The sequence below is a fragment of the Pseudophryne corroboree genome, chromosome 3 (assembly GCF_028390025.1).
Source record: "Pseudophryne corroboree isolate aPseCor3 chromosome 3, aPseCor3.hap2, whole genome shotgun sequence".
In the NCBI taxonomy this organism is placed as follows: domain Eukaryota; kingdom Metazoa; phylum Chordata; class Amphibia; order Anura; family Myobatrachidae; genus Pseudophryne; species Pseudophryne corroboree.
In genome coordinates, this window is record NC_086446.1 from 150612375 (window position 1) to 150684463 (window position 72089).

Below are 72089 nucleotides of genomic sequence, written 5' to 3' on the forward strand. Positions count from 1 at the left end.
AAAAAAACTGTTTGTGTTTATGACTGCTGCCTCTCCCCCTAGCCCAAAACTCAGTAGCGTGTGCTGCGCTGGGGGAGAGAGGCCAGGGTCGGACTGGGGCATGAAGAGCCCACCGCGGTGGCAAACGCAGGATTTTGAAAGGGGGGTTTCCAAATAATTGGGTATAGACCAATGAAAAAAGTCTAACCAGATTAAGCCTGCAACATATACTTTATTGCGTACTTCAACGACCCCCCCTCCTCCCCCACATAGACTGATGCACCACGACCATCCCCTACCTCCCCCACGTAGACTGATGCACCACAACCCCCCCCCTTGCCCCCCACATAGACTGATGCGCCACAACCACGCCCCCTTCCCCACATAGACTGATTTACCATGACCCCCCCCACATAGACTGATGCACCATGACCCCCCATCCCCCATGTAGACTGATGCACCATGACCCTACCACATAGACTGATGCACCATGACCCCCCTCCCCCACGTAGACTGATGCATCACAACCCCCCCCACATAGACTGATGTGCCACGACCACCCCCGCTCCCCTACATAGACTGATTTACCATGACCCCCCCATCCCCCATGTAGACTGATTTACCATGACCCCCCCTCCCCCACGTAGACTGATGTACCACAAACACCCTCTCACACAATATATATCAGCATGCAGGCACCTTGATCATTCCACCCCCTCTCCCCCGTATAGACTGGCAGCGTAGGCTCCATGACCATCCTTTCCTACCCTACACACGTAGTTAGACATGCAACACATACAGGAATCATGATCATTCCCCCTCCCCCATAGACAGACAGCACCATCCCTCACATGTATCAAAGCATAATTTATTATGAAATCTGGCGCCTGACCCTCCCCTCCCGGTTCCCGCACTCATGCTGGCCAGTGACCACATATTTTATTATTAAGCACTGGCGCCCGCAACGCCCCTTCCCCTCCCTTCCCGCTTCCCGCACTCATGCTGGCCGATCATGTCACAATCAGCATAATGTATTATTAAATACCTGCGGCGCCGGCCCCGGGATATTCATACACATTACAGACCTGGACCTGGTTCTTGCTGTGTTGGAGTCCACACTGAGTTAGTCCCATGGGCTGGCCGCTGGCGGGATGTGAATACACACTATGCGCCTATCCCCTCTCAGCCTTAGAAGAACTGCAGCTCCCCCTACATGCAGTCGCCAGCCTCTCAGTGTGCAGCCGCGTAGTGAGAGACACTGTGAGGCTCAAGCTGCAGTCAGAACGCTGCGGTGTATTAAAAAAAAAAAAAAACGTCAAACTGCTATGCAATAGATCAGCGGCTTGGGAGGGTTCTAGGCACTCGGAACCCCACCTACATGCGCGTGTGCACCGTGGGGATGCTGTTGTAGGGGCCCATGCTTAAGGGTGTGGCTAAACTCCACTGGGACGTGGCCAGCCACCACAGACGTTACCCTAACCATTACAGAGTACATGTTCTGTTCCCCTTGGTAAATATATAATAAACCATATTCTTGTGAAGTATAATGTAACATAAGTATTATGCATAATTCAAGTGCACTAGGAAAGAAACCTGATCACTAGAGGAGGAGGGGGGCCCACAGGCAGTGGGGCCCACTGCTGGTTTCCCCTGGTCCCCTGTGGGCCAGGCCGACCCTGAGAGAGGCTGCTGAAGCAGTCAGCCTCTCCCTGTCAGCCCGCTGTCTGCAGCGGGGAAGAGAGGAGCAGCGAGACACCGCTCTTTGTGCCACTGGGTATCGGGATCCTGCACATTGGTATTCTAAGAAAGACAGGACTGCTGCGCCTCTGAGAGCTGTGGTGGGGAAATCTACAGGACGTCACTCAACAATCATAACATAATGAACAAAAAAGTATAGATATCCCTTCTGCGCTCATCAAATCTATGGAAATATAACAAATGGGTGTGGAGTGAAAAAAAATCTGTGGGGAGCAAGAGTCTGAACATATACATCCACATCAGCGATACATACATACTACACTATTGGTCGTCCTCCTGTCCCCCCCCCCCCCCCCCCCCCACACACACACACTTCGGTTTCCATTTCTGAGGAGAAGAGTCAACTATCTTTTGTCTGAAGAAGGAAAGTTAGACCGTCGATCAAGGACTACAGCAATTAAAGATACCTTTACATGAGGGTAACATCACGTTGTCACATGAGTACAGTACACACTCTATCACCTTTCATCATGGTACAATAAGAAAACCACTTGAGAAAAGTAGTGAACATATCGGATCTGTTTCAAAGATTTTGGACAAATAGACTTTTCATGTTGTACACAGATTTTTTTCACTCCACACCCATTCGTTATATTTCCATAGATTTGATGAGTGCAAAAGGTATATCTATACTTTTTTGCACATAGATATTCTAACCACTGGCATCCTAACCCCCGTATGACAGAGATCCTTCCAGGTCAATGGTCCCAACCCCTGTATGACAGAGATATTTCCAGGTCAATGGAGACAACACACTGGAGACAAGACCTTCTAAGCCTTGATAGCTGTGATGTCTGATGGCATGCATTACCTCCTCTAGCTTATTCCCTTAAGGCTTAAATGATTTCCCCAGGTTCCCATCACCAGAAGCCTCCTAATCCCTAATACATAAGGAACTAAGCATACAGCAAACCAAGAACACATATTTCTTCGGCAGGGTCCACAGGTTATCCACAGGATTACAATGGGATATGATGTAGCGACAGCGGATTGGCACCAAATGATCACAAGCTTTCAGTCCTTCCAGGATGCATCCATATATCCCCGCCCACTGCCTCAGGCAAATCAGTTTTTTGTTTGGTGCGGCAGGAGTCGGACCATGGTCACAGGGCTGCTGTTGTTTTGCAGCCCTAAGCTTTGTTCATTTATTTTTATAGTCTTACTATGTTTTCTGAGTGATCTTTCCTAACAGCGTCTTACACGCATATTGGAAAGAGTCGCTCCAACAACTCACCGCCGGATCGCAACAATGCTTACCCACGGTACAAGTGCTGTCTCGATGGGCGTCTGTGTTGGATAAACTAGCAGGTCTAGCAGACATTACCAGGCTGTCGCTGGAGTACTGGGAGAAGGTAAGGCATCGGTTCCACTTAGAAGAGGAGTAACAGACACAGCCGAACTGTATTGGGAGGAGACTACCAAACAGCTGGCATGCCGCCACCACGGGTGCTCCAGCGCTAGGCCTTAGGGATCATAAGGCACCAGGAATAACATGAGGCTGCGATCCCTAGGGTTGATGTCAGCGGTGGGGAGACAGACGCTCTCCTGGTTGCCCCTCCCCCCAGTTCATGACCAGTTTCCGTCGGTCTCCCGCCATGAACTGATTGCCTCACTTCCGTCTCAGACGCTTCCACGAGGGGTCTCGGTCGCAGCTGATAATGTCAAATATTACCTTAAAACATAAAGCTATACAGCTAGACTCGCTATTACCGTGGAGCCGCTATGGGCGCTAGACTTATTACACACACTACGGACTAAGTACGCTATTTGCGTACTGAGTACCATATGGATACGCACTTAGCGTAACAGACGCTGTGCCGTGAGCGCAACGCACGAGCGGCACGTATGCATACGGATTCACGCTTCGTACTAAGCACGCTCTTAGCGCACTGAGTACCGTATCGATACGCTATTAGCGTAACAGACGCTGTGCCGTGGGCGCGACGCACGAGCGGCACGTATGCACGCAGAGTGATATACAGTAAACCTTTAAGTAATGAAACAGTGTAAGGATGTGCTTATACTTTAAACCTTAGCAGCCTAGTACTGCAACAATGTAATACCTTAAAACTTTAACAATGCTTATACACCTTATAGCAATTGAGACGCTAAGAAAGCCCTTTGCAGGAAAGTGAAAACACAACACCGGTTTGTGTAAACCACTGGGCTCTAACACCGCAGTGGATTATTCAGAGAAAAGGCTAAACAGGTACAAGTTATACACTACAGGCTAACAAGGAAATCTAACAGAATAACAGAGAATAATGGCTACAGAGAATATACATACATGGGGAATCGTTCGCAAGCGCGTCCTGGATTAGTCCTCAGCTATCAGGGAGAAAGCCTTCAGAGTCTTGAGTCCGGCCAGGCAACAGTGGTCTTTTTATACACAGCATACATTCACAATAAAATGGTCCCTGTAATCTCATTGTTCATTGGACACAGGGATGTGTCCCTACATTACAGCAAAGGTCATAGGTGGATTTGAATAGGTAGGCGATGTCCTTCCCCAACTGCTCTGGTGGGAGGTATCCTCTGGATTCCCGCCGCATGTGTAATTTACAGCAAACACAGTTAATGTTCATATTCTACTGTTGTACATAACTATACGCAGGAGCAAGCGATCTTTTCCTAACTGACACCGGAATGTTACTCTTAAAATGCCCTACAGCTGGGTACTAGACATCACCTACCAACGTTTATCTGACCCTTCCTATCATGCAAAGATGAATCTCTCTGTCCAGGAACGGTTTAAACTAACATTACTCGCTAACATGGTCTAGGGGAACTATATCTACAAAATGCACTATTTGGGTTAAATATGCTATGTTCGAGTCGCACGCTACACGCTCACAAACTCCACCGTAAATACACATATCATGCGCACAAGTCGCTGGAGCGTCTCTTACGCAACTTGCGGATATGTGTACGCACGGGGGACCAGGTGCACGAGCAGCGTGCATGTGCATGAGGGGTTAGAACAAAGGATATGTATAACAATATTTTTCGACTTTGACAGTCGACCCTTTGGCAGTAAACAATAACTGCCACTATCTAAACAATTTAGCAGAAAAATATACAATACATATGAAATACCTATAAATGATTGGGTGGAGGGAGGAGAGGGGTAGGCGGGAAATGTATGGCCTAGTGGGATAGTAAAAGCATGTATGTATGAACTTCATATCTGGGGGGCATGTATCATCGTGCCGTACATGTTCTAGATAAGCTTCGAGGTATTGCGAAGTATACATTAAATCCTTCTTATCCCGTATTAAGGGTCTGTAATTGGGCCAACAAACACTACCGAGCTCTTTTCGGCTTCTTGTTCCAACAAATGGGGTGCACATTTTAGTTGATGATACATGGAAGGGGAGAAACATGTGAATGCTAATATATGTATCTGTATCACCTGTCGACTATGTGTGTCACTAGCTGAAGGTTGTAGAGATGAAGATAAGAAACGTATCACTAATACATTCGTATGATAATGTGTGCAATTGTCCTTGGGTGTCTGTTGAAGTCTTGTCCGGATAGGTGTATCCTTGCTGTGGGTGATAATCAAAGTCTTTCAAGTGTACATAAAAAGTCTTTTAAAGTCTCTAAAGTATCTCTCAAAGTCTGGCGAAATGTCCATCAAAGGTCTGTAGTCTTCTCCATCAAAGTCTGTAGTCTTCTTCTGAATGGATGTCTTTTTACCTTGGAGAAAAACAAAGGAGAAACGGGTGAAAGAAACGGACCGTGGAATCACGTCTTATCACAACATTGTCTCAATTGATGGGTCATAAATTAAACCAGTTGTTGTAACAATGCCCTCGCTCCTCAAACTCATCACTCTGGTACTGCGCTTGCGCCGTGTTAAAAATCGAACACATCGGGGCGTGGTCTGGATGGTGAGGAGTGCAGACGTGCTTCTGCCTGGCTCCTCTACCCACCTTTATTAAAGTTATCTTTTCAGGGTCAACACCCTCAGTGGACACCCTCTGGGGGCTCCCCTTCCCCCCCTGTAACATACCTGTGCCCAGCAGAGTTCGCTGCGGAGCCGGGGAGCAGTTTGCTCTGTTCATGCAGGTTGCGGCCTACACACCTCCAGAAGCCGGGGCCTCGCGTACATTCTACACCCGCGTTTGGAGCTCCATAGCGGGGTCGCAGCGCCGGGAAGCGGCGCGGACCCTTTCCGGGGCGCAGACACCAACGGCAGGCTTCCCCAGTCCCCCAGAGAGGTCACCCACCCTGTACAGCAGGCAGAGGAGGCATCTGGCAGTGGGGGACAGCAGGGAGACAGGCACCCAGGAGACGCGGCGGCCATCTTGGATTCTCTGGAGGAACAGGATCATCAGAGGTAGTGTGCCTGTGTGCTGTGGGGGACTCTGACCTGGGGCTGCATTGAGTCTGGTGGCCCTCTGGCACAATCTTGACTATGTTCCCACTCTGGGGCCTCTGTGGAGAGATCTGGGCAATACCCTTTCCTGTGGTGCTTTAGAATTTATCTCAGCAATGTCTTCTTCTACTACAACTGCCCTATCTTGTGGCCACTGGGTGTAACTACATGCACTTCTCCCACAGTGTACTCGATACATAATACATATTATTCTACAGTCTTCATAGGAACGCAGCTATCCCAGCACCGGCCGTGACTATTGGATGCGATGTCCCCTTGGTGGATTGACCACGCTATTATGATGTGACTGCTCTGAGACAATTCTGCCTCCACCCGACTACTTCTTTGACATGACAACTCAACCTTCATGTGGATCCTTCTCTGATTGATATCACTAACGTCTCCTATCTTCAGTCCCGTTATTTGTGTCGGTCAGCTTTATGATGCCTCCCAAGAAATATAAGGCCGCTAAATCTGTTTCCCAAGTGGCGTTCTTTAAACCTTCTCCTCAAACCGCTTAATCAAAAGATGTACGGAGTGGCTCCTCTAAGTCTGTTGTACCTGTGTCCTCGCCGCTTCGAGATGCGTCTGCCCCTATCACTGTTACCACACACACCAGCTCTATCGAGGACAGTGACTCACTTACGGTGGGCACTATGAAGCGTCTCCTAACGCAATTTAAGGATGAAGTTGCGGCTGAATTCAGAGCAACTATGAAGGAATGCCAGAGATCTATTGATGAGATTGGTGGCCGCACCGATCACCTAGAAACAAAAATGGGTGAAATAGTGTTGTCGCATAATGACCTGATCTCCTTCCATGAACTGCTTCAAACCGAGGTAACGGCACTCAAGGACAAGCTTTCTGAACTAGAGGACAGATCGAGACGAAACAATATAAAGCTGCGAGGTGTCAAAGTCAGAAAAATATCACGCTACACACTGCCATATATGCACCTCATGCGAGTGCCTGCTGCGTGTGCATGAGCCCTCCCGTGCGTGTGCATACTCTCAGTTGCGTGCACCCGCAGGCGCGCGGTATGCGCATTTACGGTAGAGTTTATGTTCATCTAGCGGGTGACTCAATCGTAACATATTTTAACCATATAATGTATTTTGTAGATCATGGTCCCTTTGATAGAATCTGAAAGTTTAGTTAATGTAGCATGTTCATAGACAAAGAGATCCCTCTTTGTTTGATACGAAGGGTCAGACAGGGGTTATACAGTGGTGTTTAGTATCCATCGGAAGAGTATTTAATTAGCAATATTCCGGTGTTGGTTTGAAGCGGATTAATCGCTCGTGCGAATAGTTATGGACATAAGAAGTTTATGAACATTTACTGTATTTGCACTTTATTACCCATGCGGCGGGAAACCTAGTTTCCCACCCACCTGAGCAGTTAGGAATAGTCACAGCCCACCTGTATGAATCAACCTATGACCTTTTGTTATAATGCGAAGACGAATTCCTGTGTCCAATGAACAATAAGAATATAGGGACCATTGTACTGTATTGTGTGTAGTGTATAAAAGGACAAGCCGATCTGGGCCAGCTCGCTATTCTCTTCAACGGTTCTCATCACTGATAATCGGGAGCTGGATATCCAGAAGGCGCATGCGATTGTTTCCCTTTGTGCGTAAGTTTCTCTGCAATCATATTGTCTTTATTGTTATAAGCCATTCTCTCTCGTTCTCTCTCACTTTCTCTCTCTCTCTCTCTCTCCTTCCCCCTTTAAAAGTAATTGTATCTTTATTGTATTTTATGTGTAGTTACTTGGTTAGATATTCTATGTTATTTTGGTAGTGTATAACTTGTACTGTATTATTCTTTTGCGATTGAACGTTCATTCATTTCCTTAAAAGGCGTTAGACCCTTAGACCGGTATTTGAGTGTTTATTATATTGCTAAGGGGTTCTCTGAGCGTCACATACGCTCCTACAGCTTTTAAACTAATAAGGTTACACTGTGTTGCATTTACACCTTATCACTGCACAAGGGTTTACAGTATAAGAATATCCTTTCTGTGTGTTACAAAGGAGGTCTACTGATTGTTATCTTATGAGCGTCTGCGCCGCTCGGGATCTCCTCGTGGTCTCGAGCGTCCGCTACGCTGATAGCGTAGCATTACGGTAGTCGCTCACCTATAGTGAGCCCGATACCAACAGCGTATTCTCGCGAGCGTTTGTGTCGCTCGAGCGGCTCGCTCCCGATACAGCGTCCGCTACGCTAAGGGCGTACCCTTACGGTACCTCGTACGCCAATTGCGTACTGTGTCTCTTAACCTCTTTATAGTGTGTTATATAGGATAAATATTAGGCTTTGTCAGAGGTGTTCCGGAGGCTGTCGCCAATAGCGCTTTAAACGATTTTGCAGTTGACCTCTTCAGCAAACTCCTTCCCTCATACCGCTCGTCGGACTTTCTGATTGATCGCATCCATAGGCTCCCTAAAGCCAGGAACGCTCCTGATGGGGTCCCCTGAGACGTTCTTATGAGGGTACATTATTTCCACGTGAAGGAGGCAATTTTGAAAGCTGCTAGACCCTCGGATACTGCTTCGGAGGCTTTGGGCTCACTTCAGATATTCGGAGACCTGTCCCCTGCTACTCTAGAGAAAATGCGCTCTCTTTACCCCATCACGTCAGTGCTACGCAGAGAGAACATTCTATACAGATGGGGATTTCCTACAAAGTTGCTTATTTCTCGAGAAGGTTCTACTGTCGTTATAACAAATGTCGAGGAGGGGAAAGAGGTCCTCGCGTCATGGAACTCTGCAAGCTCATCTACACACACCTCTCCCGAACGGGGCCTTCAGCGGGACTGGGCCTTGTTGGCTGCTGAGCTCTGAGTATCGTTTGTTCCACTACACTTGCATTGTTTTTGTATCTTTCTAATCGTTTTGTTATGTCATGTTTCATATTTTACACCAGTTCCTTGGCAGTTTCTTATTACGGGTGTCTATGTAAGGCCGATTTGAATGCTGTTAGACTGTTCTTCAGGTGATGCCTCGACACCGCTGGTTTACTGTTTGTTGTCTGCCTCTGTTGCTCCATCTACCGCCCACGTCTCTTTGGTAGCTGGGTATTTTACCCTAGAAAACTTATTTTCTTTTTTTTTAGTCCCAGAGGCTGGCGGTGTGGGGGACCAGAGATAGAGGTCCGAGGAACTGCATCTTGTTGAATTTTAGTCCGGGTGTGGGCAAATTAACCACTACCCCCCACAGACTAATTCTGAGTCGCCATGGTTAGGCGTCCAACCATGCCCCCAAGAGGGGTTAATGTTATGTTTCCTTTAACTGTTATTCTCCTTTTTCTTATCCTTTCTTTCCCTTTTCCTCTCCTTCTGTCCGGAAATTGTTGCTCATACTTTCTACATGCCAGCTGGTTGATGGTAAGTATGCAATCTTCGTTTCCTGTGCAGTATGGTTAACATTGTTTCTATAAATGCAAAGGGTCTTAACTCCCCACACAAGAGGAAGTTAGCATTAAATTATTTTCATAAAATTAAAGCTCAAATCATAGCCGTCCAAGAGACACATTTTATTAAATCAGCCCCTCCACGGTTTACTAATGTGAGATTTCCCCATTGCTATTTGGCCAATGGACCAGCGAAGAAAGCGGGGCTGGCAATCTTAATGTCTCAACATTGCGCTTTTTCCCTCACGTCACAATACTGCGACCCGGAGGGGAGAATTCTGATTTTAGTGGGTGCTCTTGAAAATAAAGAGGTGACGATAGTTTCCTGCTATGCCCCGAACACCAAGCAACTAGCATTTTGTAAGAAACTCTGTGCTAAGGTACAACAATTGGCCAAGGGCGCTTTACTTCTCATTGGGGACTTTAATTTGACCCTTGACCCTTTGGTTGAAAACTCTGGCAAGCGGACCTCACTCTCCAGTCAGCTCCATAGGAATGCGAAGGGCTTCCGCCAGTTATTGGCGGAAAATGATCTTTTAGACCTATGGCGCGTTAAACACCCAATGGACAGGGACTACACATTTTATTCTCCAGTACATGCCTCTTATTCCAGAATAGACCTTGCTTTAGCAGATAAATGGACTCTACAGTCCATCCGTAAAATTTCCATTCTCCCCATGTCCTGGTCGGATCACTCCCCACTATTCATCGAATGGGATATTGGTAATAGAAAGACTACCCTGGCCCCCTGGCGCTTAGGTAAACAAAGTCTCCTTCAGCCGGAGACTAAGCAGGCTATCCAAACCACTATGGATTATTACCTCTCTGAGAACTCTCCTCGGGAGACATCCATCTTTACATTCTGGTGTGCCCTCAAAGCAGTAACACGAGGGACAGCGATTCAAACAGCGGCTAAACTTAAAAGGGAATATCGTAAAAAATGTGAACAAGCTGAGCTTGCAGTCGCTTCCCTGGAGAGGGCTCACAAGACACAACCACATGATAAAACCCTCCTTAGATCATTGCAAGAAGCCAGAGAGGCAGTAAACGTTTTCTATTTAGCGGAAGTCCAACGCAACCTACATAGACTGAACCAAAAATTCTATGTTTATGGTAATTGGGCTGGTAGACTGCTGGCAAGGAAGCTGAGAGGCAGGAAAGCTAAAGAAAAAATTCACATTATCCACTCGGATAGGGGTAAAAGAGTCTATGATCCTGACGAAATTGTAAAAGATTTTGCATCTTACTACGCCAAACTATATAACTTGAAGGAGGATTCCTCCACTTTTCAACCTACAGGCACAGATGTTCAGAATTTTCTGGGCAAATTTTCTCTCCCTTCGCTGTCACCGGAGTCTTGTAGCTCTCTTAGTGTGCCTTGGACTCTAGCAGAAGTCAAAAAAGCTATTGACTATCTCCCAGCAGAAAAGGCCCTGGGACCCGATGGTTATCCTTCTGGTTTCTATAAATCCTTTAAGGAGAGTTTGGCTCCGGTGCTTCTATCGGTGTTTAATGAAGCCTCAGAAGTTGGGCGCTTCCCCAAAGAAATGCTGGAAGCTCAGATCATCACCATACCCAAACCGGGGAAAACTCCCACCTCAGTCCAAAATTTTAGACCAATTGCTCTATTAAATACGGATTTAAAACTCTATGCCAAATTAATTGCCAACCGTCTCAGTCCCCTCCTCCCCTCTCTGATCAACCCTGATCAAGTGGGCTTCGTCTTAAACAGACAGGCCCCAGATAATACGCGAAGGGTGATTAATGTCATTGAACATTCTGCCTGTAGAAAAGAACCCCTCCTAGTTTTGTCTCTGGATGCCGAAAAGGCGTTCGATAGGTTGAACTGGGACTTTATGAGATTGACTCTGGCCAAATTTGGCTTCTCTGGTAGGATCTTAGACTCTATCCTGGCTCTCTATTCCACGCCCTGTGCGAGGGTCTTTGTTAATGGATACCTCTCTTCATCCTTTAATATCTCTAATGGCACTCGTCAGGGCTGCCCGTTATCTCCTATTATTTTTGCGTTGGCGATAGAACCCCTGGCTGCTTGCATTAGATCCTGGGACTCGATTAGTGGCCCTGTTATAGGGGGTATTTCCCACAAAATCAGCTTATTTGCGGATGATATTTTGTTATGTCTTTCTGATCCTGAGACTTCCTTGCCAGTTCTACATGCCGTTCTTCAAGACTATTCGGATGTTTCCTATTACAAATTAAATACTAATAAAACTGAGGCCCTCCCACTCAATATATCTCCGACTGTGGTCTCTCGGTTGAAGGAATCGTACAAATATGCCTGGAAATCCTGCTCCTTGAGATATCTGGGGATTAATTTGTCCAGTGAAGATAATTTAATTGAATGTAATTATGCCCCGTTATTAAAAGCCTTTACGGAGCTGACTGGGGAGTGGATGCTGCAGGAGGTGTCTTGGCTTGGTAGGATTGCTGCTGCCAAGATGGTCTTATTGCCGAAATTAATGTATCTGTTTCGTGCCATACCAAGACCCCTTCCCAAACTCTTCTATAATAAATTTAACCAGGTCCTGATTAGATACGCGTGGGGAGGCTCTTGTTAGGCGCCGGGGTCCGCTCGTCGGTGCGGCGCGGCGCCTAGCAACCAGGGACGCCGTGCGCGTACAGCCGCCGGCTCCCTGGCAACGCTAGACGCCGGGCGCACGGAGCCGCACGGACCCTAGCAACGGGGACGCCACTGGCGGACCGCGTTCCCCGTTGCTGGGTCCATTTAAATTAATAAGGGCACCTGTTTCCTGGCCGTGCAGCAAGGCAGCTGCACGGCATTTAGTCCAATCAGCCTCTAAACAGCTGATTGGAGGACTCCCTGTTAAGTACACTCCCAGGGCTTCTCACAGACGCCGGTAATAGCTTCCTGCATGCTGTATCTGTTTGCTGAGAGTGTTTCCAGTCCTGCTGTACCCGGTCGTTCCTGTCCTCAGTTGTCCTGTACTCGGAAGTTGTCATCTGTTCCTGGAGTCCTGACTGAGCACCTTTAACATCCAGTGGTGTTCGTGAGTCACGGCGTAGCCGTGTGTTGCGGCTTGGCCGCTTTATTACAGAGTTTCGCCGTTGGTCGAACGACTGTGGCTGGAATGACCCAGCCCTACGCAGTCAGTTTCGCCTCGGCTTATCAGAGTCTATAAAAGACAGTCTCCTTCAGTATCCCGCTCCTGAGACTCTCGATAAACTCATGGAGCTTTCTATTAAGATTGATCGTCGTCTCAGAGAGCGGAGGGCTGAAAAAGGAGCACCTGTCAGGTCTACTCCATGTGTATTTTCCATTCCTGAGGACGTAGAGGAGCCCATGCAGATGGGTCTCTCCCGGCTGTCTCCAGAAGATAGAGCCAGAAGGCAAAACTCTGGTCTTTGTTTGTACTGTGGGGGTAAGGGACATTTTGCCCGTAATTGTCCGAACAAGTCGGGAAAACGCCTCGACCAAGTGAATTGTGAGAGGGTTCACTTTGGTCTGCAGCTTATCTCCTCGAATAACTCCCTTTTAGTCCCAGCTAAAGTTTCCTTTGGCAGCCTCAGTTCTTCGGTGTCGGCTTTTGTTGACAGTGGAGCTGCAGGGAACTTTATGGACTTAACGTGGGCCAAGGCCTTAGGTATTCCTCAGTTAGCCTTGGGTAGGTGTATCACCATGCATGGTTTAGATGGGAGTCCCTTGTCCAATGGGGTTATTTCCCTCTGTACACCCCCTGTACTACTTACGGTAGGAGCTCTTCATTCCGAAAAGATCGAGTTTTTCCTTACCCATTGCCCAGCAGTTCCAGTGGTTCTGGGTCACCCTTGGCTGGCCTTTCATAATCCCATAATTGATTGGCAGTCGGGGGAGATTTCACAATGGGGTACCATCTGTAATAAGGAATGTATTACGTTTCCCGTCAGAATAGCTGCTGCCATTCCCGAACTCATTCCCGTGGAATACCAGGACTTTGTTGATGTGTTTTCCAAGGGCAATGCGGACATTCTGCCTCCCCATCGGCCTTATGATTGTGCTATTGAGCTAATTCCTGGTGCCACATTGCCAAAGGGAAGGTTATATGCATTATCCGGGCCAGAAACTGCGGCCATGAATGAGTATGTTAAGGAGAGCCTAGGGAAAGGATTTATCAGGCCATCTAAATCCCCTTTAAGTGCAGGCTTCTTCTTTGTGGAGAAAAAAGATGGATCACTCAGACCTTGCATTGACTTTAGAGCCCTGAATAAGATCTCAGTTAAAAATACTTACCCTTTGCCGCTGATTTCTGTCCTCTTTGATCAGCTGCGTTCGGCTGTGATTTTTTCTAAAATTGACCTGAGGGGAGCGTATAACCTCATTCGAATCAAGTCGGGAGATGAGTGGAAGACGGCTTTCAGTACTCAGTCGGGTCACTACGAGTATCTGGTGATGCCGTTCGGCTTATCTAACGCTCCGGCAGTTTTCCAGGATCTCATTAACGATGTGCTCCGTGATTTTCTAGGAAGATTCGTGGTCGTTTACTTAGACGACATCCTGATCTATTCTGATTCAATTGAACAACATGTTACCCAGGTGCGTCAGGTTCTTCAAAAATTACGTGAAAATCATCTATATGCCAAGCTGGAGAAGTGTGAGTTTCATGTCACGGAGGTATCCTTTTTAGGGTACATTATTTCCCCTCGGGGATTCTGTATGGAACCTAAGAAGCTCCAAGCCATCCTTAGTTGGGCGCAACCCACCAACTTAAAAGCAATTCAGCGCTTTTTAGGGTTTGCGAATTATTATAGAAGATTTATTCATTCTTTTTCCGACCTGGTTGCTCCCATTGTGGCACTGACTAAGAAGGGAGCGGATCCTACCAACTGGTCACGTGAAGCTGAGTTATCCTTTCAGGCCTTGAAACAAGCTTTTGTCTCAGCTCCAGTCCTCAGACATCCCAACCCAGAATTGCCCTTCATTGTTGAGGTTGATGCCTCGGAGGTTGAAGTGGGGGCTATCCTATCTCAGAAGGATCCGGACTCTCTGGAACTACATCCTTGTGCCTTTATGTCCAGGAAATTCTCATCCGCTGAATCCAACTACGATGTTGGTAACCGGGAGTTACTGGCTATTAAATGGGCTTTCGAGGAGTGGAGGCATTGGCTTGAGGGAGCAACACATACCATTTCAGTATTGACTGACCACAAAAATCTTCAGTACATCGAATCAGCTAAGCGGCTGAATGCCCGGCAGGCTCGTTGGGCTTTATTTTTTACTCGTTTCAAGTTTATTATCACTTTTAGGCCAGGTTCCAAGAATACCAAGGCGGATGCCCTGTCACGCAGTTTTCTTCCAGTTCATAATAACAGTCCTGTTACTCCCATACTTCCGTCTTCAGTCATTTGGGCAGGCCTCACACAAGATTTATTTACCCAGTTAAAGCAGCTTCAACATCAAGCTCCTGGAAATACTCCTGCTGGTCGTCTTTACGTCCCTGAGTTTTTGAGAGCTACTGTTTTGACTGAGTTTCATGATAGCAAAGTTGCCGGGCATCCGGGGATCTCTAAGACTTTGGAATTAGTCTCCCGCTCAGTATGGTGGCCTGGTCTTTCTAAAGACATTAAGGAGTTTGTTTTTTCTTGTCAGGTCTGTGCACAGCATAAGGTTCCCCGTTCCTTGCCTATCGGGCAAATTATGCCCTTAAATGTTCCTCTCAGGCCATGGTCTCATATTTCCATGGATTTTGTGGTAGACCTCCCTCTGTCAGCCGGATTCCGAGTCATATGGGTGGTAGTGGACCGTTTTAGCAAGATGGCCCATTTCATTGCTCTTCCCCGACTGCCATCTGCCCAGGGATTGGTTGTTTTGTTTCTCCGCCATGTTTTCAGACTTCATGGGTTGCCCACTGATATTGTTTCTGATCGGGGTCCACAATTCATTGCACAATTCTGGAAGTCTTTTTGTGCCTCATTAAAGATGAAATTGTCTTTAACATCCGGCTACCATCCCCAATCCAACGGGCAGACCGAGCGAGTTAATCAATCATTAAAACAGTATTTGCGTTTGTACTCAGCCAAACTCCAGAATGATTGGTCCGAGTTTCTTCCTTTGGCGGAGTTTGCTTACAACAATTCTTGTCATTCCTCCACTAATGTGTCTCCATTCTTTTCAGTTTTTGGTTTTCACCCCAGAGCTAATTCTTTTTTTCAACATTCTTCTGTTTCCTCGCTAACCTTAACCTCTCATCTCAGAGTCATTTGGAAAAAAGTGCACCTTGCTCTCAGAAGAGCGGCATTTCGAGAGAAAAAATTTTCTGACAGGCTCCGGCGTCCTTGCACTTTCAAGGTGGGAGACAGGGTATGGTTGTCGACTCGTAACATTAGACTTCGACAAACCTCAGCTAGATTGGGCCCCAAATTTATTGGACCATTTCATATTATTAAAAAAATCAATCCAGTTGCTTTCCGGTTACGTTTACCAAGAGCTCTCCGGATCGGAAATACGTTCCATTGCTCCCTGTTGAAACCATACGTTTCTTCCAGTAGATTTCCTCGGAAGATCTCTCAGGGGAAATCACCAGTAGATGTACAGGGACATCAGGAGTTCTTGGTTGAAAAGGTTCTCGATTCCAAATTGTCCCGGGGTCGGCTTTATTTTCTGGTGCACTGGAGAGGCTATGGTCCAGAGGAAAGGTCTTGGGTCCTGGATAAGGATCTCCATGCCCCGAGGCTCAAGAGGGCATTTTTTCGGGAATTTCCTCGGAAACCTGGCTTTAGGGGTTCCTTGACCCCTCCTCAAGGGGGGGGTACTGTTAGGCGCCGGGGTCCGCTCGTCGGTGCGGCCCGGCGCCTAGCAACCAGGGACGCCGTGCGCGTACAGCCGCCGGCTCCCTGGCAACGCTAGACGCCGGGCGCACGGAGCCGCACGGACCCTAGCAACGGGGACGCCACTGGCGGACCGCGTTCCCCGTTGCTGGGTCCATTTAAATTAATAAGGGCACCTGTTTCCTGGCCGTGCAGCAAGGCAGCTGCACGGCATTTAGTCCAATCAGCCTCTAAACAGCTGATTGGAGGACTCCCTGTTAAGTACACTCCCAGGGCTTCTCACAGACGCCGGTAATAGCTTCCTGCATGCTGTATCTGTTTGCTGAGAGTGTTTCCAGTCCTGCTGTACCCGGTCGTTCCTGTCCTCAGTTGTCCTGTACTCGGAAGTTGTCATCTGTTCCTGGAGTCCTGACTGAGCACCTTTAACATCCAGTGGTGTTCGTGAGTCACGGCGTAGCCGTGTGTTGCGGCTTGGCCGCTTTATTACTTATTATTTATTATTTATGTTTCGGAGCTTTTGCGGAGGATTCCGCTCCCACAGATCCACTCTGGTATCCAGCGGTGCTGGGTAGGAGTAACGGACTAGTGGATTTTGGTTGTCCTTTTATCTGGCGGTTTTTCCGCGCATACTTCTGGTTTGGTTAGTTAGCTTGTTGCCCCTGGCCTGTTGTCAGTCAGAGGTCCTCTTGTCATCATCCTGCCTCGGATTTCCCTTTGTCTCTCACTAAGACCGGGGGGCACCGGAGTTGGGCAGACATAATCCGCCTTTCAAACGTGGCTGCCAGGGGCTCAAGAAACCATAGTCTCGCAAGGGATTTCCGATAGCACGGGTGAGACAATAGAGTTAGGGCGCCAGGGGCAACTAGTCTTTCCAGCTCCCGTAACCAGCATTCCCTTCCAGTACTCTGGCCATTGCCATGAGGTCTCCTCCGGTCAGGAGTACTGGAATCATAACAGCTCTAGGCCGAAAATTGCTAAAAAGATTCTTATTCTGCCCAAACAATCCGGTGGGTTAGCTTTCCCGGACATAGAAAAGTACCATGCTGCTTGTCTGTTAAGTCAGACCAGGGACTGGTTTGACACCTCGAGCATGAAACCGTGGGTTACTCTGGATGCTTTTTATTTGAATACTGCTACTCTTTCTGATTTGTTTTGGTTGCCACCCTCTGCTGCCCAAAGTAGGTCCGGATCGTGCAAGTCTATTAAAACGACCCTAGATTCATGGCATAAACTAGTGTCCTCTTCGGAAGAGATTAAATTGCTGTCTCCCTGTCTGTCGATATCTGCTCTTATGTCCTTGATTCCTAATATTACCCTGGAAGAATGGATTTGGAGGGGCCTCTCCACGGTAGGCGATTTTTTTTTTTATAGGTGACGTCTTGACGTTTCTCAAATACAAGAGAGATTTGGGATTCGGACTCAAGACTTTTTCAAATATTTGCAGGTGAGAAGCTGGTTACCCTCACAGGCTTTACATCTTCACAAACCTTCATTTCCGACTTACATTAAAAGCCGACTGGCGACATCCTCACATAAAGGTGGGATTACGTGGTGGTATCATTTTCAATTGACTAACAGCACACAATCTAAATTCAAAGCTCAGATTTTATGGGAAAGAGATTTAAATAGATCCTTTACTGATGCAGACTGGGACAGTATATTTAGGTCTTGTTTGTATTAACCACTCTGAAATGTTCTTCAAGCTTATACAGAGGGCCTACTTCACCCCTGAAAGACAAAATAGGATCTGGCCTTCACAATCTAAATTATGTTGGCGGAAATGTGGCTCAACGGGGGATATCTTTCATATTTTCTGGGCGTGCCCACTTATACAACCACTCTGGAGAGAAGTTTTCAATATGATTAGCATGATTTTAGGATTCACTATCCCCCTGGACCCAGCTTTAGCATTATTTAATTTGTTCGTAGACCACCTTTCTACAGGCGATCGCTATGTCTTGGGGCATATTTTGATAGCTACTAAAGCTGCTATAGCCCAATTGTGGAAATCTGAGAATCTTCCCTCTTTAGCGTTTATTCAAAATAAGATTCACAAACATTTTATTTTGAAACAGCGGAAGCTAAGTACTCTTCCTCAGCTAATTCTATTCACCTGAAATGGTTAGGTTGGTCCGACTATAGGGGGAGAGAAGGTAGGCTAACCGTCTATCGCTCTCCAATTGCTTTATCTGTGCTTCACCCCACCTAGATTGACCTCTATAAGAATGTTGTGATATCAGACGTTTTTTATTTATTTATTTATTTTTTCTTGGTGTTTGTTTGTGCTAAGCCTCTTTTTTGTGTTTCTTCTTTTTGATTCTGAACGCCTAATGTAACCAACTGTATATCCATTCAACTGTGCGTTACAAGTGCTTTGATTATTTTAACCATTCCGGACTTCCCCTATGTTCCCCTTTTCCTCTTTTCTGTTCCCCATTTCTGTGTGAAAAATCTTCAATAAAAATTCTAATGTTTAAAAAAAAAAAAAAATCGAACACATCTATATATCAAACCAATCATTATGACAACTCCCAGGATACAAAGGAGAAACTTCCCTACATTCACGATAACATTTTGAGCCCATTCTCCTAAACCTGAGAACCAATTGCCTGGGTTCAACCATGAAACCCAGCCGGTCAGTTCATTACTCACAGCAGTAAGGGTAAGGTTGTGTCTCCTTCTGAACTCCCACTTCAATTGCAAGATATCGTCCATGTTTTGATCTATGACCTCGGTTGGGTCATCAGTGCTGTTTGTGATATATGTGCAGCATTTCACACCATACTGAGTTGCAAGGGTGACACAATACCCGCCTGTCACCGCTGTGATGTAATTGAGAACCATCCTGTGCTGGATCAGTTCCGTTTTGTAAGCTTGCAATTCCCTCCCAGTATACCTGAAGGTGTTATCATACATCTCGGTGATATTGTCTATCAGGTTCGCTAGCGCATGAATATACCTAAAATTTATAATTCCTCTGGCGGTATGGATGATATCTAACGCGAGTAGGAATTGAATCCCGGTGGATTCGTGGATCAAATCAGAGGCTGCGTACCCTGTCCTATCTATAAGGTGTCTCTTAACAATGTGTTCGTAGTGAGTGTGAGTGTAAGGAGCTTGAGCATTGCGGTGAACGTCTTTCATCTTATTATGGGTAATGGTCATTACTTCTGGCAACACTCTTCCAAGGTAACACAATCCCTCTGAGTTTGGGGCAAGCCACTTATACGCCTTCCTCCCGCATATGAAATATGCATCATCGGGGAGAACATATGGGACAGAATATGACATTACTGTGAAGATACGGGGTTCTTCTAATCACTCAGACACAGAGCCGATGAAACCAAAGTGATGGTTTATTTCTCACCGCACACAGTAGTAGATAATTCACAGGAAGCAGAAGTAAATATAGCCCAAAAACAGTATACAGGTTGCAGTCCAGATAGTAAGTCCCAGTAGAGGATTTAGGTCCACAGCAATTCCACACAGAAGTTGCAGATAAACAAGTCCATACAGCAGAACTATCACTGAGTCCACACAGCAGTAATAGCAGATTAGTCCATGCAGTAGTAAGTACATATAACTCCACACAGCACTGTTGATGCGTTCCACAAGGTACCCTGGCAGAGAATCACCCCTTAGCCAGAGTCCTGCGACTAACATGAGGAGCTGACCTGCGCAACCTCTTTTAAAACCTTCCAAATGCCCATCATGCCACGCTCACCTGGGGAGGAGACGCAGGTTCCTGATTGGTGGTATCCCACCTCAGGTATTTCCCTACTCCCTCCCACAGCTGGCCTTCTCCTGCTGACCACATGCTGGGTCAGGCTCCGAGTTGTCTGTGAGAGACCAGGATGGGACAGGGGACAGTAAACAGAAGGAACAATGACAGGGAAATTGGTTTAAGTCCTGATTGTCCCCTGTGGAGGAGAAGCTTCAAAGAGACATTACCTGGTCCTCAAATGTATTTCCTGTGTGACCATATAAGGATCATAGATGGACTCAATAGGCATGGCAATGATAACCTGTAGTAACCTCATACCAGACTGGCATTCTCCTACAAGAACATAACATGACAGCACTAGGTGCCAGGTCACAGCACACCTGTATTTACCTGGGTAAGATTATAGTACAGAATATATAGGGTAATGGATGAACACACACATGGGGTAATAGTGACACAAGCCAGAGAGACATGGGAACAGAAGGAATAAAAAGTACATTAAACGCTATACAGATTGAAACACCACAAATACAGTATTAGCCCCCCCTATATCTTTACAATTACCATATTGCAAACCTTCCAGGTGAAGAATCCTACCCCTAACTCTCTCATCTGTTCAGTACACGTATCAGGCTGTATGATATGCGCACAGTATCCTGGTGATACTTCTCCAACCCGCATGGTCCTACTTCCTAGAGTATACCTATACCGAAAATATCTCCCACCGTCGGCTATTTGGTGTATAAGTTCAGGGTCTATGGGAATTCTATCGGCTCTGTGTGAAAATGCCATGGTTTGGTTTTTCCATGTCACTTCCCAATTTCCCGGCTTTCGGGGATTGGAAATGTTGAAACATATTAAGGACCTATCCACATGATATTGGTGAAGCTTCAAACTAGGAGGCCTAGAAATATTAAATTTCTTGTCCACCGGTCTCCCACCCCTTAATTCAAGTACCTCATCTATTGTTAAGGGATACGGTACTAGTCCTGACTTGCTCTGACCTTGAGGTACTTGTGAGCACACCCAGCATTCCGTTTGGTTTAAAACCTTACCCACTAATGAGTGATAGTCACTCAATGGATGACGGTCCATGTGGATATTAAGGCTGGACTGACATCTCTGGATGCACCCGTCCTCAACTATGTTTTCACAATCTCTACAAATACAATTTTCTTCAGCCAATAACCCTTCACAATGTCTCCTAGTGTCATGACTACCAGATCGTTTTCTGATACTCGCCTTTGCTCTGTGAATGTGTTGCTCTTGGATTTCTACTAATCCGTCCTTGTCATCAGAACCCATTCCAGATCCTTTCTCGACCTCTCTGGTACTCTCACCAAAATAGATTGTTCTGGTCAACAACAGGGTCAACAGAAAAACCCGGAACGCAGTCTCTTGGGGTAAGTCCATCTTGCAGGAGGAGAAAGAAAGAGTGGTAATGGGAGGTAAAGAAAATAATAGAAGGGAAAGAAAACTGGTGCGACAACCGCCTCTGGTCTTGTAGTTCTCTGTGCTCTGGTGCTGTGACAACAGTCCTGCCTCTCAATCTTCCCGGAACAGACACTCCAGTGATATGGTTTCCTCTACACTCTGCTCTTTGTCGCGGGTTTTCTCTGGGTCAGCGACCTTCTTACAGTGGGACAAGTAGACCCAAGTCTCTCGTTCGGCAACCTTAAATGCTGTCGTGCTGGTTAGTAAGACTTGGTATGGTCCTTCCCACCGGTCAATAAGGCAACCTGAGTGTAGAAAATTTTTAATCATTACATAATCCCCAGGTTCAATGTCATGACAATTACTGTCTGGCAGATCAGGAATCACCAGCTTTAGATTGCTGTTTTGATTCCTCAACTGCTTGCTCATCTTAACCAAATACTTTACAGTCACTTCATTATTGCATTTCAAATCATCCTGGGGGTCAATCATTACATGGGGTTGTCGACCAAAAAGAATCTCAAAGGGTGATAGGTTATGGTGGGACATGGGAGTGGTTCTGATGCTGTACAATACAAGTGGCAAAGCTTCTGGCCACAACAGTCCAGTTTCAGCCATCACTTTGCTCAGCTTGTTCTTAATAGTGCTGTTTACTCTTTCCACTTTCGCACTCGCCTGTGGGCGGTACGGAGTATGCAGCTTACTATTAATTCCCATTAATTTGCACATTACCTGAAAGACTTCACCTGTAAATTGGGTACCCCTATCACTTTCAATTATCCTAGGGATACCATATCTGCACACAAATTCCTGCACAATTTTCTTTGCAGTAAACACAGCAGTATTTGTGGCAGCGGGGAACACTTCTACACAATTTGAAAACACATCAATACAAACCAACACATACTTTCAATTTCTACAGGGTGGCAATTGTATGAAATCAATCTGTATTACCTGTAAAGGGCCGTCCGTTGGCGGGATATGGGATGGTTCTGTTGGTATCGCCTTTCCAATATTCTTCCTCAAGCAGGTGAGGCATGTCATTGCTCTCTTACCCGCATGAGAAGAGAACCCTGGCGCGCACCAGTAGGCTCTTACCAACTTGCACATATCCTCTTTGCCCAGATGAGTCAGACCATGTGCCGCCTCAGCTAAACTTGGAAGGTATGCTCTGGGAGCCACTGGCTTACCCTGTCCATCTGTCCAGAGTCCTGAGGAATCCTGGCCATATCCTTTTGACCTCCAGACTGCCTTTTCCTATGGGGAACACAAATTTTGCATTTCACTCAATTTTTGTGTGTTGACGGTATTGAATACCATCAGCTGTGTGATGTCTGTCTGTATGGGGGTGCTAGCTGCTGATTTAGCAGCTTCGTCTGCCCTGCTGTTACCAAGTGACACTTGGTCTTGGCTGTACGTGTGGGCTTTACACTTGATAACAGCCACTCTGTCAGGTTCCTATATCGCTGCTAGAAGTCTTTTGATGTGGGTCGCATGCACCACAGGCGTGCCAGCTGCCGTCATGAAATTTCTGAGGCACCATAGGGCCCCGAAATCATGCACTACTCCAAAGGCATACCTAGAATCTGTGTAGATGTTGGCTGACTTACCCTTAGCCAATTCACACGCTCTGGTTAGGGTGACCAATTTAGCAACTTGTGCTGAGTGAGGTGTGCCCAGGGGTTCCGCTTCTATGGTACCTTTGTCATCTACAACTGCGTATCCAGTACACAAGTCTCCCGAGTCCGTCTGTCTGTGGCAACTACCGTCAGTGTAAAAAGTAAAATCTACACCTTCCAGTGGGTTGTCACTAATGTTGGGCCTTGCAGTGAAAGTTTGGTTCAAATATTCCATACAATCATGTGTGTCAGTGTCTGTACTAAATCCTCCTTCACCATCACTCTCATCCCCCACCCTTTGTGCCTGTCCAGGCACACCTGGGAGATACGTTGCAGGATTTAGTGCACTGCATCTCCTTATGGTGATGTTTACAGGGGCCATTAGTGCTAATTCCCACCTTGTAAACCGTGCTGATGAGACGTGTCTGGTTTGGGCAGAATTCAGTTAGGCTGACACTGCATGAGGTGTCTGGATGGTCAGGTTGTGTCCTAACACTACATCTTCGCTTTTACTCACTAGCAATGCTATCGCTGCAACACTTCGCAAGCATGTGGGGAAAGACCGGGCTACGGTGTCCAATTGTGCACTGTAGTAAGCAAAAACACCTGCCACACACCCAGCACTCTCCGTACCGTACAATTCAAAGAATTTCCCATAATCTGGCATACCTAATGCTGGTGCCTGTGATAGGCACTGTTTGAGTCTCTCAAATGCCAGTTCGGACTCATCTGTGTGCTAAATCCAATCTGGTTTGTTTGACGAGACCATCTCTTGCAAAGGTAAGGCTAGTATGGAAAACCCTGGGATCCAGTTTCGGCAATACCCACACATTCCTAGGAAAGTGCGGATCTGTTGCTGGGTTTGTGGCAGAGTCATGTCGCGAATCGCCTGTATTCTATCAGCGGTGAGGTGTCTCAGTCCTTGTGTTAAGCAATGTCCCAAATATTTTACCTTGGTCTGGCATAACTGCAACTTGTCCTTTGAAACCTTGTGTCCCGTATCAGAAAGATGAAGCAGGAGCTGTTACGTGTCTCTCAAGGACGATTCAAGTGAATCAGAACACAGCAGTAAGTCATCTACGTACTGTATTAATACTGATCCGCTCTTAGGTTGAAAGGATTGTAAACAGTCATGCAAAGCCTGTGAGAAAATACTTGGGCTGTCAATGAAACCTTGTGGTAAATGAGTCCAGGTGTACTGTACTCCTCTGTATGTGAATGCAAACAAGTATTGGCTGTCAGGGTGCAGAGGGACCGAGAAGAAGGCGGAGCAGAGGTCAATAACAGTGAAAAATTTCGCAGTAGGAGGGATTTGCATAAGGCTGACAGCTGGATTTAGAAACAGACAAAATCAGCTGCGCAAAGTATCAGGGAAAGGACAGTACAATTTTAGGAGAACCGATGTATGTATATAAATTGATTTATTAATGAAAAAGCATAAAATAGCAGTAAAAGATGACATAAAATTGTTGGATATAAAAAGGCACACCTTGACTAAGTTTATCCGTTTAAACAGACACCAAATTGTGTCGGTTCTCTATATGGAAATCCACAAAAGGAAATAAAGTCCAGCTGTTTATTGGAAAGCAATAGATGGTAATAGCCGTAATGTTATTACTGGAAGTGAATGATCAGTGCAGTAGACATCCCATAATAATAAATTGGGGGAGTGATCCAGTGTTATTTATTGTTCAATTACCTCTCCTTAGGTGGGCTGGTCCAAAGCCGAGCGTCCTCGGCGATGTGTCCTGCAATGCCCACTGTGCGAATGCCGCAGGGGAGAGGGAGCCGTGGATTCACTGTAAAGTGTATGCCGTGTGCTGGTTTATCCGGCTGACGGGGAGCCGTATGTTGATACGGGCGGCTCGAGAATTCAGATCCGCGGCTATTCTGGGATCTCTGTGGAGATGAAGGACGGCTTGCGGGGAGAACAAACCCGCTAATGCTTTCAAATCGGATACCTCGGCAGGTGTGCCGACAGGAGGCGTGGCCTAACTAGTTTCGTCACGTGACCCGTGACTTTCTCAAAGGAATTCCTTTGAGAAAGTCACGGGTCACGTGACGAAACTAGTTAGGCCACGCCTCCTGTCTGCACACCTGCCGAGGTATCCGATTTGAAAGCATTAGCGGGTTTGTTCTCCCCGCAAGCCGTCCTTCATCTCCACAGAGATCCCAGAATAGCCGCGGATCTGAATTCTCGAGCCGCCCGTATCAACATACGGCTCCCCGTCAGCCGGATAAACCAGCACACGGCATACACTTTACAGTGAATCCACGGCTCCCTCTCCCCTGCGGCATTCGCACAGTGGGCATTGCAGGACACATCGCCGAGGACGCTCGGCTTTGGACCAGCCCACCTAAGGAGAGGTAATTGAACAATAAATAACACTGGATCACTCCCCCAATTTATTATTATGGGATGTCTACTGCACTGATCATTCACTTCCAGTAATAACATTACGGCTATTACCATCTATTGCTTTCCAATAAACAGCTGGACTTTATTTCCTTTTGTGGATTTCCATATAGAGAACCGACACAATTTGGTGTCTGTTTAAACGGATAAACTTAGTCAAGGTGTGCCTTTTTATATCCAACAATTTTATGTCATCTTTTACTGCTATTTTATGCTTTTTCATTAATAAATCAATTTATATACATACATCGGTTCTCCTAAAATTGTACTGTCCTTTCCCTGATACTTTGCGCAGCTGATTTTGTCTGTTTCTATATTCTCCAACCAAACACCCACATAGTGTTTTTCAGCCGCGCATGTATCAGGGTAATTTGATTATTAGCCTCCTGCAATTGAGGCGCTGTAGAAGCAGTCTTCTGTTTTTTCTCTGACAGCTGGATTTGGCACTACGGTGAATTGGCTCTCAACTATTTTGTTGATCCCCCTTAGATCCTGCACTAGCCTGTAACCCCTCCCCCCACTCTTTTTCACAGGGAAGATGGGACTATTGGCAGTGCTGGACGTCCTAACTAGGATGCCCTATTGCAGCAAGCACTCTATGATTGGGTACACTCCTAACTCCACCTCTGGCTTCAGAGGATATTGTGGGATTTTTGGAGCTATCCTACCATCTTTTACTTGAACTACTACAGGAGCTACATTTGCCATCAATCCAGTGTCTTGTCCATCTTTGGTCCAGAGGGATTCCGGTATCTGGGAGATCATTTCCTCTACCATGGATGGACACCTGTCTATAACAGCAGTGTGTGACATTAACCTTTGTGGGGAGTCTAACATATCCTGCACTTCCTGAACGTGATTCTCGTGTATATCTAAGAAGACACCTTCAGGAGTACAATATATGACACACCCCATCTTACACAGTAAATCTCTCCCAAGTAGATTAGTCGGAGCCGATGCAGCTAGCAAAAAAGATTGCTTGGTCTGCAAAGGCCCTATCGTAATCTCTGCTGGTTTACTTAAAGGGTAGTGTTGTACTACTCCTGTTACGCCCATTGCTGGAATTGTTTTACCCGTGGTCTTCATACCTACCGTTGAATTTAACACTGACTTGGCCGCCCCCGTATCAACAAGGAAGGGTAGTAATCTACCAGCTACATCAATTGTGACCTCAGGTTCACTTCCAAGGCTCGCAATTAATTTCACTGGCTGCAGACTACAGGTGTGGCCCCACCCCTATGGTGTGTGGTGTCCCCCCTGCAGCGCGCTGGCAGCTACAATATGTGAAGGGGGTAACTGAGAATTTTCAGAGACCTGCCAGTCTCTCCTTGGTGGGTACCTCTTTGTTTCCCCTGCATGTGGTTCATAACTTCTCCTCTGCGGTCCCTGATCCCAATTACGTGTGTCGTACTGTGTGTCATGTTCTGGTCTAGGGGGTCGATATACCTTATGTGGGTCTTTAAAAATACAGTTTCGTGTGTAATGTCCTTCTCTCTGACAGTTAAAACATTTTACCATATACGACTTACCACCAGGGGTCTGGGGTTTAGGCTGATGTGGCTTCGCTGTCAGGGCTTTTATATTTACTGTCATCAACTTGTCCCCCTGTGACTCCCTGTGCCTAATGATGTTCCGATCATGCTCAATAGCGGACTCTTTTAAGGCAGCCACTGAGATACCTCTCCAGCTAGGTTGAGTGGTTTGTACCCTAGTTCTCAACACTTCCTTTAACCCGTCCATTAATACAGACACCGCTACCTCCCTATGGTGCACATTATCCTTAATCTCTTCGATCCCAGTAAATCTAGCCATTTCCTGCAGTGCTCGATGGAAATAGTCAGAAGCCGTTTCACCTTCTTTTTGTCTAATGGAGAAGATTTTGTTCCACTTGACAACAGTTGGGAAATATACTCCTAACTGCAGATTGATCTGTTTTACGTTCTCCTGATTGTACTCATCAGTGAGAGGTACTTCTGCATCTAATTTACAGTAAGAAATGAATTTTACGTGGTCAATATTGGAGGGCAAACATGCCCTTAGCACTGTCCACCAATCTTTGTTATTGGGTTCAGTGGTGTTACCTAGTTCTCTAATAAACCTCTGACATACGGCTAGATCTTTCCTGGGATTGGGAAATTCAGACATAATTGTCCTCAATTCTGTCCGGGACCAGGGGCAATGCATAGCAATGTTCCTGACGGAAGTGATTCCCAGAGCGTCAGTCTTCCCATTGGGGACTGTGATCACCCTGACAGGATTCAGTTCAATTACATCATTCTGGGTTGACTATACAATGTGGGGTGCAATTGTTTCTGCATAATGTACAGTACCGTACTTACCTGTGGACACAACCTCACCTGTCCCTCCACTAGGGGCCTTCACTACTGCTCTTACTTGTTGGGCCATGCCCACTTGAGTATCTTGTATGGTGGCTGCTAGAGAGAGTGCCGATATCGTGCTGGGCTCATCTTCTTGGTCGCAGTCCTGAGGGAAGTTTAAGATGGGATACAACTTGCACGGGTTAGCATTAGCATTAATACATTTATCTACTTTACTGTTATCGTCATTAATATATTTATTAAGTGCACTCTTATCATAAACCAGTATGCCATTCTCTGCAGCCATTTTCTCCCCTGTAATGTACGGTGGTGGTAGTGCAGTTGCTATCAGTTTCCTGCTAGGGTTGGAACCAGCTGCTTGAGCTAATCCCTGTTGTATCTCACCCTCCTGTTGCCATAACTGAAAACAATCATAATGTCTAATCCTTTGTTTTCCGGATTTTATCAGGCATATCCTTCTCCTTAAATTTTGCAACACCTCAGGACTAAAACTGCCTACCCTAGGGAACAGTTCCCTATCTTCCACAGTCATACGTTCCCATTCATTACATAAAACCTCTGTGTGTAATCCATATTTCTCAAACATTATGTACCTCGCCGACCCTTTGGGCCGTGGATTATCAACCTGAACCCGGGTTGATCTTCCCTTACTTGAGCAACTGGCCCCCATTCTTTTGCAGGTATTGCCTTCTCAGCTAATTCCTACAAAAACCAAATTACTCAGAGGTTAAGGCGACGGTGAAAGTTCTCCGAACACTCTCACCCACTCACGCTAACGTTGGCCAGTAGACCCACACACTGTGCCCAATGCTGGTCGTACCCAACCTAGGGCCCTGCGTAACCTTTATTTACTGAGAGCGTGTGGGAGTATCTTACCCCTCCCAGTAAATATCAGTTGTTGGAGATTTCCTGAGTGAACAGCGAAACTCCCTTAAAATAAAAAAAACCTGTTACACAAATCACATCTGCGTGTACAATTAGTGTCTATGATCCCGCGATTTTATGCAAATTGCGTAATGGGTATCAAGTTGAACTAACTATTGCACACACTAACGCGCGGTACAGTCGCACTGCGTATAAGTAACTATTACTTATCCGCCGGACGACCAACGGAATCGATTGTTTAGGCTACGAAACCTCAGCCGGAGCGTATCTGAACGGGCCTATATGGGTACTACGCAAACCCCCGGCGCTGCGCTCTCACCGCTGACCTTTCTCAGGCCACGGTTTTCAGAGCTTCACTTGACTTAGTCAGTGGATTTCTGACTTTGCTGACCTCTTGGTCTGCTGTTATACTAATTGCTCCTTTATACCTTATACAATGTTAACGTGAGAAAGCCACTCCCACGCCACCAAGTGTCCACTCACCTGATGTGGTCTCCTACGGGATCCCGAATTCTGGGTTCACAAAACCTTTATTTTCACACTCACGCTCGTTCACTCATATACACTTTGATAAGAGAAGGTTCTTTTAAACTAAATTTTGGACACTGATCAATTTGTGCTATTATCGCGTGGCTACCGTATCGCCTAAACTGAAACAATGCTATCGTGTGATCTGTATTAAGTGGGCGTATCTGTACGCACGTTGCGTAAAATACGCCACGTGTGTAGGCCTTTACGTTGCGTACTCAGTCTCGAACGTTTTTTCCGAAACACGTGTACAATGGCCGTGAACGTCCGCAGTAATACAAATACCACACTTCTATAAATGTAAACGATATTTAACTATAATCGCTCACCAAACACCACACACTATCTCCTGTATAAACCTTTGTAACTAGGACAGGCTGCGTGTGTGTTTTACACATACTCCCTTAAATATTACTCTATATTTTTAACTAAATAGCAACAAATTTCTCAGCACGGGTCTAATAATCAATGCTAATGGCAACAAGCGGGTAGATATGCAAAATACACAAATAAAATACAGGTGTGTGTGTGTGTGTGTTACGTGTGTTGCGTGCGCAGTTGGCACCAAACAGAAAATTAACTTTTTTAAGAAAAACAATAGCTTTACGTTCTTACCTTTCGGATCCCACCAGCATCCCTACAAACCATGCGGAGCAGACGCTTATCTAATCAGCACCAGTGTATCCCCGACCAAGAAAAGGCTAACAGTGGATACCTTTATACCTTCACGCCCTTTGCTGATAGATAAAGTCTGCCTTGTCCTGCTAGGCTGCGGATATGAGGAGGACCGGACGATGCCCCCAATTGATAATGTCAAATATTACCTTAAAACATAAAGCTATACCGCTAGACTCGCTATGGCCGCTAGACTTATTACACACACTACGGACTAAGTACGCTATTTGAGTACTGAGTACCGTATGGATACGCACTTAGCGTAACAGACGCTGTGCCGTGAGCGTGACGCACGAGCGGCACGTACGCACACGGATTCACGCTTCATACTAAGCACGCTATTAGCGCACTGAGTACCGTATCGATACGCTATTAGCGTAACAGACGCTGTGCCGTGGGCGCGACGCACGAGCGGCACGTACGCACACAGAGTGATATACAGTAAACCTTTAAGTAATGAAACAGTGTAAGGATGTGCTTATACTTTAAACCTTAGCAGCCTAGTACTGCAATGATGTAATACCTTAAAACTTTAACAATGCTTATACACCTTATAGCGATTGAGACGCTAAGAAAGCCCTTTGCAGGAAAGTGAAAACACAACACCGGTTTGTGTAAACCACTGGGCTCTAACACCGCAGTGGATTATTCAGAGAAAAGGGGTAAACAGGTACAAGTTATACACTACAGGCTAACAAGGAAATCTAACAGAATAACAGAGAATAATGGCTACAGAGACTATACATACGTGGGGAATCGTTCGCAAGCGCGTCCTGGACCAGTCCTCAGCTATCAGGGAGAAAGCCTTCAGAGTCTTGAGTCCGGCCAGGCAACAGTGGTCTTTTTATACACAGCATACATTCACAATACAATGGTCCCTGTAATCTCATTGTTCATTGGACACAGGGATGTGTCCCTACATTACAGCAAAGGTCATAGGTGGATTTGAATAGGTAGGCGATGTCCTTCCCCAACTGCTCTGGTGGGAGGTATCCTCTGGATTCCCGCCGCATGTGTAATTTACAGCAAATACAGTTAATGTTCATATTCTACTGTTGCACATAACTATACGCAGGAGCAAGCGATCTTTTCCTAACTGACACCGGAATGTTACTCTTAAAATGCCCTACAGCTGGGTACTAGACATCACCTACCAACCTTTATCTGACCCTTCCTATCATGCAAAGACGAATCTCTCTGTCCAGGAACGGTTTAAACTAACATTACTCGCTGACATGGTATAGGGCATAGGTTCTCAAACTCGGTCCTCAGGACCCCACACAGTGCATGTTTTGCAGGTAACCCAGCAGGTGCACAGGTGTATTAATTACTCACTGACACAGTTTAAAAGGTCCACACGTGGAGCTAATTATTTCGCTTGTGATTCTGTGAGGAGACCTGCAAAACATGCACTGTGTGGGGTCCTGAGGACCGAGTTTGAGAACCTGTGGTCTAGGGGAACTATATCTACAAAATGCACTATTTGGGTAAAATATGCTATGTTCGAGTCGCACGCTACACGCTCGCAAACTCCACTGTAAATACACATATCATGCGCACGAGTCGCTGGAGCGTCTCTTACGCAACTTGCGGATATTTATACGCACGGAGGACCAGGTGCACGAGCAGCGTGCATGTGCATGAGGGGTTAGAAAAAAGGATATGTATGACAATATTTTTTGACTTTGACACAGCATATGCCGCTGCATCTGTGGACACTAAGCGCTACCACGAGGAGGTATGACTGGTGCATTTGCTTGCACAGTGCGTCTGTGTTCACTAAAAGTTCTCGGAGCGGCAGTGTACACTAGTAGCGTCTGGATCCACACAGCGTTCGCTAACGTATTGATCGTTCCTGGAAGTGGGGTGAGTCTCCCTGTATCCCACTCTACTGAGGATGGGTTATAGAGTACTAAATTTCTATCTTCTTTTGTCAGTATGAATAGTTAACTTTAGTGCCTATTGCATATGAGTCTGTGTACATTACTGTGGTTTTCTTCGCAATGCGTCTGAATACGCTAAAGATCTGTATAGAACAGAATTCAGTAATATGTACTCCTACATAATTTGAAATGTGTTTGTAGTTGATAATGTGCTCATATGACTAATATATAATGTGACTGACTGCTAGTGTGATTACTGACTTAATATAAATGATTGTCGGTTGATCTTCTGATCCTCAATGCAGGTGCATGGGAGGGTCACCTTGATATCACTTTAGAAAGTAAAGTGGTTACAGTCACAAATTGTGTAGTACACTGTGAAAGTGCTGATTATTTATCGTGTCTAAGGGGTATATGCAATTGCGGTCGAATTCCCAAAAATGTCGAAAAACGGGACTTGCAATACAGTACTTTTCGTCAAAAAAACAGACTTTTCAAATTCGACTTTTTGAAATTCGACATTTGACAAATTCGACATTTCTGCAATGGTACAAATGCGGCTTTTCGACAAAAGTATATTCAATTGAAGAATGTAAATTCAACAACAGTGCTTTTTGACAGTAAATTCGTCATTTTCAATCCATCTCACTTTGCTGGCGGAATATAATAATTTTTTTTTAAAAACATGTTTTTTTATTGCTAATAGCATATCTATTTATATTAGAAGGGATTAGGTACTTGGTTTGTCTATTTAGGAGGCACAAGTATTATTTATATATTTTTTAAAATATATATATATTTTTTATGGAATGGGTTAAAAACCCGAAAAAATATTGCTTGGGGTCCCCCCTCCTAAGCATAACCAGCCTCTGGCTCTTTGAGCCGGTCCTGGTTGCAAAAATACGGGGGGAAAAATGACAGGGGATCCCCTGTATTTTAACAACCAGCACCGGGCTCTGTGCCTGGTCCTGGTGCAAAAAATACGGGGGACAAAAAGAGTAGGGGTCCCCCGTATTTTTTGTACCAGCACCGGGCTCCACTAGCTGAACAGATAATGCCACAGCCGGGGGACACTTTTATACCGCTCCCTGCGGCCGTGGCATTAAATACCCAACTAGTCACCTCTGGCCGGGGTACCCTGGAGGAGTGGGGACCCCTTCAATCAAGGGGTCGCCCCCCAAGGGCCAGGGGTGAAGCCCGAGGCTGTCCCCCCCATCCAAGGGCTGCGGATGGGGGGCTGATAGCCTTATTGAAAATGAAAGAATATTGTTTTTTGCAGAAGAACTAAAAGTCCCAGCAAGCCTCCCCCGCAAGCTGGTACTTGGAGAACCACAAGTACCAGCATGCGGGGGGAAATGGGCCCGCTGGTACCTGTAGTTCTTCTGCAAAATAAATACCCCCGGTGACTCCTGTCACAGAGGGTCCCTTCAGCCAATCAGCGGCTGACCGCGGGTAACCCCACCTCTGACCGCAAATTGAAACTAATGGAGGTGCTGTGCGATGCACTGTCTGCCAGCTCAGACGCGCATAGGGAATCAGGAGAGTGCCAGGACGTGGCGCTACCTGATTGCCTGAAGGGACCCTCTGTGACAGCAGTCACGGGGGTCTCTACATGCGGGGTAAGGGGTCCCATGTGTAAACATGGGACCCCTTTCAGTCCGTGTGGATCGGGTATGCGTTTTTTTTTTTTTGCCAATTATGTGGATTACAAATATCACTGGACACTGGATTTAGGTGAGTATAATGATCTTTTCTTTTCAGATACCCCATGGATTCTACTTGGAGAAATGGGCCGAACATCGTGTCAACATAGGTAAGTATGTATGTGTCGGCATGTGTGAAATAAAGTTGTATTTTCACGGTGTGCGTGTCCTGTTTTTATTTGGGTATTTTTTTGCAGAAGAACTACAGGTACCAGCAGACCTATTTCCCCCCACACTTGCTGGTACTTGTGGTTCTCCAAGTACCAGCTTGCGGAGGAGGCTTGCTGGGACTTGTAGTTCTTCTGCAAAAAACAATATTCGTTCATTTTCAACAAGGCCATCAGCCCCCCATCCATAGCCCTTGGATGGGGGGGACAGCCTCAGGCTTCACCCCTGGCCCTTGGGTGGCTGGGGTGGGGACCCCTTGATTGAAGGGGTCCCCACTCCTCCAGGGTACCCCGGCCAGGAGTGACTATTTGGGTATTTAATGCCACAGCCGCAGGGAGCGGTATAAAAGTGTCCCCCGGCTGTGGCATTATCTGTCCAGCTAGTGGAGCCCGATGCTGGTACAAAAAATACGGGGGACCCCTACTCTTTTTGTCCCCCATATTTTTTGCACCAGGACCAGGCGCAGAGCCCGGTGCTGGTTGTTAAAATACGGGAGATCCCCTGTAATTTCCCCCCCCGTATTTTTGCAACCAGGACCGGCTCAAAGAGCCCAAGGCTGGTTATGCTTAGGAGGGGGGACCCCCACGCAATTTTTTTTCGGGTTTTTTACCGTTTTTGGTACCGTCTAAAAAGTCTCAAAATCCGTGAATTGGTCCATTTTTCAACAGCGGGACTGTCTAATCCGGTTTTTATTGACTATGTCGAATTCCGGCACCCGCCGGCCGGAATTCGACGGTCGAATTGTGTCGAATTTAAAAACGGGCGAAAAATTGCCGCAATTCGCCCGGAATTGCATATACGGAGCGGCAAAGGTGACGAGGGTACATTTACAGTAACACCAACACTCATATCTTGTTGTTTGCAAAAACTGTATTATCCTATATGATCTGGTACAAGATGGTTTATGTGTAAAATGGTTTGCTGTTTAGCATATTACATCCCTGATCTACATCAGGTATAGATAGACCCAATGGGGCGATGTTTGCACAGACCTTGTCCAGTTAAACTGAAAAGTTAATTCTTACCGCTTCAATACCAGGAATAGGGTGCACTATTAACCCATACATGCAGCTCACTACCTACGGTATATCTCCAACAGCTCCTCCAATAAGACAAGCTGATGAACCGAATGTAAATAAATCATCGACTTCACAGGTTACACATGATAATCATCAGATGATGAAAGCTCTATATATTCTACTTCAGCATACGAAGAACAGGTAAAAGGTATCAGCTAAATGAATAAGCTGAATGAATGAGAGCAGAAAAGGGTAGTGTGTCAATAGAGGCAGCAGAGCCTGGATTAAAAATAAGGCACCTGTGTTTAAACATCTCAAGAAAGGGCCTCCTCACGAGGGTAGAATTCAGGGAAAAGGTTTGGGTTACACCCAATAAAATAGAATTCCCGATAAATGGGATTTCAATATCCTTTTCCAGCTGGGGACTGTTTAAAATAGGGAAGTGCCTCCCAAAATAGATACGCATGTCATTGATAGTGCAAAAATCTATATGGCCTCTGCCGTCAAAAGAGGAATGATTTTCAAAAAAACAAAAAACAATATGGGCTTTGTCTGGGGCAGTCATAAGGCCAGCCATGACTTCACCTTGCAATCTACGGCCACACCACACTGGATAGTCCCAATCTCACTAGATCTTGGAAGCTAAGCAGTGTTGGGCCTGGTTAGTTCTTGGAGGGGAGACCACCTTGAAATACTAGGTACTATAGGTACATTGGGCTGAGGTACTGGAAGACAGGTTTTCAGCACCTGCAAGGGAACAAGAATCCCATATAGCTTATATGGACACTAATGTTCTAGGGCATCAGCATTAACAATAGCTGCTCGCAGAGCAGTTTGGCTTACATACATGGAAAGCTGATTCAGAATCAAAGAAGGTTCTGGAAACTTTGCCTTGGCTGGAAGTTTCTGTTTGGGAAGGAGTTAACAGTTATTCTGGACTCAGAAGCAGACTCCAAGAAGGTCACAATTTCTTCCACATATAACCCCAAACCTAAGGGTTCGGTCTCGGCCTTGTCGGTCATAAAGGAATGTAACAACCCCAAGAGGGCCAGTTTCCAAACCAGAAGTGGGCCAACTTCTTCAGTTTGCACAGATCTGGTAGCAGTCTACAAACAGATGCCTGGGTGCAAGAAGCGGTATCTCTAGGTTTTGTTTTCCCTTCTAGAAGCATCCTCCTCGAAGGTTTTTCTGTTTCAGCCCGTCTCGGGTAGAGGCGTAGGTGAGGGATTTACATGAAGCCGTGCAGAAATAGCTTTTTGTCAGGAATTGTCATTCCGGTAACCCATGCACAATGGTGGGGGGGGGGGGGGGGGGGGGGGAGTTTACTCCAATCTGGGTCAAAAAGGATCCTTCGCCCCATTCTCAATCTCAAAAGAGTCTAAACAGATAAATTTGGGTACCACGGTTCACATGGAGACATGGCACTCCATAGTTTGGTGGGGAGCCAGTAGATTACATAGTATTCCTGGATAAGTCAGGAATCTTACCTTCAGGCTCCTATAGCACTGTCCATCAGTGTTATCTCAAGGTTTACCATCCTTCAGCAACATTTCAGTTTTAGGCCTTACCCTTTGGGTTAGCCACAGCCCCAGAGTAATTACCAAAATGATTATTGTAGTTTATCTCTGCTAGCAGGGGATAAGAAAATTGCCATACCATGACCACCTTTTTATCCTGGTACAAATACAGAAAAGGTTTCTGTGTCATCTACAACACACAATAACTTGTCTGCAGAGGCACGGGTGGTTCATAAATTTGCAAAATCATCTCGGGTTCCGTAACAACGGAAGACTCACGGTGGGGCTGTACTGAATTCAAGTCAGCAGAAAATAGTTACCTCGGAACAAGATATCCAAGGTAAAGTTAGGGGAGTTGTTACATAGTCAAACAATATCAATTCACGCAGCAATGCGAATGATGGGTTTGATGGTGTCAACAATAAACATGGTGGAGTGTGCACAATTCCACTCAAGACCTCTGCAGCATCTGTTTCCATCTACAGCTGCATCACACTGGATATGCCCAATCTCATTTGATGTTGGAAGTTAAGCAGTGTTGTGCCTGGTTAAATTCTCTGATAGGAGACCACCTGTGAATACCATGTGGTGTAGGTGGGCCAGATGGACAATACACAAACAAGTACGTGGTACTGGCAGAAAGGGTAAGAAAGTCAGTAGCCGGGGGGCTACGGACGTTCCATCTAGACCAGGGGCCACCCTTTTGGATATCAGGTTGGGAGGTCCTGACAACAAAATGCCAATCTTCAGGGATGTGGCGCCCATTGTCCGGAAGTATATGATTCCGAGGACAATGGACCACAGAAGAAAGTTGCCTGCTAATAAACCTGTTAGCACTTTGGGCCATATACTGGGTCCTGATTCAGGCACGGGACACTCCTAAAGGAAAACCGGTTCAGATCCACTAGGACAAGGAAACGGCAGTAGTGTACCTCAACCTTCAAGCAAGGAAGGAGGTAAGTCACATACTAAAGTGTGCAGAATTCCATCTTCCAGCCTTATCCGCAGTGTTCATTCGAGGAGTTCTAAACTGAAGAGATCTACAGCTGTGTCACACTGGATATGTCAATCTCATCTGATGTTGGAAGCTAAGCAGTGTTGGGCCTGGTTCGTTCTTGGATGGGAGACCACCTGGGAATACCAGGTGCTGTAGGTACAGATTTTCTCAGTCGACATGCCATTCAGGTAAGCGAATGGGCTTTGCTCCCTAAAGTCGTTTCAGACTCAGGTAGACAAGTGGGGTTGGCCAGAGATATATCTCATGGAGTCCCATCTGAACAACAAGGAACCTATAATCGGGTCAGGAACAAAGGATCAGGGAGTGATCTTTGTGGACGTCTTTTTAAATGGGAATTTCATTTCACTTATGTGTTTTCTCAAATCATCCTGCTACACAGGATAGTGAGGAAAATACAGCAAAGATGCCGGGATTCTAATAGCCAGCTTGGCCCAGAAGGCGTTGGTACACAGATCCGCAGAAAATGTTGAATGCCATTTCTTTTTCCTCTACGCCCAGATCTACTAAGGCAGGGTACTTGTTATCACAGATATCTGGATCGACTGTCTTGATGGCGTGGCTCTTGAAATTTATATCCTGAAGTCCACAGGATTCTCACAGACAGAGCAAGGAAAACACAAATATAGCAAGCCTATATTCATTGGTGCAAGGGAAGAGGTATGGACCCGAAATCTTTCAGAGTTTCCAGGGTTCTAACATTCCTTCAGGCAGGAATGGATAAAGGCTTAAGGTGGCTTCCTTGAGAATGCATGCGTCAGCATGGACTATATTGCATTCAACCTCCTTTTTGTTCCTACTACAGTGCCTGGGGACTTAAGTCTAGTCCTCAAAACCCTTCAAGTTGCTCTGTTTGAACCACTAAATAAAGTGGATTTTAAATGGTTGACAGCTAAAGTTCTCTTTCTGCTGACTATGGCATCAGCTAGAAGAGTGTCAGATTTAGGAGCACTGTAATGTTAATCTCCTTGTTTGATGTTTATCCAGATAAAGTAGTTCCCAGAACTAAGTCTGGGTATCTTCCTAAGGTGGGGTCTAGATTCTGCCTTAATGAAGAAATTGTGGTCCCGGTTTTTCAGGAATCTTGATATTCTGCGGGAGATGCGTCGCTGAACGTAGTCCAGGCATTAAGGATCTACGTGGATAGTACCAGTGCCATCAGAAAGACAGAATCTCTCATCATCCTCTACGGTTTTCACAAGAGGGGATGGCCTGCTACTAAATAGACTCTAGCAAGAGGGCTTTGAATGACGATTTCAGAAGCATATTCTCAAGCTGATCTCCCTGTTCCGGCTAATGTCTCTGCTCACTCTACACGTAAGGTAGGTCCTTCATGGGCAGCACAACAAGGGGCTTCAGCAGAACAGATATGTTAGGCAGCCAGGCAGCCACATGGTCTTCCAATAACACATTCATTAGACATTATGCTTTGGATACTTTTGCCTCTCATGATTCTGAATTCGGGTGTAAGGTTCTCCAATGTAATCAGGAGCATCCCCACCACTAAAAATTGCTTTGGGAAAATCCAATTGTTTTCCTGTGGATAACCTGTGGACACTGCTGGAGAAATAAACATTATGGTAAGAACTTACCGTTGATAACGGTATTTCTCCTATGTCCACAGGTTTTCACAGGGATTCCACCCTGACGCACCTGATTTGAGAATCTTTATACTCACTAAACTCTTCCCTCTTGCATGGAAGGGTGTGCATGTGTTTTCTTCTCGCCTGAATAGGGTTCTACATAATGATCCTGCCTAAATGCTTGGGAATACAACTGATTTGCCTGAGCCCGGAGGCGGAGAAATATGAACGAGCCCGTTGCATCCTGGGAGGACTGAAAGCTTGTGATCGTTTGGTGCCAATCCGCTGTCGCTCCATCATATCCCATTGTTATCCTGTGGAAACCTGTGAACATAGGAGAAATACCATTATCAATAGTAAGTTCTTAACATAACGTATATTTCACATAGCATATAGTGATTAGCAGCACACTTCAGGGACAATGTAAACATGAATTAACCTAACACATATATAGGCGATCATGTCAATGATAGCCAGGCTGGGTAAGCTGAATTCTTTTGTGAAAGAAACAAACCTACTATGAACATGGAAACACCTTGGAATGTAGGGATATAAGTTGTCATTGACACATACATGGGCAGTATGTGAAACGGGTACGGATCAATGGGTCGACCTGGATTAGGTCGACAGTCAATAGGTCGACCAAAATTGGTAGACATGGACTTGATCGGTATGGGGAAAATGTCGACACAGTGAAAAGATCGACATAGAGCAGGTCGACACGTGAAAATGTCGACATGAGATTTGTAAAAAAATATTTGGTGTCATTTTTTGTGTAACATGACCAGAAACCCCAATTACTTGCTTCACTTGCCATACTGCGGGCAAGGTTATTATTCCCAATTGTAGTCCATGTGGATGGTAAAGTTTCATAAAGTTAAACATTAAAAAAATTGTAAAAATGTAATGTCAACCTTTCCATGTGTTGACAAGTGCAGTGTCGACCTTTTTACTGTGTCAACCTTTTTAACATGTTGACCTTGTCCATGTTGACCAGTAGTGGTCAACCTATTGAATGTCAACCTAAGTACTGTCGATCTACCATACGGATATAATGTGAAACAATGTACCTGGGGTTAGGCCATTGGCAGAAAACAAGCACCTAATGGTATGAAAGACTGATCATCTGAACACATTTATTGACATCACATTCCAGGGCATCCAATAGTGATATGGCTACAGCTGGACTCTTGTTGAGCCCCTAGACCCAAATGTATTGTGAGTTTCCCCTAGAGTAAGCTTCTATTTGCAGGGGTGTATCTAGAGAGGAGGAGGCCTGTGTGCAGGGTCTGTCAGGGCCCCCTCCTCTCTAGTCAGTAGCAGTGCCATCCCCTAGGGCACCCTAGCGCTGTCCCAGAGTCTAGAGAACATGCGCTGATCTCCGGGAAAATGGTGCGGTGGCCATATTCCCAGTAATTTTTTTACTGCGCATGCGTGCAACACCAGGAAAAATGGCACCGCATCAATATCCCAGAGGGTAAGTATTATGAATAATGGGTGTGCGGTGTGGGCCCCCTCTGGACAGAGGGGGCCATTGTGCACCGCACACACTGCACCCATTATAAGTACACCAGTGGTATATGGACTTCAAAATCAGAATAGTAGGAATAAGGAGCATAATTCAGAGGCGATCACTGCAATGGCAGCGATCGCACTCTGAAGCCCTCTGTAGAGTGTGCTCGCGCAGCGGGTGCACTGCACGTGCGCATCCAGTGAGATGAGAAAGCATCTCACTGGGGCGATCGCCTCTGCCTGATTGACAGGGAAAGGCGGTTTCAGGGCGGGGAGGTGGGGGGGGGGTGGGCTTGCCAATGATGTTAGAACCCCACTGGGAAAGGGGGGAGTGCGGTCCGGACAACACAGGTGTGTCCTGACCATTGCTGGGGGCGAGCCACAGTGACCCAAAACATGGGGGGTCAGGCAGGGAGTTACTCGGCAGGTGCAAAAGCATCGCTGCTGTGCTATGCTTTCGCACCTGTGCAGGGGGGGGGGGGGTAAGAGCCTGCCATGCGGGGCGGACTAGCCCTTGGCTGTCCCCGCATGTCCCTGCGCATGTCACTGCAATTTCAGCGTGATCGCAGAATTTGTTGATGCCTCCTGGCGGGAAACCTGCAGTAAATGCGGGTGCAATGTGCATGTGAAGGATAGGCCCTGCGCATGCGCCTGCAATGGCTTTGTTGTTTTTGCGGTTGAATGAGTGCCACTGACTAAGGCTATTGTCTGCCCAGGGAGAATCTAATTCTTCAGAGGTTCCTCATTGCAGAGAAACCACCATATAAACAGCAAAAGGTTGAAGAAGGAGAACGTGGGCCCATTAGAAGATGAATTGGGATCATTGACAAACGATGACAAATTGAAAGCAGAAATATTGAACAATTTTTTTCCATCAGTATTCACCAGGGAGGATGCACAAGTGACAGTAGTGCTTAACGATAGTGAAGGTAATGACTCTTGGCTAGATACCTGTTTAAGTGAGGAAGTAGTACTGGAGAGGCTAAGCAAGATAAAGATTAATAAATCATCAGGCCCAGACGGTTTTCATCCTAGGGTTATTATGGAGCTTAGGACACAGCTACCAAAACCCCTATACCTGATTTTCAATAGTTCAATTAGATCAGGCATGGTACCAAAGGATTGGCGCATAGCTAAGGTAGTGCCTTTATTTAAAAAGGGAGCTAAAAATAATCTTGGAAACTATAGACCAGTTAGTTTAACCTCTATAGTAGGTAAAATATTAGAAGGCATTTTGAGGGATAGCATAGAGGAGCACCTACAGGCATCTAAGTTTATTACTAAAAGTCAGCATGGGTTTGTAAGGAACAGATCATGTCAAACCAACTTAATTAGCTTCTACGAGGAAGTGAGCAAGAATCTTGACCATGGAAAAGCAGTGGACGTGGTTTACTTAGATTTTGCAAAAGCTTTCGATACAGTGCCACATAGGAGACTGGTCCACAAATTAAGGGAACTTGGCCTAGGAAATACTATTTGCACATGGATAGGTAATTGGCTGGATAACAGGGTACAACGAGTAGTGGTCAATGGGATGTTCTCCAGCTGGGCACCTGTAGTCAGCGGAATACCACAAGGGTCCGTTCTTGGCCCACTGCTGTTCATTATATTTATCAATGATCTAGGAATAGGCCTGGAAAGCTCAGTGTCAATCTAAACTGTGTAAGGTTATTAACTCAGAAACCGATGTGGAGTACTTGCAGAATGACTTAGTTAAACTGGAATTCTGGGCATCTAAATGGAAAATGAGGTTCAACATAGAAAAATGCAAAGTTATGCATTTTGGGACAAAAAACACACCTGCAACTTACACTCTAGATGGAGAAAATCTAGGGGTAACTTTGGTGGAAAAAGATTTGGGGGTGCTCATAGACCATAGGCTTAGTAACAGTACACAATGCCAAACTGCAGCAAAGAAGGCAAGTAAAGTGCTTGCGTGCATTAAACGGGGCATTGAGACAAGGGATGAGGATGTAATTCTGCCGTTGTACAAATCATTGGTATGCCCACATCTGGAATATTGCGTTCAGTTCTGGGCCCCATATTACAAAAAGGATATCGGGGAACTAGAAAGAGTTCAAAGACGAGCTACCAAATTGATTAAAGAGTTAGAGACACTGGAATATGATGAGAGGTTTACTAAATTAAACATGTATTCACTAGAAAAGAGGAGACTAGGAGGTGATATTATTAATATCTTCAAATATGTAAAGGGTCATTACAAGGAGTTAGCAGCGGATTTGTTTATTAAAAGAAGACTGTATAAGACGCGTGGGCACTCACTGAGGCTAGAAGATAAAAAATTCCGTACACAGCGTAGAAAAGGGATCTTCTCCGTAAGGGGAATAAAGATTTGGAACTCACTGCCGGAGAAGGTAGTAATGGTAGACTCTATAATTGCATTTAAAAACAGATTGGACAAATTTCTAACAGGAAAATGTATCAAGGGCTTTAGCATTTAGCAAATTGACATCAATATTCTGGGAGTGTTTAAAATCATTGCTGTAAATCGGTACTAAACCATTACTTCATCTTGCACAGTATAATATGAACAGATTAACGCAGAATACAGGTTGAACCTGATGGGCATTTTGCCTCTTTTCAACCTCACTAACTATGTAACCATACACTGTAAGTAGGAAAAGTCTATGCCAACTGACTGGCCAGTACCAAGCAAGGAGGTGTGGAGCACCCAAGGAAAATGAATGCTTTAGGTAACAAGATTTCTGTTGCAGGCCCTGCGGGATGCGGTCAAGAATCCTGACACCGGAATCCCGACCGGCACAATCCCGACATATTCTCCCTCTGTGGGTGTCCACGACACCCATAGAGGGAGAATAAATTAGTGTGCCCGTAGCATGGTGAGCGCAGGTATACCGCAAGGGGCTGCGTTGCGCTCACCCCCCTGTCTGGATTGTGCCAGTCGGGATTCCGGTGTCATTATTCCGACCGCCGGGATCCCGTCCGGCGGGATTTGGTACTGATCCCAGCCCTGCTTTGCTCTATGTGACTAATATAATAAACCTTTTCATAAGTTTATAAAGCATATGTGTGTTTACTTGAACTACTAGTCAGTGGCAAGGACTTATTGCGCTATGATAAAGGCACTGTATGCTTTGACCATCCCTTTCTAGTTTCACAAGATTAGGCCATTCCTTTTGAATTCAGATCAGTATTGCACATTCTGAATAGTTGTATTATATTCCATATTGAATCGGGTATGTTCCTGTGAAACTTCCAAAAGTAACAAATCATATAGCTACAGTAACTGTGTTTAGTATGCAGGACCCATAAATTCAGGTAACTGAAAAGTATGTTCTTTATCCCCAGATCTAATTACAGGCATTCATCAAAATAGTATATCAGGAAGTTTTCTAGTAATATTTCACAAATCCCATCAAGCCTAACCGCTTTCATAGTCAGACCTTCATACATAAATGTACATATAATAATTACAAAGTCTACTATGGTATCCCGGCGCCCAGCGTACCGGCGCTGGGATCTCGACCGCCGGTATACCGGTAGTGGGGCGAGTGCAAACGAGCCCCTTGTGGGCTCGCTACGCTCACCATGTTGCGGGCACGGTGGCGCTATTTATTCTCCCTCCAGGGGTGTCGTGGACACCCCAAGAGGGAAAATAGTTGTCAGTATGCCGGCTGTCAGTATTTCGGCATCGGTATGCTGAGCATCGGGATCCTGACAGCCGACATATCATCCAGACATGCAGTATCTATGGTGATCTCTCCGTGTTATATATGTGTTGTTATGAAATAATCTGTGTTTCTGACATTAGAGCTCCCTCATACAACAGTGCATTAATCTCAGATGCATGTGTATGCAATAGACTAGGGTGGTCATTCCGAGTTGATCGCAACTTTTTGCTGCTGCTATGATCAACTAGTCCACGCCTATAGGGGAGTGTATTTTAGCTTAGCAGGGCTGCGATCGCTTGTGCAACCCTGCTAAGCTAAAAAAAATTCAAGCAGAAGTAGACCAGCCCTGGACATACATACCCTGTGCGACGTTCTCTGCGATGCTGGAGCTGGCTTTGACGTCAGACATCCGCCCTCCGTTCTGCTCGACACGCCTGCGTTTTCTTCACCACTCCCCGAAAACGGTCTGCTTCTTTCTGTCAATCTTCTTTGCGGTCGCTCTGCAACCGCTTCCTTCGGTTGAAGGGACTTAACCCATATCGCGCACGTGCATTGCGGCCGCCGCGCATGCGCATTCCTGACCCGTTCGCACCACAGCGATAAACTGCTGCGTGCGAACGGGTCGGAATGACCCCCTAGATCTATGCTTCCAATCAATTGTTCCAGAGCCAGTAAAATAATGAACTAAGGGCCTGATTCAGAGATGGCCAGAAATTCAATGACGTATACAAGCAGTATCCAATCTCTAGGAGGAACATGCAGGAGAAGAGTCACCCCCTAAATGTACTGTGATTCCAGCACTGTGACCAACGTCACAAGCTGGGATCCAACATCGTAATCATTGGTGGGGCTGCGAGGCCAGAAAGTTATCCTTGGCTCTCACCTTCCAGAAAATAGGGGCAACGCGCCTCCATTTCCAGGAACACGGCCCTCCCTCCACTCCCTGCCCACCTCCTCAACACCACTGTCTATCAATCAGGCAACAGCAGAGGGGAACTGCATTAGTGATGAGCGGGTTCGGTTTCTCGGAAACCGAACCCCCCCGAACTTCACCCATTTTACACGGGTCCGAGGCAGGTTCGAACCTTCCCGCCTTGCTCGGCTAACCCGAGCGCGCCCTAACGTCATCATCCCGCTGTCGGATTCTCGCAAGATTCGGATTCTATATAAGCAGCCACGCGTCGCCGCCATTTTCACTCGTGCATTGGAAATGTTAGGGAGAGGACGTGGCTGGCGTCCTCTCTGTTATTGTTGAACTTGATTGTGCTTTATTGCTTAATTGTGGGGAGGACTGGGGAGCAGCTGTATAATACAGGAGGAGTACAGTGCAGAGTTTTGCTGATCAGTGACCACCAGTTTTATCCGTTCTCTGCCTGAAAAAAACGCTCCTTATCTGTGCTCAGTGTGCTGCATATATCTGTGCTCACACTGCTTAATTGTGGGGACCACCAGTATATTATATAGGAGGAGTACAGTGCAGAGTTTTGCTGACAGTGACCACCAGTATACGTTGTCTGCCTGAAAAACACTCCATATCTGTACTCAGTGTGCTGCTTTTTTGTGGGGACTGAGGGCCACCAGTATAATATTATATAGGAGGAGTACAGTGCAGAGTTTTGCTGACCAGTGACCACCAGTATATAATATATAGCATTACGGTACAGTAGGCCACTGCTGTACCTACCTCTGTGTCGTCAAGTGTACTGTCCATCTAGATTCTATACCTGTGGTGCATTTCAGTTGTGCAGTTTGCTGACACAGTGACCACCAGTATATATAGTAGTAAGGTACGGAAGGCCACTGCTGTACCTACCTCTGTGTCGTCATTAAGTATACAATCCATCTACATTCTATACCTGTGGTGCATTTTAGTTTTGCAGTTTGCTGACACAGTGACCACCAGTATATATAGCAGTACGGTACGGAAGGCCACTGCTGTACCTACCTCTGTGTCATCATTAAGTATACTATCCATCTACATTCTATACCTGTGGTGCATTTTAGTTTTGCAGTTTGCTGACACAGTGACCACCAGTATATAAAGCAGTACGGTACGGAAGGCCACTGCTGTACCTACCTCTGTGTCGTCATTAAGTATACTATCCATCTACATTCTATACCTGTGGTGCATTTTAGTTTTGCAGTTTGCTGACACAGTGACCACCAGTATATATAGCAGTACGGTACGGAAGGCCACTGCTGTACCTACCTCTCTGTGTTGTCAAGTATACTATCCATCTTCATTCTATACCTGACGTGCATTTTAGTTGTGCGCAGTATATATAGTAGTAGGCCATTGCTATTAATACTGGCACATAATTCCACACATTAAAAAATGGAGAACAAAAATGTGGAGGTTAAAATTAGGAAAGATCAAGATCCACTTCCACCTCGTGCTGAAGCTGCTGCCACTAGTCATGGCCGAGATGATGAAATGCCATCAACGTCGTCTGCCAAGGCCGATGCCCAATGTCATAGTAGAGAGCATGTAAAATCCAAAAAACAAAAGTTCAGTAAAATGACCCAAAAATCAAAATTGAAAGCGTCTGATGAGAAGCGTAAACTTGCCAATATGCCATTTACGGCACGGAGTGGCAAGGAACGGCTGAGGCCCTGGCCTATGTTCATGGCTAGTGGTTCAGATTCACATGAGGATTGAAGCACTCATCCTCTCGCTAGAAAACTTCAGTGCCACTCCTAGATGGGCCAGGTGTTTGTGTCGGCCACTTGGGTCGCTTAGCTTAGTCACACAGCTACCTCATTGTGCCTCTTTTTTTCTTTGCATCATGTGCTGTTTGGGGACAATTTTTTTGAAGTGCCATCCTGTCTGACACTGCAGTGCCACTCCTAGATGGGCCAGGTGTTTGTGTCGGCCACTTGTGTCGCTTAGCTTAGTCACACAGCGACCTTGGTGTGCCTCTTTTTTTCTTTGCATCATGTGCTGTTTGGGGACAATTTTTTTGAAGTGCCATCCTGCCTGACACTGCAGTGCCACTCCAAGATGGGCCAGGTGTTTGTGTCGGCCACTTGTGTCGCTTAGCTTAGTCACACAGCGACCTCATTGCGCCTCTTTTTTTCTTTGCATCTTATGCTGTTTGGGGACTATTTTTTTGAAGTGCCATCCTGTCTGACACTGCAGTGCCACTCCTAGATGGACCAGGTGTTTGCGTCAGCCACTTGTGTTGCTTAGCTTAGCCATCCAGCGACCTCGGTGCAAATTTTAGGACTAAAAATAATATTGTGAGGTGTGAGGTGTTCAGAATAGACTAGAAATGATTGGAAATTATGGTTATTGAGGTTAATAATACTATGGGATCAAAATGACCCCCAAATTCTATGATTTAAGCTGTTTTTTAGGGTTTTTTGAAAAAAACACCCGAATCCAAAACACACCCGAATCTGACAAAAAAAATTCGGTGAGGTTTTGCCATAACGCGTCCAAATCCAAAACCCGGCCGCGGAACCGTATCCAAAACCAAAACACAAAACCCGAAAAATGTCCGGTGCACATCACTAAACTGCATACAACAGTGCAAGGGCCGTTCCACTCATGCACAGTCACACATTCCTAATAATCTGCAGGGACACAATACCTACTGTACATCCATGGGCGGATTGGGATCGAACACCAGCCCGGGAAATTTATGGAAGCAGCCCTAATGGGGGTGAAGTCTGTTGAAGGGGAGGGGTTTGTCAAGAGGGTGAGGTCACTCCTCAGAGGTCTTGAGATAGACACAGTTGGGGCCTCCTTTGCTTCACATTATGTTAATGTTTACCTGCGACTTTATGCATACCGTATGCTGCTACAATGCCCTTCCCTGATGTACATCTGTACGTCTGAATATAAAAGGACTGATATGCCTACTTTCAGTGTCTACTGACACTGCAGTCATGCCTTTAATCTACTTCTGATTTTATTGATTTTTTCATTCTACAAAACCCATTTTTTTAACCTTATTTGTTTTAAAGTACAAAGAGGGGGATCACACACTACATATAACACAGTACAGGGAGGGAGCACACACTGCATACAGCACAGTACAGGGAGGAAGCACACACTACATACAGCACACAGGAGTGGTTCTTGGTGCGGGCAAGCAGTGCCTGCGCCCGTGGCGCTGTGGCCTGGGGACGCAGTCACCCAGCAGGCACCGCCTCCTACCCGCACCCCGATCCCCAGCTGCAGCAGACGCCGTGGGCTGTGTGGGCGTCCGCTGCAGCCGGCTCCAGTGTCAGACACTAGAGGTCATTATTGACCTTCGTAAAACCCATCACACAGCAACGATCCACTTTGTACCCGTATGATGCGCCTGAGCATTTCGGTGCATACGCATGCGCAGTTCTGACCTGAAAAACGCTAGCGAGTGATCAGTTCTAAATGACCCCTTACATACGTAGTCACTGCATTACATACATAGCCACCGCATTTACATAGGTAGCCAGCGCATTACATACGTAGCCACCGCATTACATAAATAGGCACATCATTATGGACAGACATTGGGCAGCTATAGAGCTGAAGAACATTAGAGATTGTCCCAGGGCTGGCTGTCAGTGCTGCCTGATCAGCTGGCATCCTGAGAACAAGGTACATCCTGCTCCTGTCCAGTCCCTGAACCTTACACTGTGATGGGGGACGCCCTAACCCTTACACCAACACGATAATGCAAATAATGTAATTAAAAATAACCTCTCTGCTGGGTCCCCTTCAGTGCTCAGTTGCCGTTCTGGCCAGTTCAGTGAGATTGCGGGTACTAGGGTGGCAGCGGGTGTAGTGAACCCGGCTCCGACCATCGCTATGCTGCTGCTCCCAGTCCAGGCTCATTGAAGAGTCCTTTGGCCGGGGCCAGAGAGAAGATGCTGCTGGGCTGGTTTACTTTCTCCTGTTCTCCCGTTGGTAGAACAGTGTGAGGATACCGGGTTCCAAATCACCCAGTCATGGTGGTAGATGAAAAACCAACAGTGGTTTATTGAACAGATTGGGTTATAAACAGCTCAGCACACTTCTGTGATCCAATTCTACACGACAATTCCTCCTGGAGCTCCTGACAGAACATTACTTCTTAGTCAGTCTCCTGCCACACTCTCTCCTTCTCTTCCAGGTCTCTCTCACGTCCCCTGTTTGCTATTATCAAACCTTTGTCTTTTCTACAATAAGGCGACACCCCCAGAACAGTTTCACATGCCCAGGCATGTCCCCTAGGCCACAATAGATGTTAACTAAAGTAACCTTACTTAATCTGATTGTGTGGCCTGGAATCCAATGTGTGGGGAAGAATGAGGGGGGTGTATGGCCTGACATCTGAGACTGGCTGTATCTACACAACAGCAAACACACAGGTTATCTGCGCAGTCATATTGGGAAAACATTATTTTACAAACTATAACACAATAACCATTACATTCATATATATACATTGAAAACATAACTGTACCCTTGTAACAATAACATCATACAATATAATACAATATTGCCTAACATATAACTAATAACATATTGGCAATTGATGAAGTCCATGTGTAGGACCAGGGCTAGGAAAGTAACCACGTGTCTTTTACCACTGAGCGACACGACGCGCCAGCTGTGTCATCACATGTCGTCACATTACCTTCCCCTACTTTCTCGCCCTGTGTCCTAAGTAGCTTAAGCTTGCTGAGCGCAGTGGTGCTCTCCTACATCAGACAGTCTGTGCCCCGTCATAATAATGACTGGCAGGTTTCTCTTGTGGGTCTGGTGGTTTTTGTGAATAGCATTGTACAGTTTGTACGGAGACCACCTGCGTCCCAGGTCCAAAGTCTGTGGTAATTGTCATGAGGTTTGTGTGGGAATTTCTTTCCCCGGTCTGGTGGGTGCATGGCCCACAGTACATAAATCAATCCAGTCTTACCAGGGTCCGGAGGAAACGTGATCAGCAGTCCATAGTTCTTGTATTTCCCCCGGGTGTCCCATCCAAATACATTAATCAAAGTCCCCTTTGTAGACAGCCGCTGGGTTGGGGTAACAGCATGTGCAACAGTATAATTCAGTAAGTCCAATAACTGCACCTGGGGACTTAATAATTCCCCTATACCCAACTGGGTAACCTCACATTTCAGATAGTCACAATTTTCCTCCATAAACAAAATCTGATCTCTGGGGCCCTCACTCTCCCTCCCCAACAATGTATTCCCTGGGAACCCCACTTCCATCACCTCTGGTGCATCAGGACAGTGGCTTCCCTCCCCCAAATATGAACCACGGGTATGGTAATTGTCAGGGCACAATGGGGATTCCTTCATGCCAGAAGTTTCTTCTGTGCTATCCTGGGTAAATGCTTCCTCCAGCCTGGCTGGCTGGGTAACTTGTGGGATCCTAGTCTGAGTCTTGTATGCTTTGGCCTGGAGTACAATCTGCTCAGCTTCCTTGTGTGTACCCACCAACTCGACCATCGTTGTACTGGAACATGGATGTAGGTTCACCGGGACAGTGGCATTACCTTCTCCATTCACTGCTACATGTCCTGGCTGACCACCATTGTCCTGGTTAGAGTCAGTCATTTCACCTTGCACACAATGCCAGTCCAAAAATAACTCAGGTGCCCTAGAGTAGAGCAACATGTTCCCTTCCAGTTCCTGAGCTGATGCTATTTTCACCAGGTCTGATACCTGGATTTTCTCTGAGTCACAGGGAAGATTCTGGCATTCAGGCTGCAGCTCCTTACCATCAAGTTCACTGAATGGGAACAGACCTCCAGAATCTTCTGGGAGAGATGCAGTAGCTGGGGATACACTGGGCCCTTCCTGAACATCCTTTTCTGATAAAATAACTGGGGCAGCCATGAACATAGCTTCACAATAGGCCTCCCTCAGCCGAATATGCTGATCAGCCTGAAGTGAGACACTGTCTGCACTAGCCATGCTTATAGTTGGGACATTACCACCTACTGCTGCCCTCGCAGAGATCTCCTCTTCCACCTCTGCCAATAGGAAGGTATAGTGCATCTTCTCCTGGGGTGTTTGGATGACAGACCCCACTTCCTTCTCATTTTCAGTAGCCTCCCCCAAACACAACACTGTAAATGGCTCAATAGCCAGGACTGGTTGGTGCTCACCTGAAGGATTCCCTTGGAGGCTCTGTTGCTGAAGTGGTGGTCGGGTGATAGTGGCAACTTCTTCCTCAATGTCTCGCTGGCACACTGCGATGGTTTCTATATCCTCCAAGCCCGCAAATGGCCACTTGTAACACAGCTCAGACTGGTCACCAAGTGTTTTACTGCGACATTCCCCCAGGGACAAGAGAACGGGTTGCAGACAGTGCTTCCTTGCAGCCACCTGGACAAGCTCATCCTTTTCCAGTGTAACATACTGGGCAGACAGTTCTTGACGCTCTCTCACTAAGTCCTCATCTTCCGTCTCAGCAACAGGGAAGTTGTAGTGCAGTTCCTCCTGGGGTGCCTGGATTGTGCTCACTGCTTTCTTCACTTCGTGTGCTTCCTTCCGTATAGACCACTGGGCAACTTCTTCCCTTGGGTATGGGAGAAGCTGTTGCAGGTGGTGCCTTTCCGCATCCCCCCTGTAACACTGGCCTCGCCATGCTGGGGTATCCAGGGGCCCCCGATCCAATGCCACTTCCTCTGGCTCTGTCCGGGAAGGCAATTTACTCTGCACTTGCCCTTCCGTCTCTGTATATTGTATCCTTTGTGTCATTTGGGCCACTGTGGCGATCACTTCCTCCCTGAATTCCTCAAACTCTGGCTCCCCCAGCAGATTCCATGTGGCTGCTTCACTTCTGCAGTGCATGAACGCATTCCCCAGATGACACAACTTGTCCTGTATGCTGGATACTCTCCACCTGCTGATTTCCCACTGAGCTTCATTCCAGTACTCCCAAATGTACTGCATTTTGGAAACTGTAAATAAAAGATCCGGCTTCCCAGCCTGCCGATATGCTGACAAACTTCCAACCACAAGCTCCACTGCCCTGGTTCTACTACTGGTCTCCTCCGCTGAGGCCTGGACCATATCCTCTTCTTCCTCCTTATCACAAGGGTGCTCAACGTCCAAATGAGCCAGTTTTCCAATTAGGGATTCCTTGGTATCCACTGTGTTGATTACAATTTTTCTTCCATGACACAGTCCTTGCAGGACTCCTTTCTTGATGTCTTTGTAATATTGTGCTGCTGCCTCCAATCTGCTGTAATATCTTGCATCCATGCTTGTAACCTGAGTGATCCCACTGCTGCCGCCAAATGTGAGGATACCGGGTTCCAAATCACTCAGTCATGGTAGTAGATGAAAAACCAACAGTGGTTTATTGAACAGAATGGGTTATAAACAGCTCAGCACACTTCTGTGATCCAATTCTACACGACAATCCCTCCTGGAGCTCCTGACAGAACATTACTTCTTAGTCAGTCTCCTGCCACCCTCTCTCCTTCTCTTCCAGGTCTCTCTCACGTCCCCTGTTTGCTATTATCAAACCTTTGTCTTTTCTACAATAAGGCGACACCCCCAGAACAGTTTCACATGCCCAGGCATGTCCCCTAGGCCACGATAAATTTTTACAGGTGCTCGATAGAGAGCATTCTTAGTTATGGGATCGTGGCTTGGTATGGTGGTTGTACTCTAAAAGATCGATGGGCATTAGAAAGAATAAGGAAAATGGCAAGTAAAATCATTGGTATGCCACTGCCTAGCTTTGATGACTTGTACAGGAGTAGGGTTTTAAGCAAAGTCAGGTGTATTTTACTAGATAGTGCGCATCCTTTTAATATGCTTTTTGTAAAACTTCCTTCGCTAAAGAGATTTCGTTCTCTGATAGCTCGTACCAACCGGTTTAGGGTTAGTTTTATTCCATCTGCTGTACGTATGTTAAATGAATGATTCATTTTTATGTCTGTTTTATGTTGTCGCCTGCTACTACTTGATGCTTTGTACAATGTAATTTCGTCTGTCAACTTGTTTTGGCTGATGACAATAAACTTGAAACTGAAACAATAGATGTTAACTAAAGTAACCTTACTTAATCTGATTGTGTGGCCTGGAATCCATTGTGTGGGGAAGAATGAGGGGGGTATATGGCCTGACATCTGAGACTGGCTGTATCTACACAACAGCAAACACACAGGTTATCTGCGCAGTCATATTGGGAAAACATTATTTTACAAACTATAACACAATAACCATTACATTCATATATATACATTGAAAACATAACTGTACCCTTGTAACAATAACATCATACAATATAATACAATATTGCCTAACATATAACTAATAACATATTGGCAATTGATGAAGTCCATGTGTAGGACCAGGGCTAGGAAAGTAACCACGTGTCTTTTACCACTGAGCGACACGACGCGCCAGCTGTGTCATCACATGTCGTCACAAACAGCTTCAACTTTCTCCTGTTCCCCCGTTGGTAGAACAGCTTCACCACTTTTCACGGCTAGCAGCACCTGGACTACGTTCCAATGAACCAATGAACCGCAAGTACTGGAAGCAGTGTGAGCCATCCCAGCCTGAGTGTGAATCGGCCTGGCTGAGGGGGATATGGGACCAGCCCATCGGAATCTTTCATGGTGTCCTGATGGGCCAATCCGTCCCTGCCTACATCCATCTCTGAATCAGACCCTATCCTCATATTGAACTAATGTTAGGGATGACCATCGAACATCAATGATTTGAAATCATTGATAGTTTACCATCAATGGGGGAGAACCAGATGTTTTCCCGATATTGATGTTACAGAGCAAACAAATATTTCCCGCCCCCAAGGTATTGGGACACGGAGCTCAGCTCCTCTTCTGACACCCATTAAGCTCTGCACCCAAACTCTGATTGGCCCACAGCTCATGGTACGCTAAAGCAGGTGTCACAATCGGTGGGTTAAACCATGGATGGTTCCCTTCCCGATGGTTTCACACCATCAATGGTAACCATCGATGGGTAGCCCACCACTGGCCATCCCAAACAAGACTTCCCATCACTATAACAATCCATTAGTTCCCTGTATTCTCAGAGAAATAACTAATCAGATTAGTGCTACTAAATAAAAAGCAGAATGGAGGCTGCGCTTAAATTAATCAATTGTAACAACAGTAATGATGTATCTAATAATTACACAGTTTATTTAAATGGAATTAATATACTTAGATTTTAAAAATAAATACATCATAAGAATGCATGCATCAATAATAAAAAGTAAAAAAAAAACACAAATGGTACAGTAAGTAATTTTTGGGTTACCCAAGCAGCCAGGAATTTGGAGAGGATTTAGAGATAGGAGGTCAGTTCCACAATTGTTCCCCAATAATTGTAAAGTCCAGCATAGGCAGGTTAATGGGAGGTAAGCAGTGTCCAATGTGATGGCAATTTACCGCTAGAGGATGGTATGCTCCGAAATAATGGATGGTGGGCTCCTCATACAATGCGGTAGATACAGTTAATCAGTTCAGCTTGCTATTAAAAATATATGATCTGGATTATATAGGGGATGGTCCGGTCCTCCAATAGCTGATTGCAGCGAAATGCGTCAGGTGCACAGGGACCCCCGCCAGGATCCCATTGTTGGAGGACCGGACCATCCCCTATATAATCCAGATCATCTATTTGCACATGGAGGACTTTTAATAGCAAGCTGAACCGATGAACTGTATCTACCGCATTGCATGAGGAGCCCACCATCCATTATTTCGGAGCATACCATCCTCTAGCGGTAAATTGCCATCACATTGGACACTGCTTACCTCCCATTAACCTGCCTATGCTGGACTTTACAATTATTGGGGAACAATTGTGGAACGAACCTCCTATCTCTAAATCCTCTCCAAATTCCTGGCTGCTTGGGTAACCCAAAAATTACTTACTGTACCATTTGTGTTTTTTAACTTTTTATTATTGATGCATGCATTCTTATGATGTATGTATTTTTAAAATCTAAGTATATTAATTCCATTTAAATAAACTGTGTAATTATTAGATACATCATTACTGTTGTTACAATTGATTAATTTAAGTGCAGCCTCCATTCTGCTTTTTTTTTTTTTTTTTGTGGGAGTGACTTCCCCTTTCTCTCTGAGGCTGCTGCTTGGTACAGCACCTCATACCCAGAGCGCCTGAGTACCCCTTGGTAACCAATTTTTTACATAGTGCTACTAAATAGTCTGATTAGGAATAGCCATTGATTATTGATAGATAAAAACCATCGATGGTTGCCAGTCAATGGTAACTAGTTTTATCATCAATGATGAGGACGCAGAAGATTTCTCACTATCGATGGTAGCCATGGACCAATTTTTTTCCCTCATACTAGCAGATTATGGTGACTGGAGGAGTCTGGGTAACAAATACACAAATATAGCACACATGAGCAGTTCTGATGAATGTCTATAGAGTTTATGGTGATTGAAGGAGTCTAGGTAATAAATATACAAATAACACTTTTAAGCTCTATCCTTTTACTCAGTTTGTTAGCCGAGTGTAACTCCTAGTCAACTCTTAATATAAGATAGTGGCTCCAGAACACAGGAACTGGACTTTCTAGGTGAACAGTTCTAGAGGGCTTGGCAATAGACACTGCTGCGTTTGCTTGTGCTTGCAACTCAGACTCAGGCCCAATATGTCTTTATTGATGTACATCTCCCTGTAGTAGAAATGACGGTGCAATCTCTGCGGAGTATTTTCTAAGTATATATAAAAATGTGAATGAAACGTATAAACTATCCACATATGTAAGTATTGCTATTACATGTAACCAGTGGTAAAAGTAAGGTGGTATGGTGTACCATTAAGAAATTAGTAGCCTTTCTCACAGACTATGCTTTCCCCCAATACTTTAACTCAGCTGTCATCAAAGTACTCCTGAAGCCGGGTCGTGATCCTGAACAACCTGCATCCTACTACCCAATTTCATTGTTAGATGTAGCTTATAAACTCTTTATGAAACTTATATCTGAGCGCTTGAAATGAATACACCCTTCTACTATAGCACCAGACCAATCTGGCTTTATCTGGGGTAGGCATTCTAATGTAAATATCAGTAAGGTGATCTATGTGATTTAGTCATCCGCCTTGAATTCCTCTTATACCCCACAAGCCATTATTTCCATGAATGCTGAGAAGGCATTTGATTTGGTCACCTGGGATCGCCTATACATGACTCAGCTTAAATTTGGCTTCCCTCCTTGCTTTCTGTCTCTCCTTTAGGCATTTTATTCTTCTCCAACTACTCAGGTCTCTAGCAATGGCTATTTATCCTCCCCATTCCAAGTTTGTCGTGGTACCAGACAGGGATGCCCCATGTTCCCTCTGCTTTTTGCAGTGCCACTGGAACCATTGGCTGTGGCCCTGTGTTCCTCAGTAGACTATACTGGTATTTTTATTGGTAAAGCAGAACTTAAGTTTTCGCTATTTGCAGATGATATGTTGCTTTTTTGTCTCCAGCCCGTCCACATCAATCCCTACTATTATTAATTTACTGACTGCATTTGGCTCTTTCTCTGGTTACACAATCAATCTGCATAAATCAGAATGACTTCCTTTAGGAGATCTTTCTACTGAAGATTTGAAGGATCCGGCTTAGAGTCATCTTTGTATTACCACTTCATCCTTTTAAGTATCTAGGAATCACTATTACGGTACAGCTATCCTCACTTTACTGCTTCAGTTTTTCTCCTGTGATAACATGGTTTGCCAATTTGCTGGAGACCTAGAAAATGCTTCTCTTATCCCTATTAGGTATTTGGAATTGATTAAGAGCATAGCTTTTCCAAAATTATCTTACCCTATCCAAATGCTTCCCATCTCACTGTCACCTTTGGATTTACATTTCTGCACTAAAATGTTCACTACTTTTCTATGGAAAGAAGGCCATCCACATATTGCTATTGCTAAATTACGATTGCCAAGAGATAAGGGTGGGTTGGGCTTACTGAATATAGGTCTATTTACTAATGCTGTGCTATTTCGCTATATTACTGACTGGTTATTGGCTAGAGATGTGTATACTATTACTCACCCTCCTTCTGAACTGGCACTATTTGCTCCATGCCCAGCTGCTGCCCTACTCAATATGCCCAGAAAGTTCATTCCTCCTACGATTTATAATAACATCCTTTTCCATGACTCGTATTTCACCTAGAAATCTATATGCTCCTAATTATCCAGACTTTATACAGCCTCCATATTTATAACATTTTAGGATAACCCTCTTTTTCCTTCAGGGATGGATAATTCCCTTTTCCTACACTGGCGGGATAAAGGCAGATCCAAGATAAAATATATATTTGATCCAGGAGGTGTTGTTCTTTCATTTACCACACTCTATCAGAATTTCCACATACCACACAAGCAGGGTTTTATGTATTTGCAGGCCACTCACTATGCTAGATATTTCCTTTAATATCTACTGGACTCAGCTTCCCCAGATCCCATCCACTCCTTGTTATCCTTTATTGTGTTGCATCTATGGTGGTCAATCCCAGGATCAGCGGGATCCCGGGATTTTGGGCAAAAATTGCTCAGGATTCAAGCTTCCAATCCCGGGGATTTCAATGAAAAAAATAAAAAACAAAAACATAAAAAGAGAAATATTAGATGCAAGGAAAATAGAGCTAAAAAGGCAAATAAGCTAAATGTTATGAAACTGAAACAAACAAACACTGCTGTAAAGCGCCTAGTGATAAATTATTATATGAAATGTTCCACAGTTTCAATGCGCTGCTGTGTAGGCACAGTGTACATGACTTAATAGAAGAAACTAGAAATGGAAAACCCCCCAGCTGCGCAATGAAATTGGGGAAATAAATAAGAGGAAGCGGACGTATGCTGAGATATATTAAAAAAGAGGTTTATTAATACAATATATATAAAAATCCATATAATTAAACAACTGGTCTGGACTCAAGACTTATAGGAGAAATGTCCAAATACCCTGTACTGAAAAGCTAATAAATCAATTAAAACAAGCAATTGTGGTGTGAGCGGCAACTATTTGCAGCATGTATATAAAGCAATAAAAACGCTAACGTATCCTGAATGTAAATTGAAATCCTGAAATAGAGGATGATTCACAAGCTTTTACACGGTGTTGAAGTCCCACGAATAGGTGTTTTTCTCCGTTATTTAAATACGCTCCGATTAAAGGTTATAACCGAGCGTCCTCGGTTAAGTTGTCCTGCAGTGCCCACCACGTAGCTGTTACTGGGAGGGAGAGTGCAGATTGCACTGAGCGGAGTCATGTAACGGAGGCGATGTTAGGATGTGTAGATGCCGCTGCAGAGACTGTATTGTCGGTGCCGCTTGGCGCAGCACGATGACAGAGGCGGCATATAGAGAATGAATGAGCTGCTGCAGAGACTGTAATGCCGGTGCCGCTCGTATGGTATAGATGAAGGTGCTTGTTAGGCAGGGTATAGCGGTCCAGTGAGAAAACAATGAGGGGTCCTAATGCATTTCGTCACGCTCCACGTGACTTTCTCAAAGGTGTCTTTTGTGGCCCCTATGTCGGTATGGCTGGGTGGCTTCAGGTCGCCACACCCTAACACTTTATTAACACTTATGATTTTCCCTATCACTTTGTATATATTTTTATATTATTTTAATCACACTTCACTTACATAGCACTTATGTGCTTCTTATTAACCCTTATTAATTTTCACCTGTGTGCTGACCTGGGGTAGCCGACCTGTGCCGACGCGATGGGGTCCTGCACCCCGGACCCATACCTAGTATTAGGGACCCCCAGTGACGGAGACGCCTTGCCGATTGGCCTGGGGGCTTAACCCTATTTTTGCAGATATATACGCAACTATAATCTCCTTATTAATTATGTAGTATTATTTTTCACTTAGTGTGCATTAGGGAACACAAATAGTTTTTTCTTACCCAGAATTACCCCTCCCTTTTAGCACCTGAGTGATATCACAATCTGATTGAGCAGCTTGCCAATATATGTGCATTGTATTTAGAGAGGCATGGACGGGTCAGCATTAGGACGGATTGCTGACTCCAGAGGGCCATTGGAGAAGTTAGGGGTGTCTCCAGGTAAACTGGCTCTCAGAAGCTGTAGGAGCCATCATTGTGTGGCCTTACACTTGGCATTCAGACCCAGACATATGTGTAATTATTTATGGGGTGGGTGCGGGGTGCGGTGGCCCTTATGTCGGTATGGCTGGGCGGCTTCAGGTCGACACACCCTAACACTTTATTAACACTTATGATTTTCCCTATCACTTTGTATATATTTTTGTATTATTTCAATCACACTTCACTTACATAGCACTTATGTGCTTCTTATTAACCCTTATTAATTTTCACCTGTGTGCTGACCTGCAGGGGCGCTGGAATGTTTTTAGGTTGGGGGGCGTAGAAAAAAATGATTTTGGCGCCCCCTGGTGCCGGCCTTCTCTACCTTTTTAGCCCCCCACCACTGTGCGGATGAGCGCTTACCTGCAGATCCACGCGGTTGGTATCTCCTTTAAAAACAGCCTGCTACCGCAGGGTGCTGTGTCCTCCTATCTTCGTTGTGTCCTAGCCGCCGCCGGCTGTCTCTCCTTCACAGATGCATTACTGGGAGGAGGCGTGGCCAGGCTTGGACATCCCGGGACCATAACCACGCCTCCTCCCAGTAATGCAACTGTGAAGGAGAGACAGCCGGCGGTGGCTAGGACACAACGAACGAAGATAGGAGAACACAGCACCCTGCGGTAGCAGGCTGTTTTTAAAGGAGATGCCGCCCGCGTGGATCTGCAGGCAATTCAAATTATGCCACACAGTATTACAATCTTATTCGCATTACCCCAAACATAGTGCACCTGATTTATATTATGCCACAAAATAGTGCCCCTTATTCACATTACGTTACACAGTAATGCCCCTTATACATGTTACGCCACTTATACACAGTACTATCCCTTATACACAATGCCCACATACAGTAGTGCTCCTTATCAGAGGTATAGCTAGGTGCCATGGTGCCCTGAGCAAAGGTATGTTTCAGCGCCACCTCCTCTGTATTGAATTGGGGGCATCTTGCATTTGAAAAGAAAAAGGTAGTTAAAAAAAAAAAAATCGATGACAGGGCCAGTTCTAGACCTTGAGGAGCTCAGGGCGAAAGTTTCCTTTGGTACCTGCCATGCTGAAAACAGGGACAGTGTGCGCCGAAGGTGCGTGAAAAAAATATAGAGCCAAAGAATAGTACCAATTCACATTACCCTGTACAGTAGTGTCCGTTAGTCACATTACACCGCACAGAAGTTTCCGTTATTCACATTACACTGCACAGTAGTACCCTTATACACGTTACACCACACAGGAGAGCCACTTATACAAGTTATGCCAGAGTAAAAGCCTCTTATACACGTTACGCCACAGTAGAGCACCTTATACATGTTATGCCAGGTAGAGCTGCATATACACTTATGCCAGGTAGAGTCCCTTATACACGTTATCCAGCTAGAGCCCATTATACACATTATGCCATGTACAGCCCATTATACACACTATAGGGGTCATTCAGACCCCACCGCAAAAGCGGCCCGCAGCGCAGTTTGTTGGTGGCAGCAAACTGCGCATGCGCAGTGGGCGTGAGGCCATACACATTGTGGTCGCTTCTCCGATGTATGCAACCACAATGTGATTGACAGGTGCCAGCATAGCGGGATTAAGGCAGGGTGGTGACGGAAAAATAGAGGCAGGCCGGGAACATTTTTGGGGCGGCTGCATGACGTCACACACAGACGCTCCCCCAATTAAATTGTCTGCTGACCGCCTGACAGTGCAGCCAGCCAACACAACCTTAGATCAGATGTGTCCGCAATCTAATTGCGGATGCATTGGGAGGCGGCCTTGCCCTGTGCTGGGCGGTCCTCAGCATGTGCAGGGATGAATGCAGATCTGGCTGCGTATGCAGCAATCTGCTTTCATCTCTGAATAACCCCCTATGCCAAGTACAGCCCTCGTTCCCTCCACAGTGCGGCCCCAGTACATGCAGGAGGTCCCGGCTCAGGCGCTGACGCTTCTCTCTCTTCTCCGTCTCCGGTGTCTCGCAGGCTCCGTTACTCCAGCAGCAGCAGTTCCATCCTATGTCGTCAGTGATGTCGAGAGGAGGGGGGGAGGGGGGGAGCAGGTACTTATTACCCAGACCTGGGACTGATAGAGGGGTCTGCCGCATACTTACCTACTCTCCCAGAAGCTGCGAGAGGCTCCCTTTTTTGGGGGTAACCCCCCCGCACCCCTGGAAGAGTGGGCAGGTCTCCCGCATCCTGCTTGCACCCTAGTGATGCGAGCAGGATGGAGAGATAACCTCCCGCATTCGCGGGTCCGTCGGGTGGAGAAGGGGTTAAAATGATGCAAATCGCACCATTTTAGCCCCGCCCCCTCCCCGCGGACCCGCAAATCACGGCATGTCCCGGTGCGGGGGTGGGGCTTAGTGATGTCACCGTCCGGCCCCGCCCCCCAAAGACACCTGCAGCGCCTCCTCGCCGGGCTTCTCCTGGAGAGGAGAAATTAAATGTAGGTAAGTATGGTCTGCCGGGGGCCCCGGTGCACTGCACTCCCACCCCTCTCCCTCCTTACTGGGCAGCAGCATAAGCTCTCATGTTGGCAGCACAGCACATGCTGCAGTGTGCTGTGCTGCAGTCAGGCAGATAGGCTGCTGTTCTTTCTCAGCCCCTGCCTTTTCCTGTATAGGTGGGGAGGGTGATCACACTGATCACATTCCCCCACCCTCGAATTGACCCTGGCTGAGGGGCTGAGCCAGGACTGGGGCATACTTGCCTACCTGACCCTCTCCATGAGGGAGAAATTGCTCTGTTCCTGGACTTTCCTGGTAATGTATGATTGCCATCACCTGTGGTGAAACACCTTTCTTATCAATTAACTAGCTCACCACAGGTGATGGCAATCATACATTACCAGGAAAGTCCAGGAACAGAGCATTTTCGGGAATCGGTGAAATCCGGACCGGACCAAATTCCGGAACGCCGGACTGGATCAGCTCCCTGCAGCGACCTCTACCACTGGGGAGCTGTGAAAGCGCGTCCCCGTCTGGGGGCGGGTCCACGACGGGCTGTCAGTGGGGAGGGGGAAATCCTTGCCGGCTCCCGCATGAAGCTGCTGATGCTACTACCGCACTGCTAGGAGGCTGTCAGCCCTGCACAGTGGCGCTGTCTGTGCACTGCTATCACACAGGGAAACGCTGTGCAGGGCTGACAGCCTCCCACCTACCCCGCTAATACTACACTCGTGCAGACGGAGGGAGGGGGGAGAACGGACATTGCTGCTGGTGCTGCAGCTCATCTATTTCAAACACTGGCTTCATAGGGAGGGGGATTTTTTTTAGTGCAGTATAAATAAATAATAAGTGACCCCCCATGCCCATTGTTTTTGTAGGGAGGGTAGGGGGTGTGACCACGCCGCCTTTATAAAATATATAATTAGAACTAATATTTATGAGCAGCGCCACAGGCGTTGGTGCTGAGAGGCGGGTAATCAGGTATTAATTACCCAGTCCCAGGATGCTGGAAGGGCCCGACTGGGGAGTCCACCTCCCCCTTCCCAAATATACTTACTATTGGCGGTACTGGGCAGCATCCTGTAGTGCACATGCGCCATGTTCCCAGATGTCACTCGGCAGATGGCACCGTCGGCCTAAGAGGAGGGACCTGCTTCCGATCAAGCAACCTGGCCCCGTTGAATACGTTGCACACAATTAATACTTTAAACAATTATATCTTTCAGAGGTGTAGACACGCCCCCACAATTTAGGCCACATACCTTTACATTACTGGGGCCCAGCATGAATTTCCACGCCCCCGACCGCACGCTCTATTGTGGGGTGGGGCGCCGTTATACCCATTCTGGTTGGTAGAATTGGGTGCAGAAAACCCAAACAAACTTAGATGCTCAGGGTGTCGGAATAGGACCACCTTAGATATCCGTTCCAGGTGCCGGAATGTGGGGCAGACCATCTTAGATACCTGTTCCGGATTCCGGAACGGGGTGTAGACCACATTAGATAGCTGTTCCAGGCGCCGGAAAGGTGTACATAACACCCAGACAACCTTAGATAGCTGTTCAGGGTGCCGGAATAGGGCGCAGACCACCTTAGATACTTGTTCCGGGTGCCGATACAGGGTGCAGACGAGCTTATACAACTGTTTCGGGTGCCGGAACAGGAGGCAGACCACCTTAGATAGCTGTTTAATGTGTCTGAATGGTGTGCAGGACACACAGACAACCTTAGATAGCTGTTCAGGGTGCCGTAAAAGGCCGTAGACCACCTTAGATACCTGTTCCGGGTGCCGAAACACGGCTCAAACCATCTTAGACAACTGTTCTGGGTGCCGGAACAGGATGCATACCACCTTAGATACCTGTTTCATGTGCCGGAATGGTGTGCAGGACACCCAGACAACCTTAGATAGCTGTTCAGGGTGCCTGAATAGGGGGCAGACCACCATAGATACCTGTTTCGGGTGCCGGAACAGGGCTCAAACCATCATAGACAACCGTTTCAGGTGACAGAACAGGATGCAGACCACATTAGATTGCCGTTTCACGTGCCGAAATGGTGTGCAGGACACCCAGACAACCTTAGATAGCTGTTCAGGGTGCCGGAATAGGGCGCAGACCACCTTAGATAACTGTTCCGGGTGCCGATACAGGGCGCAGACCAGCTTATACAACTGTTCCGGGTACTGGAACAGGATGCATACCACCTTAGATAGCTGTTTCATGTGCCGGAATGGTGTGCAGGACACCCAGACAACCTTAGATAGCTGTTCAGGTTGCTGGAATAGGGAGCAGACCACCTTAGATACCTGTTCCGGGTGCCGGAACAGGGCTCAAATCATCATATACAACCGTTTCAGGTGACGGAACAGGATGCAGACCACATTAGATTGCCGTTTCATGTGCCGAAATGGTGTGCAGGACACCCAGACAACCTTAGATAGCTGTTCAGGGTGCCGGAACAGGGCGCAGACCACCTTAGATACCTGTTCCGGGTGCCGGAACAGGGCGCAGACCAGCTTATACAACTATTCCGGGTGCCGGAACAGGATGCATGCCACATTAGATAGCTGTTTCATGTGCCGGAATGGTGTGTAGGACACCCAGACAACCTTAGATAGCTGTTCAGGTTGCTGGAATAGGGCGCAGACCCCCTTAGAAACCTGTTCCGGGTGCCGATACAGGGCGCAGACCAGCTTATACAACTGTTCCGGGTGCCGGAACAGTATGCAGACCACCTTAGATAGCTGTTTTATGTGCCAGAATGGTGTGTAGGACACCCAGACAACCTTAGATAGCTGTTCAGGTTGCTGGAATAGGGCGCAGACCACCTTAGATACCTGTTTCGGGTGCTGGAACAGTACTCAGACCAGCTTATACAACTGTTCCGGGTGCCGGAACAGGATGCATACCACCTTAGATAGCTGTTTCATGTGCCAGAATGTGTACAGGACACCCAGACAACCTTAGATAGCTATTCAGGTTGCTGGAATAGGGCGCAGACCACCTTAGATACCTGTTCCGGGTGCCGGAACAGGGCTCAAACTATCATAGACAACCGTTTCAGGTGACTGGAACAGGATGCAGACCACATTAGATTGCCGTTTCATGTGCCGAAATGGTGTGCAGGACACCCAGACAAACTTAGATAGCTGTTCAGGGTGCCGGAATAGGGCGCAGACCACCTTAGATACCTGTTCCGGGTGCCGGAACAGGGCGCAGACCAGCTTATACAACTGTTCCGGGTGCCGGAACAGGATGCATACCACCTTAGATAGCTGTTTCATGTGCCGGAATGGTGTGTAGGACACCCAGATAACCTTAGATAGCTGTTCAGGTTGCTGGAATAGGGTGCAGACCATCTTAGATACCTGTTCCGGGTGCCGGAACAGGGCACAGACCAGCTTATACAACCGTTCCGGGTGCCGGAACAGGATGCATACCACCTTAGATAGCTGTTTCATGTGCCCGAATGGTGTGTAGGACACCCAGACAACCTTAGATAGCTGTTCATGGTGCCAGAATATGGCGCAGACCACCTTAGATACCTGTTCCGGGTGCCGAAACAGGGCGCAGACCAGCATATACAACTGTTCCGGGTGCCGGAACAGGATGCATACCACCTTAGATAGCTGTTTCATGTGCCGGAATGGTGTGTAGGACACCCAGACAACCTTAGATAGCTGTTCAGGTTGCTGGAATAGGGCGCAGACCATCTTAGATACCTGTTCCGTGTGCCGGAACAGGGCTCAAACCATATTAGACAACCATTCCGGGTGCCGGAACAGGATGCAGACCACATTAGATTGCCATTTCATGTGCCAAAATGGTGTGCAGGACACCCAGACAACCTTAGATAGCTGTTCAGGGTGCCGGAATAGGGCGCAGACCACCTTCGATACCTGTTCCGGGTGCCGAAACAGGGCACAGACTAGCTTATACAACCGTTCCGGGTGCCGGAACAGGGTGCATACCACCTGAAATAGCTGTTTCATGTGCCGGAATGGTGTGCAGGACACCCAGACAACCTTATATAGCTGTTCAGGGTGCCAGAATAGGGCGCAGACCACCATAGATACCTGTTCCGGGAGCCAGAACAGGGCTCAAACCATCTTAGACAACCATTCCGGGTGCCGGAACAGGATGCAGACCACATTAGATTGCCGTTTCATGTGCCGGTATGGTGTGCAGGACACCCAGACAACCTTAGATAGCTGTTCAGGATGCCGGAATATGGCGCAGACCAACTTAGATACCTGTTCCAGGTGCCGGAACAGGGCGCAGACCAGCTTATACAACTATTCCGGGTGCCGGAACAGGATGCAGACCATCTTAGATAGCTGTTTCATGTGGCAGAATGGTGTGTAGGAACACCCAGACAACCTTAGATAGCTGTTCAGGTTGCTGGAATAGGGTGCAGACCACCTTAGATACCTGTTCCGGGTGCCGGAACAGGGCTCAAACCATCATAGACAACCGTTTCAGGTGACGGAACAGGATGCAAACCACATTAGATTGCCGTTTCATGTGCCGAAATGGTGTGCAGGACACCCAGACAACCTTAGATAGCTGTTCAGGGTGCCGGAATAGGGCGCAGACCACCTTAGATACCTGTTTCGGGTGCTGGAACAGGGCTCAGACCAGCTTATACAACTGGTCCGGGTGCCGGAACAGGATGCATACCACCTTAGATAGCTGTTTCATGTGCCAGAATGGTGTACAGGACACCCAGACAACCTTAGATAGCTGTTCAGGTTGCTGGAATAGGGCGCAGACCACCTTAGATACCTGTTCCGGGTGCCGGAACAGGGCTGAAACCATCATAGACAACCGTTTCAGATGACGGAACAGGATGCAGACCACATTAGATTGCCGTTTCATTGCCGGAACAGGGCGCAGACCAGCTTATACTACTGTTCCGGGTGCCGGAACAGGATGCATACCACCTTAGATAGCTGTTTCATGTGCCGGAATGGTGTGTAGGACACCCAGACAACCTTAGATAGCTGTTCAGGTTGCTGGAATAGGGCGCAGACCATCTTAGATACCTGTTCCGGGTGCCGGAACAGGGCACAGACCAGCTTATACAACCGTTCCTGGTGCCGGAACAGGATGCATACCACCTTAGATAGCTGTTTCATGTGCCGGAATGGTGTGTAGGACACCCAGACAACCTTAGATAGCTGTTCAGGGTGCCAGAATAGGGGGCAGACCACCATAGATACCTGTTCCGGGTGCCAGAACAGGGCTCAAACCATCTTAGACAACCATTCCGGGTGCCGGAACAGGATGCAGACCACATTAGATTATCGTTTTATGTGCCAAAATGGTGTGCAGGACACCCAGACAACCTTAGATAGCTGTTCAGGGTGCCGGAATAGGGCACAGACCACCTTAGATACCTGTTCCGGGTGCCGGAATAGGGCACAGACTAGCTTATACAACTGTTCCGGGTGCCGGAACAGGATGCATACCACCTTAGATAGCTGTTTCATGTGCCGGAATGGTGTGTAGGACACCCAGACAACCTTAGATAGCTGTTCAGGGTGCCAGAATAGGGGGCAGACCACCATAGATACCTGTTCCGGGTGCGAGAACAGGGCTCAAACCATCTTAGACAACCATTCCGGGTGCCGGAACAGGATGCAGACCACATTAGATTGCCGTTTCATGTGCCAAAATGGTATGCAGGACACCCAGACAACCTTAGATAGCTGTTCAGGGTGCCGGAATAGGGCGCAGACCACCTTAGATACCTGTTCCGGGTGCCGGAACAGGGCACAGACTAGTTTATACAACCGTTTCGGGTGCCGGAGCAGGATGCAGAGTCAGACCACCTGAAATAGCTGTTTCATGTGCCATAATGGTGTGCAGGACACCCAGACGACCTTAGATAGCTGTTCAGGTTGCTGGAATAGGGCGCAGACCACCTTAGATACCTGTTTCGGGTGCTGGAACAGGGCTCAGACCAGCTTATACAACTGTTCCGGGTGCCGGAACAGGATGCATACAACCTTAGATAGCTGTTTAATGTGCCGGAATGGTGTGTAGGACACCCAGACAACCTTAGATAGCTGTTCAGGTTGCTGGAATAGGGCGCAGACCATCTTAGATACCTGTTCCGGGTGCCAGAACAGGGCACAGACTAGCTTATACAACCGTTCCGGGTGCCGGAACAGGATGCATACCACCTTAGATAGCTGTTTCATGTGCCGGAATGGTCTGTAGGACACCCAGACAACATTAGATAGCTGTTCAGTGCGCCATAATAGGGGGCAGACCACCATAGATACCTGTTCCGGGTGCCAGAACAGGGCTCAAACCATCTTAGACAACCATTCCGGGTGCCGGAACAGGATGCAGACCACATTAGATTGCCGTTTCATGTGGCAGAATGGTGTGTAGGAACACCCAGACAACCTTAGATTGCTGTTCAAGTTGCTGGAATAGGGCACAGACCACCTTAGATACCTGTTCCGGGTGCCGGAACAGGGCTCAAACCATCATAGACAACCGTTTCAGGTGACGGAACAGGATGCAAACCACATTAGATTGCCGTTTCATGTGCCGAAATGGTGTGCAGGACACCCAGACAACATTAGATAGCTGTTCAGGGTGCCGGAATAGGGCGCAGACCAACTTAGATACCTGTTTCGGGAGCTGGAACAGGGCTCAGACCAGCTTATACAACTGTTCCGGGTGCCGGAACAGGATGCATACCACCTTAGATAGCTGTTTCATGTGCCGGAATGGTGTGTAGGACACCCAGACAACCTTAGATAGCTGTTCAGGGTGCCAGAATAGGGGGCAGACCACCATAGATACCTGTTCCGGGTGCCAGAACAGGGCTCAAACCATCTTAGACAACCATTCCGGGTGCCGGAACAGGATGCAGACCACATTAGATTGCCGTTTCATGTGCCGGTATGGTGTACAGGACACCCAGACAACCTTAGATAGCTGTTCAGGGTGCCGGAATATGGCGCAGACCAACTTAGATACCTGTTCCAGGTGCCGGAACAGGGCGCAGACCAGCTTATATACGGTTCCGGGTGCCGGAACAGGATGCATACCACATTAGTTAGCTGTTTCATGTGCCGGTATGGTGTGTAGGACACCCAGACAACCTTAGATAGCTGTTCAGGTTGCTGGAATAGGGCGCAGACCACCTTAGATACCTATTCCGGGAGCCGATACAGGGCGCAGACCAGCTTATACAACTATTCCGGGTGCCGGAACAGGATGCAGACCATCTTAGATAGCTGTTTCATGAGGCAGAATGGTGTGTAGGAACACCCAGACAACCTTAGATAGCTGTTCAGGTTGCTGGAATAGGGCGCAGACCACCTTAGATACCTGTTCCGGGTGCCGGAACAGGGGTCAAACCATCATAGACAACCGTTTCAGGTGCCGGAACAGGATGCAGACCACATTAGATTGCCGTTTCATGTGCCAAAATGGTGCGCAGGACACCCAGACAACCTTAGATAGCTGTTCAGGTTGCTGGAATAGGGCGCAGACCACCTTAAATACCTATTCCGGGTGCCCATACAGGGCGCAGACCAGCTTATACAACTATTCCGGGTGCCGGAACAGGATGCAGACAACCTTAGATAGCTGTTTCATGTGGCAGAATGGTGTGTAGGAACACCCAGACAACCTTAGATAGCTGTTCAGGTAGCTCTAATAGGGCGCAGACCACCTTAGATACCTGTTCCGGGTGCCGGAACAGGGCTCAAACCATCATAGACAACCGTTTCAGGTGACGGAACAGGATGCAAACCACATTAGATTGCCGTTTCATGTGCCGAAATGGTGTGCAGGACACCCAGACAACCTTAGATAGCTGTTCAGGGTGCCGGAATAGGGCGCAGATCACCTTAGATACCTGTTTCGGGTGCTGGAACAGGGCTCAGACCAGCTTATACAACTGGTCTTTTGTGCCGGAACAGGATGCATACCACCTTAGATAGCGGTTTCATGTGCCAGAATGGTGTACAGGACACCCAGACAACCTTAGATAGCTGTTCAGGTTGCTGGAATAGGGCGCAGACCACCTTAGATACCTGTACCGGGTGCCGGAACAGGGCTCAAACCATCATAGACAACCGTTTCAGGTGACGGAACAGGATGCCGACCACATTAGATTGCCGTTTCATGTGCCGAAATGGTGTGCAGGACACCCAGACAACCTTAGCTGTTCAGGGTGCCGGAACAGGGCGCAGACCAGCTTATACTACTGTTCCGGGTGCCGGAACAGGATGCATACCACCTTAGATAGCTGTTTCATGTGCCGGAATGGTGTGTAGGACACCCAGACAACCTTAGATAGCTGTTCAGGTTGCTGTAATAGGGCGCAGACCATCTTAGATACCTGTTCCGGGTGCCGGAACAGGGAACAGACCAGCTTATACAACCGTTCCTGGTGCCGGAACAGGATGCATACCACCTTAGATAGCTGTTTCATGTGCCGGAATGGTGTGTAGGACACCCAGACAACCTTAGATAGCTGTTCAGGGTGCCAGAATAGGGGGCAGACCACCATAGATACCTGTTCCGGGTGCCAGAACAGGGCTCAAACCATCTTAGACAACCATTCCGGGTGCCGGAACAGGATGCAGACCACATTAGATTGCCGTTTCATGTGCCAAAATGGTGTGCAGGACACCCAGACAACCTTAGATAGCTGTTCGGGGTGCCGGAATAGGGCGCAGACCACCTTAGATACCTGTTCCGGGTGCCGGAACAGGGCACAGACTAGTTTATACAACCGTTCCGGGTGCCGGAACAGGATGCAGACCACCTGAAATAGCTGTTTCATGTGCCAGAATGGTGTGCAGGACACCCAGACAACCTTAGATAGCTGTTCAGGTTGCTGGTGTAGGGCGCAGACCACCTTAGATACCTGTTTCGGGTGCTGGAACAGGGCTCAGACCAGCTTATACAACTGTTCCGGGTGCTGGAACAGGATGCATACCACCTTAGATAGCTGTTTCATGTGCCGGAATGGTGTGTAGGACACCCAGACAACCTTATATAGCTGTTCAGGTTGCTGGAATAGGGCGCAGACCATCTTAGATACCTGTTCCGGGTGCCAGAACAGGGCAGAGACCAGCTTATACAACCGTTCCAGGTGCCGGAACAGGATGCATACCACCTTAGATAGCTGTTTCATGTGCCGGAATGGTGTGTAGGACACCCAGACAACCTTAGATAGCTGTTCAGGGTGCCAGAATAGGGGGCAGACCACCATAGATACCTGTTCCGGGTGCCAGAACAGGGCTCAAACCATCTTAGACAACCATTCCGGGTGCCGGAACAGGATACAGACCACATTAGATTGCCGTTTCATGTGCCGGTATGGTGTGCAGGACACCCAGACAACCTTAGATAGCTGTTCAGGGTGCCGGAATATGGCGCAGACCAACTTAGATACCTGTTCCGGGTGCCGGAACAGGATGCATACCACCTTAGATAGCTGTTTCATGTGCCGGAATGGTGTGCAGGACACCCAGACAACCTTAGATAGCTGTTCAGGTTGCTGGAATAGGGAGCAGACCACCTTAGATACCTGTTCCGGGTGCCGGAACAGGGCTCAAATCATCATATACAACCGTTTCAGGTGACGGAACAGGATGCAGACCACATTAGATTGCCGTTTCATGTGCCGAAATGGTGTGCAGGACACCCAGACAACCTTAGATAGCTGTTCAGGGTGCCGGAACAGGGCGCAGACCACCTTAGATACCTGTTCCGGGTGCCGGAACAGGGCGCAGACCAGCTTATACAACTGTTCCGGGTGCCGGAACAGGATGCATGCCACATTAGATAGCTGTTTCATGTGCCGGAATGGTGTGTAGGACACCCAGACAACCTTAGATAGCTGTTCAGGTTGCTGGAATAGGGCGCAGACCCCCTTAGAAACCTGTTCCGGGTGCCGATACAGGGCGCAGACCAGCTTATACAACTGTTCCGGGTGCCGGAACAGTATGCAGACCACCTTAGATAGCTGTTTTATGTGCCAGAATGGTGTGTAGGACACCCAGACAACCTTAGATAGCTGTTCAGGTTGCTGGAATAGGGCGCAGACCACCTTAGATACCTGTTTCGGGTGCTGGAACAGTACTCAGACCAGCTTATACAACTGTTCCGGGTGCCGGAACAGGATGCATACCACCTTAGATAGCTGTTTTATGTGCCAGAATGTGTACAGGACACCCAGACAACCTTAGATAGCTATTCAGGTTGCTGGAATAGGGCGCAGACCACCTTAGATACCTGTTCCGGGTGCCGGAACAGGGCTCAAACTATCATAGACAACCGTTTCAGGTGACTGGAACAGGATGCAGACCACATTAGATTGCCGTTTCATGTGCCAAAATGGTGTGCAGGACACCCAGACAAACTTAGATAGCTGTTCAGGGTGCCGGAATAGGGCGCAGACCACCTTAGATACCTGTTCCGGGTGCCGGAACAGGGCGCAGACCAGCTTATACAACTGTTCCGGGTGCCGGAACAGGATGCATACCACCTTAGATAGCTGTTTCATGTGCCGGAATGGTGTGTAGGACACCCAGATAACCTTAGATAGCTGTTCAGGTTG

The 72089-nt window shown here is 46.8% G+C and overlaps 2 pseudogenes; both read left to right on the forward strand.

The window, feature by feature from the left end:
- Positions 1 to 35301: 35301 nt before the first annotated feature.
- On the forward strand, positions 35302 to 35420 carry LOC134898184 (5S ribosomal RNA; annotated as a pseudogene).
- A 1845-nt stretch (positions 35421 to 37265) lies between these two features.
- Positions 37266 to 37383, forward strand: LOC134897847 (5S ribosomal RNA; annotated as a pseudogene).
- The last annotated feature ends 34706 nt before the right edge of the window (positions 37384 to 72089 follow it).